This window comes from Lagenorhynchus albirostris, chromosome 2 (genome assembly GCF_949774975.1).
Source record: "Lagenorhynchus albirostris chromosome 2, mLagAlb1.1, whole genome shotgun sequence".
In the NCBI taxonomy this organism is placed as follows: Eukaryota; Metazoa; Chordata; class Mammalia; order Artiodactyla; family Delphinidae; genus Lagenorhynchus; species Lagenorhynchus albirostris.
Window position 1 is genome coordinate 105,970,344 of NC_083096.1, and position 60,948 is coordinate 106,031,291.

At 39.2% G+C, this 60,948-nt stretch overlaps 1 protein-coding gene across 3 annotated transcripts; it reads right to left on the bottom strand.

Annotated features, from left to right (window-relative positions):
- Positions 1-14,480: 14,480 nt before the first annotated feature.
- On the bottom strand, positions 14,481-40,261 carry CDC7 (cell division cycle 7). Of its 3 annotated transcripts, XM_060139589.1 has the most exons (12): positions 40,143-40,261; positions 39,267-39,452; positions 31,452-31,535; positions 29,656-29,791; positions 26,289-26,382; positions 26,062-26,204; positions 24,898-25,150; positions 24,185-24,280; positions 23,248-23,426; positions 22,341-22,423; positions 19,681-19,830; positions 14,481-16,262 (listed from the first exon to the last, which is right to left on the bottom strand). In XM_060139589.1, the coding sequence occupies exons 2-12, from the start codon at positions 39,370-39,372 to the stop codon at positions 15,868-15,870; spliced, it is 1,719 nt and encodes a 572-aa protein (XP_059995572.1). In that variant the 5' UTR covers positions 39,373-39,452; positions 40,143-40,261; the 3' UTR covers positions 14,481-15,867. The 3 variants fall into 3 exon arrangements, with proteins under 3 accessions (XP_059995572.1, XP_059995573.1, XP_059995574.1); XM_060139590.1 differs by lacking the exon at positions 24,185-24,280; XM_060139591.1 differs by lacking the exons at positions 31,452-31,535; positions 39,267-39,452; positions 40,143-40,261 and having other exon boundaries at positions 26,289-26,405; positions 29,656-29,728.
- Positions 40,262-60,948: the final 20,687 nt, after the last annotated feature.

A 60,948-nucleotide genomic window follows, 5' to 3' on the forward strand; every position in this document is an offset into this window, starting at 1 on the left:
CTGGTCGGGGAACTAAAATCCCACAAGCCACACTGGTGTGGCCAAAAAAAAAAAAAAAAATTAATCTGGCTTTCATTACAGGGGTCTCAGCCAGAACTCAGAAGGGGAGAAGGAAAATTATTTTTCCCTCCCCTACACCCCAAGCTGTGCATAATCCTAATGTCCATCCACTGATATATAATAGATAAACAAAATCTAGTACATCCATACAATGGAATACTACTTAGCAATAAAAAGGAATGAACTACTGAAAAACATGCAATGACATGGATGAGCTTCAAAAACATGCAAAGTAGAAAAAGTCAGACACAGTAGACATTTTGTGTGATTTCATTTATGTGAAGTTTGTAGAAAAGGCAAAAGTATAGAGACAGAAAGCAAGTCAGAGGAGTGAAAGCGGGAATGGGATTGATTGTGTAAGAATAAGAGGGAAATTTTTGGTGCAATGGAAGAATTCTAAAACTGGATTTTATGATAATTGTGATGATTGCATGACTGTTTAAAGTTACTTTAATTATCTAACTGTACACTTATGATGGTGAATTTTATAGTATGTAAATTATACTTTAATAAAGCTATTTAAAATAAAGTACAGGGAGACTCCTAGAGAGATCTCTGGGGAGAGGGTGTGGTGTATGTGTGTGCGTGTGTGTGTGCGTGTGCGTGTGTGTGTGTGTGTGTGTGTGTGTGTGGTTGTCACAGGAAGAGAGAAAACATCTATGGGAGATAGTTATGAATTTAATTGCAGTGGAAAAACACAGGGGTTCTGGAGTCAGGTTACTGGGTCTGAATCTTGGTTCTTCCCCTTACTACCTGTATGAACTTGAGACAAATGACTTAACCTCTTTGAGCCTCTGTGAAATGGGGCTCCTGATAAATACCAAGGTAATTGTGAGCACTGAAAGTGATATGTAAATTGCTTAGTTCAGAGCCTGACACCATAGTAGGTATTTGCTGAGGGAAAATTCTGGACCAATTACTTCTGCAGATGATTCAGGGCTTGGTAGTAACTGTAGAATTACGGGCCCTCTGGTGCGTTGCAGCAGGATTATAAGTCTCTCACTGACCTGATTTAGCAGCTTTTTTAATGAGGAAGCCTAGGAGCCTGGGCCAGAAGCCTTGGGGTTCAGTACCGGCTCTACCACAATCGTACTGTATAACAGTGCTCCCTGACCTCTCTGGGTTCCTAATATATACCCCACCTCCCAAATAGGGTTGTTGGGATGCTTCTGAAGTCAGAGCTCACTGCCAACATTAAGTGTCCTGTGTAAGGTAATAATGGCGCCAGCACACATCGGGGGCTAGAGTCCAGTGTGAAAGAAATAGAATCTGACCAAGGTCCCTGTGCCTATGGGCTGGGATATGTGACTATTAGCTCAGCAGGAGGCCATGGAAATTTTCATAAACTAAACTGGCATTTGGAGCTGAACAGGAAAGATGTGAACACAGGATGTTACTGAAAATGGTGACGGGCAGGGCTGCTACCTGAGGTTTTGGCAGGCTTCACCCCCTGCCGGTTGATTGAAGAAGGATGTTGGATCATCAGGAAACAGGGATTTAAAATGATCCCACAGGAAGGTGTGAATAACAACAGAAGTAACAAACGAAGCCAGCCAGGCCAGGTCTGGCTGGGGGTAGGTTGGGGGGTGTTGGTTGAGACAAGTGAGTTCTCACTTTCTTCACCACTTTAGGAATTTCTGAGGAAGAGCCCAGCTGGTATTCAAACATGGCTTTGTGATAGATTCCTTCACCTCCCTTCCCCTCCTCCGTTAATCTCTCCTGGAGGAGCAGAGGGACAAGTAGTGGCTTGAGGGGCTAGCTCATTTCTGGTTCAGGACACTGGTAGCCCTCCCTGTAACAGTGTGTAGTGGATGCTTGCTATACTTCTGGAGGCCCAGCACAAGCTCCTCCCCTTTTCTAGTAAGATCACTTGGATTCTTTTTTTGCGAATTTTCTCTCCTCATTATGTACAGTCTAGGTGGGGCTGTCAATACAGGTAAACTGCCCTCCTCTGGCCAATTAAACTCTCCCTCCTGGACTCTGAGTTGAGATGAGTGATGACAAGGATGGGGAAAAAAACCCCAAAACACTGTTGGAGAGGAAATGATGCCAGGCCCTCACTCAACTTTTACTTACACCTACAACATGAAACCCAGCCCTGCCCCAGTTTCTCAACTCTCCATCTATTTTGTGAGCCCCTGATATCATTCCGAAAAGTTCTGTTTTGCTTACGTTAGCTGTGGTCCATTTCTGTTTCAAAGAACAGACATGGGGCACGGCTCTGGCACTCTTGCTCGGGGCAGTTTTCATAGAGGACATGAAAGGGGGGCAGAGAGAGCCCAGCTTCAGTCCCCTACTTCAGTTATCGACTCCTCAAGTTTCTAACCATGTGACCACAGGCAAGTCATTAAATCCCTCTAAGCCTCAGTTCTGTAAAATGGAAATACTATTGCTTTGCAGAACTAATTTAATTCATTAGGATTAAAAGCATTTATTTATTCCTGCATTTACTGTATACCCAGCAGACACCATTTTCTTGGCACTCTGAGGAACCAGAATAGAAAAGTGAATAAGACAGACATAGCACAGTCCCTGTCTTCGTGGAGCACATACTCTAATGGGAAGAGAGTCATTGAACTTAATGTTTACAAATCTGGTGTTGTAATAGTTCAAGGCCCTGTGAGTGTGGTTCGTAAGGGGATCCAGGGAATCCAGTAGAGGGCCACATATGGAAGGCCCTTAATAAATGTGACTTTCTCCTGGCTGTTGTCTTCGTCATGGTTCCTTTGCCACTGAATAGCCCACTTGTATCCATGTTCTTAGAGCAGAATTAGGACGCTCCAGAGAAGTCCTGATTTGATTCAGTGACTGAAAATTTGCCTATTGTGTTTAAAGCAGAAGTTGGAAACCACTCAACCCAACAGATGGGCCAACTTGGTGGGGGGTCCTTACCCCAGGATAAAGGGAGGCAAAAACTAAAAGGTTGATGAAGGGAATAGGAAGGCACTAACACCTTTGGGATTGACTACGTCTCAGACTAATAAGGTTTGCTAAGAGTCAAGAAGGAAGAGGCGTGCCTAAAGTTGATATTGACAAAACAGAGCATGCAACTTCTCTAATCCACTAGGTACCTTTCTAGCATAAAAAGTTTCAGGGCTTCCCCGGTGGCCCAGTGGTTGAGAGTCCGCCTGCCGAGGCAGGGGACACAGGTTTGTGCCCCGATCTGCGAAGATCCCACATGCCGCGGAGCGGCTGGGCCCGTGAGCCATGGCCGCTGAGCCTGCGCGTCCGGAGCCTGTGCCCCGCAACGGGAGAGGCCATAACAGTGAGAGGCCCGCGTACCGCAAAAAAAAAAAAAAAAAAGTCTCAAAAATGATTCACAAAATATTAGCACCAGAAAAGACTTTAGAGAACAGTTAGGAATCTCTTTCATTTACAGATGGGAAGTCAAAGTTCACTGGAATTAAGCCTCTTATCTGTGTCCTGGGTGGGTAATCTGTGACACATTTAGACCCCTGCTAAGTAGTGAGAGAGCCCAGACTGGTTCCTTTTTCACGTGGACAAATCTTGGCGGATATGCCCCCTGAGAAACAGTCTAGGTTAACCTCTCAAAGAGCGGGCACCAAGGGAGTGAAGCTCTGTGCTAGGTCCTGGGGAGGGACAAAGATAGTAAGACACGAGTCTTTAGGGTCCTTCTGATATAGCTGGAGAGCTGAGATGCACACGATGCCTTCTAATCACACAAAGCAGTGATAAACGGGAACTGTTCATTGGTCATGGCCACAGAGATGGTACCATTTCCCTCTCAATATCTCTGAAACCTGTCTGATAATTTCTGTCCACATTTCTCCCCAGTCTCCATGGTTACAGAGATGCTACCATTTCCCTCTCAATATCTCTGAAACCTGTCTGATAATTTCTGTCCACATTTCTCTCCAGTCTCCTACTGGAGGTGCCTTCTCCTCAGAGACCTGTATCTATTAATAGTAGTAATATCTTCTAATCACAAAGGCTAGAAATATTTTTCCTCTCTTTTCCTCATCCTCTCATGCAGTTAGTGACTAGGTCCTGTTGATCTGATCCTTAAATTCTACCTCATTCTGTCCAAAGACACAAAGTAGTATTCTTAGTACGCAGCTCTTGTGTCATTCCCCCGCTCAAAATCCTTCAGGGTGTCGCAGAAGAATTTGTAGAATGAAACCCAAACTCCTTAGCTTAACATCTGTTTTTCCTCGTGATCTACTCCCAACTCCCATTCTCCCACTTCCTCTCTCAAGTTCTACTTTCCTGTATATCAACCATGTCTTTTTCTTTGGTTCTTTGACATCTGGGGCTTTGCTGACCCCAGAGGGACTGCTCCTCCCAGGGCTAACCAATTCCTAGAGGTGGTAAATGACTAGCCCCTGAGTGCACCTTTCAAAGGCAGAACAACCAATCCAGAGCCCACACTCCCAACCACCCCCTCTATGGGGCTTTCCCACCTAGGGCTACTATTCCTCTGCCCAAAACACCCCAGGGCCAAATACCAAACAACTAGGAATGATCTCTGTGCCCCTGAGCCCACTGAAATTATTCACATTTGCCAATCCCAAGCCTGCTCACTCTGTCTTGCCCATTTCTTCCCATGGAAACCACAATAAAAACTCTTGCTCGTGTTTTCCTCTGCTCCTTCTGCTTCTTGACCAATCCTGAGTCTTCCCTGTGTGGCCCCCTGTGGTATGGCATGCCACCTTCTCCTGGGACCTGTGAGTATGACTATCTTTTCAATGGCAGTCCTCTCCTAATTGGTTGTTCTTGCCAGATCTAAATAATAATAAAACCTACACTTGTTCTCGAGGAGCTCTCTCTGCTTCCCAAATAAGCCCCTGCTCTCCTGCACCCATGTCTTTGCCCATGCTATTCTTCATTCTCCCTCTGCAATTTCTGCATCTTACAATTCTATCCGTCCTTCAACGTACTCTTAACAGCACTGGCTTGAATCACTGGTGATTTAAAGATGTGTGTGGGCTTCCCTGGTTGCGCAGTGGTTGAGAGTCCGCCTGCCGATGCAGGGGACACAGGTTCGTGCCCTGGTCCAGGAAGATCCCACATGCCCCAGAGCGGCTGGGCCCGTGAGCCATGGCTGCTGAGCCTGAGTGTCCGGAGCCTGTGCTTTGCAACGGGAGAGGCCACAACAGTGAGAGGCCCGCATACCGCAAAAAAAAAGAAAGAAAGAAAGAAAGAAAGATGAGTGTGCGACGTTCACAGTGGTTCATGACTGGTACCATGGGTTGGCCAAAAAGTTCGTTCGGGTTTTCTGTAACATGAAAAACCCGAATGAACTTTTTGGCCAGCCCATATGTCACACAGTAACTGGAAGACAGGGTCAGGCCTCAAAGCCTAGTAGGCTTTCTTTGTGTCCTTTTCAATCATTGTATTGGCTCAGGTCCTTTGAGTATGTGCAACAGAAACTGACTAGCCAACTTGAGCACAAAAAGGATTTCCTGGAAGGATGTTTGGGCAGCTCAGGTAATTGGAGGAGCTGAAGGACTAGACCTTGGATGAAGTGGGAACAAAGGCAGTCCCAGTGATATGAGTCCTTGAATCTTCCCTTAAGATCCCAGTCTTTAATAGGACTCAGGTCAAGTCTACTCCCTTAAAGTTTCAAATATCTGAAGGTGAAAATTTGAGGGACCCCCACCTGGTCAGGTGTAAGTCCTGGATCATTTGGCTATGGTAGGGTGTTTGGGAGGGGGCAAGGTAACCAAACACTAATATGATTATCACTCCCATGTATTAGAGACGTTTCCCAAAGGAAAAGGGAACTGTTGAGGCCCAGGCACACACCCTAACTTGAGTCACCTACGGCCATCTTTCTAATATTTTAAATGCTATGTTCTCCAAATAAAATTGGACAATGGAAGGATTGGATGAAAACAGCTCCAAAGCAAAGCATCTTTAACAGTTCCACAAATAGTCATTGAATGCTTACGCTGTGTAAAGTACTATGCTAGACACTGGGTGGGGAAAGAAATAAGGTTGGGATGTGAAAATCAGTAAGATCTGGCTCAAGGATAAGATAAGCATATAAATCACGACAATACAAGTCAGGATAAAGGAAGCCACGCTCCAAGATGTACAAAGTGCTGTGAGGTTTTACAATATGGAGAGATTCCTAAAATTTATATGCAGAGGAAAACCAAAAAACTAAAGTCCGTATTTTCCTTCATTTTGCAACTTCATCATATGCTGGAGAATCTATACATGCATGACTCCATGCGGAAAGGAACACAATGTTCTTATTTTCACCTACTGCAGCCCAGCTGCCAATTCAAACATGTCACCCTTTAAATGTGCACTTAGGGAAGCATCAGTTAGGGGGCTCACGTGCCACTGCCAAGCCCTGCTTAGATGGACTGTATAAACACGGTACCTGGGAAGGAAAAAGGGACTTGCTAGAGGAGAATCCTGCCTATACTCCTGCAAAGATTGCAGATGATCAGGGAGACACTTCTGAAAGTCTGTGGGCACAGACAAGAAGAAAGCTGTGTGCAATTCTTACTGATAGGGTTAAGGACAGGACAGAGTCCTTTGCTGATAACATCGCCATACAAGGAGTTTGCTGCAATGTTTCATAACTCATGAGCTGCAGGCCCAAGGCCATGCTGTTGCAACATATTTGGATCCATCTCACATTATGGTGGTGAGAGTGAGAAGAAGAATTTAAACATCTGGTCCCATTGGGATTATCCAAACAACTTCTTTATTGAGAGCACCAGGTGCACCTCATGACCTCTCAGGGTCAGGAAAGATCAGCTTAGGATCTGATACGGGGGCGGGGAATCTGATATGGGGTCTTCCTCAATTACCACCAATCATTTGGCTTATCTTTAGTCAGTGGTTATGGGAGGAGGCAGGGACGAAGGGGATGCAGAGGAAGGGAAGGCTAAAGAAGCAGGGAGATTAAGGAGGGAGGAGGGTGCATATGCTTGGGAACTGGTGGGAAAGGAAAGGAAGAACAGGAGTTGTTAGCACGGTTTTCACTACTGAAGTAGGGGAGAGTAAGTGAACAATCAGTCTCACCTTTAGCAGTAGAGAGCCAGGAGGTGATCCACTGAGGGAGAAAATGAGCCAGTCAATATTTCTGTAGGCCCACTTTGGGTCAGGCACAGCTGCATCTTCTTTGACTTGGGAACTTACTTAGGGACAGAGAAACCTCCAGCATTTGCACTTGGAGACATACAAAGATGCAGCAGACACCTCCTCACCCTTAATGAATACATGGGCTTCGTCTTTAGAACGTAGCTTTCTTTTAGCCAGATGTTTGGCCTCCAGCCCTGGGTCAGAGAGCTGAGACCGCTTTTGTTTGGAAGTTGAGAGTTCATGCTCACACACAAATGAGACGCCCTCAATCTTAAGGCTCTGGTCAATACTGGGGGAGTCAGAATGGGCAGTGTGGATTTAGCTCACTGCTCATAGTCATGAGAAGGAAGAGCAGAGCCTCTCATTCAGATTTCTGACATTTATCTCCAGGTGAGGTTGTATTAAGTGGAACTATATGAAACAGTTGTTTTTCTAGGTCAAAAAAGTGGTTGAATATCAGTAATATCATGTGGCTTAACTTAATACATAACATACATTGTAAATTATATATGTTGATGATAATTTGTTAGATGAAATATTTAAAAATTATCATTTTTGTAAACCTGCTTTGTCATCTCATTCTTTTATTTTTATGTTTTAAAGTTATTTATTTATTTTTGGCTGCATTGGGTGTTCGTTGCTGTGAGCGGGTTTTCTCTAGTTGCGGCGGGTGGGGGCTACTCTTTGTTCCGGTGTGTGGGCTTCTCATTGCAGTGGCTTCTCTTGTTGTGGAGCATGGGCTTCAGTAGTTGTGGCACTTGGGCTCAGTAGTTGTGGTGCACGGGCTTAGTTGCTCTGCGGCATGTGGGATCTTCCCGGACCAGGATTCAAACCTGTGTCCCCTGCATTGGCAGGCGGATTCTTAACCACTGCACCACCAGGGAAGTCCCTTGTCATTCTTTTAAAAATAATATATTGGGATCTTTAAGGAAATGGAAGTGACCCTTCTTGACTCTGGCTAAAACTGGTTCTACCTTTATCTTGGGACCCTCTGACACACATTTACATGAGCATCACGTGCTGGTCAAGACCCAGAGCACATCCTTAGAAGTGCTTCTCATGTTCAAGTCTGAGTCTTTTGCTGAATGTTATACCTCAGCCTCATTTCTATAACTGTCTAAATCTAACTTTTCCTGTTATGTATTTTTATATCACCATATCTGTTTGGTCACCAGATGGCTGCTCACAAACATCTTTTCTACCTCTTCAAATTTTCTGCAGCCTCCCAAACTCTTGCTCTGCAAACCACGTTTAACTTCCTACAAAGTTTGACATTAATTCTAAATCCACTAGAGAATTCAGGCCAACATAAAACCTATTCATTTAGTGCAGCAGCTGTCAAAAGCCCACCTGGCTGACTCTGAATGTACAGATGTTGTAGGGGGGAAAAAAAGGCCTAGTATAGGTCCCTCCTACCATTTCTCTTCCTCTGCTTCACTGAGCTCTTCAAAACACAAAACAAAATCGTTTGCTTCACTTTGTTCATACTGTGTGCCTATGTGTATATTATTGTTATATGTGCTCATTTTTCAACAAAGATTTACTGAGACCCAATTTCGTGTCAGGCATTGAAGATTCGATGGTGCATAAAATTGACATGATTCTTGTTGTCATGATGTTTACAATCTAGTAGGTGATACAGATAAGACTGATGATATAGGCTGTAAGCACCACATAGGAATGACTGGAGGCTACAGGGTGCTATGGGAGTACAGTCATTCCTTACCATAGGGGGTCTGAGTGTCTACTTGTCCCAAGCACTGTTCTAGAGCCTAGAGGAAGAGATGATAAATAAGTAAACTGGGAGGCCTATATGAGCAGGCAACATTTGAGCAGGGTACTGGATAGTGACAGGATCCAGGAATCAGGGAAGAAGAGTACGGTACACTGAACCCAGAATGAGAAGTCAAGGAAGCCTTCCTAAGGGTGGTGATGTCTGAACTGAGCCCTGAAGGATGAACTGGAGTTATCCAGGTGATGGTGGCTGGGGTTTGGTGGAGAAGAGTTCCAGGCAAAGGAAGCAGGATATGCAGAAGCCCAGGAGAGAAAGAGCAGAACATGTAAGTTTGTGACTGAAAAAGATGAGTGTATGGTAGATGATCACTAGCTCCTCCTTTGCCTGGTAAAATTGTTTTGATTGTGTAAGGGCCAGTATTTTTGGGTACCTTCTTGTCTGTTTTAGTAGCCTTACTGATACACCAGTCCGAATGTGTCTAGACAGCTGACAGGACGTGCCAGAGGAACTCCTGCCATCTGGTGGACAGATAGAACATCACAATGCATAGAAGATTAGCATTACTATAACGTCGGGCTCACAGCATCCCCGATTACCGCAGTTTTCCATTCAAAGGTATAAAAGCCCTGATGCGCTAATTTTTTTTTAAAGGTTAAGGGAGAAATATATACAAATGTTCTCAGGCCCTACTCCCCTGTATGGGGGAGATGAAGGGAAAATTGGGGGCAGAAAGGAGAACAACTGTGTACTGTGTCAACATTATACTTAGGAAGCAGGCTCTCATTCCTCCAAACAACAGATAGGCGTATCAACCCTGTTTTGCAGTTGAGGAAACCAAGACTCTCAGTAAAGGGAAAAGCCAGCCTTGGCTGACTCCTTTACGTTATACTGCCTCTAGGTAGGGTTTTTTTGGATTGTTAGCCGTGCTGCTTGGCTTGTGGGATCTTAGTTCCCCGACCAGGGATCGAACCCTGGGCCCTTGGCAGTGAGAGCGTTGAGTCCTAACCGCTGGACCGCCAGGGAATTCCCTAGGGTTTATTTTTAACCGACAAAGGGTGAGTAAGAGGGCATTAGTTCTCCGGTTGTGACCTCTATACTTTTAAGTGTGAGGACCTCAATGAAAATACTTAAGGCCCCATTCGGTGCTCAAAAGGCATTAGAAGACTCTCCATTATACTCAATAATATATATACATCAGCTGGTTCCCAAAGAAGAGAACTTCAAATGCCACATATGTTATAGAGGACACATTTTCAAAGCTAAAAAGAGTAGAATGCATTTCTAACAATTTCACACTAATTCTAGTTAGAAAGACATTCCAACGCGATTTGGATGCAGAAAATATTGGAATTCTCAGAACACATCAATGAGGACTGATATTTTTGTAACAGAAGCTGCCTCAGAAAAATCCAAGATGAATAGGGTCCTGCACGTATGAAGATGAATCGCATTAGCAAAGCATAATCAAGTGTGTATATAATGATTTCCCATAGGAATTTACACATGCTTATAAGTCATTAAAACAAACTGATTTTGTTGTTGTTATGGTGCTTGGCACACAATAGGCGCTAAAACCATGACTATAATAATTATAAAATTTTTGCTCACTTGCCTCTTATACAAGGATGTTAAGGGTTATTAAAAACAGAATGTCCACCAGCTGTTCTCTGTCTCTGAGGTCAAAGCGATGGGAATTGGAGTGGAGAAAAATTAGAAATGATATGGATGGGAAGGGGGTGAGAAGCTGGGAAATTTTAGGACAGACTACCACGGGAAAATGTTATAATCCTGTAGATGTTTAAGAATGAAAGTGGCTGCCTTTAGGCTGAGATTATTTTGTTGGGGTTTGGAAATAACCCCTGGTGTCAGGTCCTTCGTCAACCCGTTTTGACTGAGTACTTAAGTCTCTAATGTGTTGATAAGAAATGTGTGTGGGGGGGTGGGTGGGACATAAAACAGTCTCTACCCTCCTACAATCTGGGTACAGGGAACCGAAAAAACGATCCTTTGGATTGGAGTGATCAGGGAAGGTTTTGTAGAGGAAGGAGTGGGACTACTGGTAGCCTAGTAACAATGAATGCATCTGGGCTAAGGGAGGGAAAGGCAACTAAAAGTCCAAAGACCCCTTTAGGGCTATCCTGAACCTAAAGCCTGGCATCAAAATCGTGCCTTCTTTACACTACATATTAGTCGGGGCGGGGAGTGGGAAGGGACGGTCGACTGGAGATTATGTAAGGAGGGATGAGGCATTTCATTTTTCTTACCATTTGGTGTCACTCCCTATCAAATAAGTTGTACCAAACAGGAAAATAGGCACCCTTCTTAAGAGAGGCTTTTGGCTTATATCTTGCCAAAAGAAGCAAATTAATTAGGTGTAACTTAAATGCATGCACTCAACAAATATCCATTGAACACCCACTCAATAAATGCCTAGTCACAGTGTACAGGGGCAAACAAAAAAGATGTTTCTTCATAATACGCAACATAGAGATGTAAAGATGCTGGTGTTTAACACATAAAAGTGATTGAAATTTTAAAGAGGAGTATACATTTGATATGGCCATTTATGGAGGTTTTTTTTTTGTGTGTGGTACGCGGGCCTCTCACTGTTGTGGCCTCTCCCGTTGCGGAGCACAGGCTCCGGACGCACAGGTTCAGCGGCCATGGCTCACGGGCCCAGCCGCTCCGTGACATGTGGGATCTTCCCGGACCGGGGCACGAAGCTGTGTCCCCTGCATCGGCAGGCGGACTCTCAACCACTGCGCCACCAGGGAAGCCCCCATTTACGGAGTTTTAAAATAAAAAGTGAAAATGACAAAAAGAACACTCACAGAACACCAGACATTCATTTCACTAACCTTGGGGAAAAGCGTAAAGGAGCATTGATAATATTTGTCTAAAGATTACTCATATACATACACATACAGTGGGGCTGGTTTTGATTTCAGTCAGAACATTTGTGTGTAGGAAGACCAGCAACATGCCAGAAGAAACAGAGAAACTTCTATCGGGTAAAAAAGCAGTAAGATGAGTGTCTAGAGAAATTCGAAGGTGGCTGGATTCCCGGGCCCCCTGCTCCTTTTGCTTATGGACAGAGCTGAAACAACAATGTGAGGCTACGGAGCCATACATCTGTTTCTGATTTACTGTCTTAGTCTTGTCCTAGTTGGAGTCATTTCTAGATCATATGCTACAGTCTTCAGAGAAATTACAGAAGGAATTTACACAAAGGGTGAATACATAATTAAATATACACATATAAAGACACACCATGAATAGAATGTAGACAAGAAACGTATGCAAAAATTAGAAAGAATTATCAGATGGCTCTTTCATTTTCTGATTTGTGCCACTCACCCCTGCAGCTGACAGTGTTGTTATTACTGTTCTGATTTCAGGATGTCAGAAGCCTGTCCCTTGGTTCATCTTCTTGGTTCCCTACTAGAGTGGGTGACCTTGGCCTTCTCTAAATCTAGAACTAGAGATCAATCTAGATGCTCTTTGGTCTTCATTTCCCTTCATAAGATAGGATTAAATTTTCTAGTGTTAAATCCATTACTTTCCTCAAAGAATTGCTTCAGTAGGGTCCAAGATGGAATCTGCTTAAGGGCTGGGACAGTGTCGTGTTAAATTTAAATGGGCATTTTGCATACAGTGCATCAAAATTCTAAACCATTTACATCTTGGGAGTTCCCTGGCAGTCCAGTGGTTACCACTCAGTGCTTTCATGGCTGGGGGGCCTGGGTTAGATCCCTGATCAGGGAACTAAGCCCAGCAAGGCCAAAAAGATACAACATTTACATGTTTTGTAGTCATCTTTCTTGCCTTATAAAGGGTTTGTACATACTCTCCAAATAAGTTTTTCGCTCCTCTAGAATTCTTTTACATACATTGCTAATTTTTTAAAGTACTCAAAACAGAGGTTAGGGATAGGGAAATTCTATTCCCTTAGTTCATTTTCTTCTATTGAGGAAAAAAAAAATAGCAGCTCAGATTAAGCACAAACTATTTTGGAATCTCTTTCTTCTGAACTTCATTTTTATAATTTTCTCAGCCAACTTCCAACTGCTTTGCGAAGATCATGCCTTTTTACTTCAGGTATCTAAAATGTCGTTATTTACTATATACTTGCCTTAGCACTGAACTTTGTGGTGACTTTGTTGAAAATCCTGCTGTAGTTTGACACAGCATTAACTACTTCTGATTACTTACCTAGTACATGGGTGATCATACCCAGCTTTCAAGAAAGGAAGATAGTTGAAACACCTAATTTGACAAAATTAGGAAATGGCAACGTCAGTTCTAAGAACATAGGAAAAAATCTGAACAGAGAATTGACATTTCTGCCTGGTGTTAGTGTTCTTTAAAGACCACAGACAGCACACACAGTTGTAGGCGGAAACAATACATCTGCAGACACTGGCAGACAGCATTACCCGCCAAATTTGGCCACAGTTTCTTAAGATAAATAACTTTTCGGTGACGCGTAGGGCTGAAATTACATAAACAGCAGAAATTACTAAGACCTAAGCCTACGAGTTTTGTGGGTTTCAAGATTTCATGCAATCAATACTCTGACATCTGTAACACCATTTTGTTACTGATGCCAGGAACGTAAGAGATTAATAACATCACTTGATGACTTATGTTCAGATTTTGAATAAACTAAGTTTAATTCTTTGGAATAACCATTCTTGAGCCACATTTTTATTTAGGTCATTAAGACAACCATAAGCATCTCCTTATAAGGAAAAGTTTCATTAAAAATGCTAGAGAGCTGCAGCCTGTTTTGAAAACCAATACTTGTAGCTTGTTATATTAATAGTTATAAATGTCTAAGGCTTATTAAATGAAAACACCCATAAGTTTTATCTCAAGAGTCTGAGCAATAAGAATTTTAAAAATGAAATGAAAAATGAAATGACAATGAAAAATAGCTGAATATTCTGACAATGAAAAATAGCTGAATATTCTGGGAGATTCCATAGTAATAGGAAATGGCATTAACTAGTTACCTTCTCAATCTTCCCCTAGAAATGACTATTCTGCCTATTAATATCATCTTTTAGGGAGTTATCTGTCGTTATAGTGTTCAGAAGGCTGAAAAACCTGAAGAATATGAATAGGGAAGCTCCTTCCTAATTTTTAACTACAAAACACCAAAAATTGAGGCAACATTCTCTAGTGGGATTGAAATTCCCTGAGAACTAACTTGTAACCTGGATATCTTTTAAAACACTAGCTCCTTTTACCTTCCCTTACATATCAACCAAATTCTATTCTTAAAGTCGAGTATTTCAACTTTTCTATTCAAAAGACATTAATGGAAAGTTGAAAACACAGCCCTGAATATTAAACTTTCTTAGAGAATGCCTCCTTACTTGCACTTTTGGTAAATTTTTCTTCCTGTTAATTTTCTGAGAATATGTTAACTTGATTGTGAGCCACATTTCTAGAAAGAAATACATCTATCTTTCATATATTACTTGAGTCAGGTCAATGTTTGTTAATTTACTACCAACTATTTGCCGAACAGAGAGAATTCATCAGTCTCAGAAGGAAAATAATCCTAGTGGTCAATACTTTTTTAAAAAAGGGCATTTTTCAAATGAGTAGTCTGACATTGACATAAAAAATATAAAAGGATGACTTTATTAAACATACAAATTCAAGAACATTCAAGTTTTTTTAAAAAAAGATTACAGCATGAGAAGATAGCAGATCAATGGTAATGGTAAATATATATATATATATAATACTTGCCAAACGGAGTATAGATAAGACATACTAACTTCAGTGCTCAAAACAACAAAAAGAATGTTGTATCTTCCTTAGCTGTATTATACCTCTATGACTACTAAGTGGGAAACTTCTCAGCAGGCCCACACTCGCAGACTTATTTCCCATAGTAAATTTGATATGCTGTCATTGATATATATATCATTTTGAAATGTTGTAATATATAAACCTCTATCTTAGTTCCTTTTCTACATTGCCTACTTCATTAGAACTCTTCCCAACCTACCCCAAGACACTAGTAAGCATCCTTCTCTGAGCAGGACCAACTTGGTCAAAACAGGATATAGAATGGCTCTAGGCAGAGGAAAAATCTCCAATAATATTCTCAATTCTGTGTTCACTTTTCCTTTTAGCAGCTACCTAATCATATCTAAGATGGTATGAAAAAACCATACATGTTCAGAGAAAAAGAAAAGCATTTTGGACTATCAATATCTACCTTAGTCCTGCAGCTTCCCTTTATCAACCAGTGAACACATTATTTTAATTTCTCAACTGTGAACACAGGCAATATTTAACAAAGCACCCAGAAACTTTGTGGAAAGTATCATAAAATTTCCAAGGAGAATGTGTTAGGTGGGGCTAGAGAAGGCAGAAAAATCAAGAGAAACCATTAAGAAAACATGGCAATTCACACAAAAAATGCTTTCACAAAATACTTTAAAAAAATGAATAAATTAAATTAAATTTCAAGTAATACCCCCCCAATATTTTCTCATTGTTTTAGTGTTCATAAAAGGTATAATATATGCCTCTAGAAAAGGAAATTATCTTCTTTACCTACAGAATGGTTAGAGTACCAGCACCAGGTGGAGTTTTCCAAAAGTACAGAGAGTTTGAAGAAACCAGTAAACTAAGTCTTTTGACTCATTTAATCCCTGTCACAACCTTTAATTTTAAGACTCGTACCTTGAACCCCTATGTACTAGGCTAAAACTGCTCTTATTTCTGCATATGGCAGTGACAAGTAATTAGGGAAATGAAAGATCTGATCCTACTCGGGTAGATCAAACTCAAAGATCATTTTGTTAGTCTAAGAACTATCCTAGTCATTTTAAGTAATCTTAATCCATATTTTAGAATCTGCCAGGAGATTTTTAAACAAATTATTCATCCTGCCCGGGTCTCCAATCAAGAATTTATGGCTATTACAAATAACTCTTTTTCACCTCACCTCACAATACACAACAGCAAACTTTAAAGAACAATAATCATAAGCTCATATCTTTGAAAAATGGATGCAACAAAGCTTCTTCTGCTGTTATTCTTGAAGCCGGATTTAGATCTAGGAGTTTATCAAGCAGGTCGTAAGCTGCATCAGGTACCTCATCCCAGCCTTCTAGATTGGTAGGAGACTCATCAAGATTACCCCCACAGCCATTACTGTCCCCTTTACACAATGAATTCCCTGAGTGTTGTGCTTTAGGTGTTTGTATGAGGTGAGCACCTTTATGGTCCATCTTCTCTGAAAAAGCTGGGTCTTGAGAAGTGAGCTCTTGTATATCACTTGTTAATTTAGGAGTGTTAGAATTTACACCTCTGAGCTTCTCACAGAGTTTTCTCAAGTCTTGTGCTGGAACTTCTTTGCTACACAATATTGATTTGCCTAAAAGAGAAAAAATATACATATTTTATATTATTTGAATATATGAGAAGTCTCTCCCACGAGAAACATGCAAGTCCAACTGCATGCTTTTTGGATATATTTACACTGAATATGAGATAGAACATCACGTGCTATATTTAAGTTGTGTTTTACCTTACATAGCTGAAGGTCAAATCATAAAGTGAAAGGTAGTAAGTAGAAAGCAGTGACTTAATAAGTAAAGGACTCACTTGACTCTGTCAAAGTCTCCAGCTTCATTATATTCTTCTGTAATCGTTAATCAGCAGCAGCTCCCATTCCCTCTCCCCCTTCCAAGCTTCTACATGCCTCTAACTACATGGTTCCTGTCTTTGATTAGGATGCCCTGCACCTCCCCCCCAACTCCGTGCCCAGAATACTCCCACTTAGGGCACCACTCAGTTCAAGCATTACCTCTAAGATGCCTGACACTCACAGAGTTGATCATCCTAAGCTTCTGTTATATCCTGTGAAGGTTTCTATTATTACTTTTGCTATTCTGTATTGTAACTGATAAAATATATGTCTGTCTCACCTGCTAGACTATGAGCTCTCTGAAGATAGGGACTATCTTATTTATCTTTGAACCCCCAAAACCTAGACATCCATACTAGGTACATACTAGGTTCTCAATTAATGCCTGTTGGACTAGACAAAAAGGTATTATTCTGCTTCTCACGTCTTTGTTCAAATATCACATCCTTATTACAGATGCAGTCCTTAACCAACCTATTCAAAATAGCTAAGCCTTCTTCACTCCCTTTACCCTTTTATTTTTCGCAATACCACCCGTCTGTCTGACAGTATGTATTTGTTTATTTTTTCTCCCCCATTAGAATTTAAGCTCTATGAGAAGAGACTCAATAATAGTCTATCTAACCTAGTACACATACGGTCTCAATGAGTGTTTTTAAATCAGTTAATAAACCAATGAGATCTTCGTTTTAAAAAATATAAATGTCTGAAACAATTCCCCAACAAAATTATTAGACACGGGCAAAAATAAGCTAGGCACACAAATAGGCAATAGTCTGTTACTTTTGCCGTATTTCCTTATTAAATAGAAATGGCTCTAAACAATGAGTTTGCACAGCACTTAGATTCCTTTCTGGGGCATGTGGATTGTTAACAAAACAATCTATCTCTGGATGATAAAAAGTTACTTTTACATACACTCATCTCTGCTGGATAGGTGGACTAAGGTGGTGGGAAAAAAGGTGGTGGGGGGAAGCAGTGAGGGGACAAAGGAAATAAACTACCCAAAATTAAGTTTGTGGGGGTATAGCATGTTAATCCTGTTTTACTTTTAAATCTATTTCATTATTCCTCTTCTCTCTAAAAAATTATAGCCAGAGGAGAATAGCTCAAGGTTTTTCTTCTGAATTTATTTAATTCGACGAGTACTTAATGACAGTCTACAATGGGGCCAGGTCTAGGGGTTGAGGACAGAGGGGAAGGTTACACACAACACAAGAGAAGTAGAGAAGTGCTCCTGCTGTTCTGGTAAGTCTCTTTGGGTCATAAAGGGGGACAAGGTCATCGCTGTTGAAGTTCTGAATCCTTTTGTATTCAGCCCAAAGTTATAGTAAGATTTGACTGCAATACAGCTGACCCTTGAACATCGAGGGAGTCAGGAGGGCTGACCCCACGCAGTCAAAAATCTACATATAAATTTATAGTTTGTCCTCCGTATCTGCAGTTCTGATCTGTGAATTCAACCAACTGTGGATCGTGCAGTACTGTAGTACTTACTGAAAAATAGCTGCAAATAAGTGGATCCAAGCAGTTCAAACCCATGTTTTTCAAGGGTCAGCTGTAACTAAAGAAGTCATACTAATGAAACTAAGACAAGTGCTCTATAGCATTTTTTAAAATATGAGAGCAAGCATTACAATGATAAATCTCTAAAAGCCCTTGCCTGCTATGCTATCATGATGCTTGCCCTACGATGTTTTTTTGTTAGATGTTGCACTTGCATTTTTGGTCATCATTTACTATTACAAATGGGGGAGACTTGAGTTCTTCAACAAAATGTTTAGGGTTTGATAAATTTCATGTTCATAAACTTCTTATGAAGTTATTCAATAGCAGATGATAGTTTTCCCCATCAGTTGAAAATAAACATTCTCATGTAAGAATACAATTTCCAAGGCTTTGCTTCATGGTTCCATTTCCCATGTGTATATGTAATATCTCACCCTATCACCCTCAGATAAAATTTTCTTATTATAGTTTCAAGAAAGGTGCAAGTCGTAGACTGTGCTGCAGAACCACAACCGCCACTAAGCCTTCCTGGTGGATCACACCACGGTACCGGTGCCCAAGTGAGGGACAATCATTTTTGCAGTAGTTCTTACTCAGAAATAGTTCTTGGTCAAAATCACTTGTTTTTTCAAACTAACAAGTCTCAACGCTTTCTAGGTATCATACTTTTCTGAATCATATTTTCCAGGAATAGGTGGGGTGAGACAGGCATATGTATTTCTTGAAGTTCCTCAATTCTGATATGCACCCCTGATTAAGACCCACAGATTCTGGGGCTGGGCAACAGGCAGCCCAGCTACTTTTGAGGTGGGCTGACTGAAATTTTGTCCCAAAGGAGTGTTCCGTATTTTGGGGCAGCATGCTGACTCAATTACACCCACCCACTTTGGAAAGTATTAACTATAATTGTGCATGGAGAATAAATACAAGGTGGCCATCTGAGTTCAAGTTGTTGGCAAGAGCAAGGCTGAGATAATTCTCAGGTGCCCTATGAGGTACACTGCATATCCCAGACTTGAAGTACAGGAACTTGTGTAGCTAAGATGACTTCCCACATCCAATAAATGCTTATAATATTACTCCATCAGTAAAGGTATTCTGTTCATTTCGCTTCTCTACTACTCTAACCCTAAGGAACCTGACAACAACATACATCCTATTATGTCCCCTACTGCAGTCCTTACTACACTGTATTATAATTAACTATTTACTTGTTAATACAGACTAAGAGTATTTAAGGCAGGCCCAAGAGCACCTGATGCTTAATAAATATACAATAAACGAATTAAAACATATTATGAAAAATATTTATGCAATAAAGTCAAACCATAACTACAGGGAGTTAAGATTTTATTCCTTATTCTTTTGTTTAAGATTATAAAGTTGAACTTTAAATATTGGAAAAGTGTAGTACTCTGCGCTTGATAAGATAAACTGATTACATGTAGAGAAGAGAAGTGATAAATTATTTTCTTACACAATGCAATTAATTTTCAAGCAATTGAGAAACTTTGTATCTAACACCAGAGAACATTATATGTTTATTTGTAAAGAGAATTTCATAATAATTTATTAAGTGATTTGTAGGAGATAAATCAAAGGTATTTGTTTTGTTCTATAATATAAAACTGCTTACCAAAAGTTTTAGCAGCCTGGATAGTTTCCTTGGATCCACGAATTGTCATAATTTGAGCCAAAGCGGTTAAATCATCACTTGCTTTATAAAATGGATATCGTCCACTAAGCAAAGAAAGGAATATGACACCTGCAGACCACATGTCAATTGCTGTAACAGAAAACAAACTTTAATTTTACTCCTACATCAGTAGTTCTCAACCTTTACTGTATATTCAAATCCTCTTAAGAGCCTTAAAAAAATTTTGATGCCCCGGCCAATCCCCTCAGAGGTTCTGATTTAATTGGTCTGGAGTAGGGCTCAGGCATCAGTTTTTTTTTAAAGTTCCTCAGGTGCTTTTAATGATTTCAGGGTTAAGAATCCCTGGTTTAACATCCTTAATGCAAAATACAATATTTTCTTTCTTGAGCAACATGAAAGTTGCTAAGTTTAAAAGGATATCTCATCACTAAGTAAATTTATAACATCAAAATAAATCCAAAGTAGCTACGTAGGAAAAAATCTGGATGTACCCCAAGAGTTACACACCATAGTAATGAAAGTGTTTCACTTTAGTGAAAAGCATTAAACGTTAGAAGCTCATCTTCAGCAAGATGTTAACCCTAACTTTTGCTGTAGAAACTATCAATCTCTAGAATTCTGGCAGTTATGATTAAGACCAGCTCAGCCTCATGAGAATAAACTCATTTTTTAAAAAAATGTTTAGGGGGACTTCCCTGGCTGTCCAGTGGTTAAGACTCTGCACATCTACTGCAGGGGACATGGGATTGATCCCTGGTAGGGGAACTAAGATCCCACGTGCCTAAGATCCCACATGCCGTGTGGCCAAAATAAAAATGTTTAGGGACATCTTCTCTCCTAATGGCTGAACTCCCAGTATCATCAAGTTATTGGCTCTACTCCCTTGGCCACTGCATCATCTGCCTTTCTTGGTTCCCTTTGTACCTCTGCCTGCTCCTTCAATGTTTCCTCTAAGCCTTAAGGGCTGAGGTTACCCAGAGTTCCAACTTCTACCCTATATACTCTCCCTTATTGGCCCATACACTTCACAGCTTCAGCTACCTTTTATATAGTAATCATGACAGTCAACTGTATTTCCAGTCCAGACTTCCCTGTGCTTCACTTACTTTTATTCTGTTGGACATCTCTATCTGGATGTTCCACATATATCTCAAACCAATTATGCCCCCAATCATCTTTATCTTTCCCTGTACACCAGTTACCTCTTTATTCTCCCCTTGGTTACTGGTACCCATTCAAATCTCCCAATCTAGGAGTCTGATAAACATCTTGGATGCCTTTTCCCCACCACTTCATACCCAAAGCCCGCATCCAATTATCCATGAAGCTCTGCCTTTCCAATTCTTTGCTCTTCTTTTCAAAGATTTTTTTGATGTGGACCATTTTTAAAGTTTTTATTGAATTTGCTACACTATTGCTTCTGTTCTATGTTCTGTTTTTTTGGCCATGAGGCATGCGGGATCCTAGCTCCCCGACCAGGGATTGAACCTGCACACCCTGCACTGGAAGGTGAAGTCTTAACCACTGGACCACCAGGGAAGTCCCCAATTCTTCACTTTTCTGTTCATTTGTATTATTACTGCCCTCGTTCAGGTTTTCATCATCTCTCACCTGGACCTGGTCCTCTCTGCATACCTGCCAGAATGACCCATCTAGAATACAATTATTACCATCCCTTTCCCTTGAATAACTTTCCAAAACCTACAGGGTACAGTCCAAGCCATATAACAACTGTGATCAGAGACCGTCTACCTTTTTCCAGGTTTATTTCTCACCACTCCTTGACTTTCATCATACATTCCAGCAACACTAAACTCTTATTGATTCCTGTATGACCATGCTATTTCTTGAGTTCCTCTGCTCATGCAAACCCCTCACTCCAATTTACATTCTCTTTTCAGACGTTCTATCTTCCATGAACTTCCTTCCATAATCCCTTCAGATAAGGTTAGATACCCCTAAAATACTCTGTATAACGTTTTATAACCATACTTAACAGGTTATTTTATATTTGCGAGTATGTCCTGACCAGAGTGTAAGCAGAGTTTCATTCATTTTTTATATCATTAGCAAGCACAGAATAAACACAGAACAAATGAATACATTTCTGTAAGGTCCATAATCCAAGTGAACAGCAGGGTTCATCTATTCAATAAGATGTTCCATGACAACTCTTTCAGGCTATAGACTTTTCTTTTTCAAAAATCTCTTTAATGCTATTATATTGTTTTCACAATAATAAAAAATTTTAATCAAACACACAATCATATGTGTATCACAGAAGAATTTTCAGGTATTAGACAAACATAAAATGTTGCTAAGTTAGCAAATACTACTAAACACAATTTTTTCCCCCACAAAGGTGATGTTAAAATTATTCCTGGTGAAATCACCTTGTAAACAGATAAGCAAAATGCAATCTATCGGGTTAAAAAAAAAAAAAAAGGAAACACTAGGATTAGGAGCTTTCATAAATAGCACTGTCTCAAAAATGGGAATGCCACACTGCTAGAACCACTTACATAACTTAGTTAAAAGCAGCAGAGCTCAAATTTAATCATAAGTAGACAAAAATCATAAAATAAAATACACCCACGGCAACCAATTTAACTGGGTTCTGTATTTCTAGTGCAACATACCTGTAGTTTGGTTGGGGCACTTTGTTAAGACCTCTGGTGCTCTGAATCCTGGTGTACCTGCCCTAGGTGCAACCTGTTGCCGCCTTATGATGATGAAATAAGATTTTTCTAGTTATGTAAAGTTTAATTATTTAAGACCAAAAAATAACATTTATCAATTTAGTTCACAGTAAATTCTACCTTGATATCTATATAAATAAAAGCTATTACAAAGCAAATGATAATCCAGTGTGATGAAAATCCTGGATTTTGTTTCTATAGGTCTCTCCCCTGACACCAGTTCCCAGGCCTTATTCCAGAAGGGTTTTAAGGTAACTTCCAGGCATAGAAAGAGGTAGTATATGGTAAGAACATAACAGAAAAATAGAATACAATGGGAACTCTGAGGTATAAAAATTTATTTCTGTTTGGAGTGATTAATTTCTGAGATACTTGTTCACTTATATACTTGAGTTAATCAGGAAAGGCTCATGAAAGCTTATAAAAGTCTTGAAGGGAAGAAAAAATTTATGTGGCGAAGAGTTGGAGGTGGGAGTGAGAGAAGAGTTCTAGTATTTGGTTCAGGTTATTCTACACAGGCAAGAAAAAAGAAAGAAAACAAGATTAAATCAGCAAGTAAAACATACAATTCTGAAGTTTCATAAGAGCTATCCCTACCCCTACCAAAATCATTTGCATGTAAAAGTAAATGTGTTTTCCAAAGAGCATTTGCATGTGAAGGGAACAAATATGACAATATTTGTCATTTGCTCTTCAAGGTACCAATCTGCATTAGTGCCTATGCAGTTCACAGAACTGCATTGTTCCCTTTCACTCACTCAAATCAACTGTCCACCAAAATCAATGCAATTTCTCATCTTGTCTGGCAGCATGCTGGTGATTTTATAGCACCATCAAAACACATTACCTTGAAAGGCAAATACTGCAAACTTTATCTGTTGCATAACAGTCACAGGTCAGGCTAGCTGGGCAAGAACTGGCAGTTTTCCTCATCACACTACTATTCGTAACTTTTGTAGAAATAGCCTTCTTTTTTGTTGCTAATTTTCTAGATAGTAAATCCACAGTCTTTGACTGCTTCATAAGCTGTAAAAGAAAAGTCATATTCTCTATTTTCATGGCATTTAACATGATGCCTTTGAGATGCTAGTAGAGCAAAAAGCAATAGGGGAAGCATAACTTTCAAAACTGCTGAATGTGCTGTTGGATTGTAAATAAACACTTGTCTATCAAAATATTTAAGGTCTTTTTACGTTACTATGTTGAATAAACATATTAAAAATTTACTAACCATTCCTAGTTTGGTGAATATTTGAATTACACTTTATTAGAACTTTTCCGGAAATGTTACAAAACAATTACATTCTAGTGTCTAACTCCATTTCAGAACTGTAAACTGCACAATTACATTGGCTAAAATCAGTTCTAATTTGTTCCTCATGCTATCTAGCTCCTACAGGATATTATAAGTCAATTAAAAACCACTTAACATTGGTGATAATTTTGTAAATTTTACAAACATCTTTACGCTATCAACTGTGTGTCAGAAATGTGTTAGTTGTTGGGAGCTCACGTTCCAGCCAATGAGAGAAAAGGCCTTAACGTTCTAAATGTTCCTTTAGAGAAAGAGCAACAATAGTCAGCTAATCAAAAATGACAAAAAATTCCAAAAGAAAAGTTCAGAACTGGAGAAAATGAAAGCATTGACTAGATGCTCAAAGCAGTAATACCTTCTGCTAAAGCAAAACTCTTAAAAACTTACTAATAATAAAAGCTAGCCATTCCCCAAATTCTCTCCAGTGTACGACTGACTGATGATTGCACTATTAAGCTACATTACTTACTTTCACTGCAGGGCTCTCATGTGAAATGGAGCTGTGTATATTGAAATTTCTTTCTCCAAAAACAGAGCGCTGGACAGAAAGGCCTACAGATCCCTCCTACAATACCAACAAAAACAAGGAAAATAAGGATTATATCTGTAACACTTTCTGCCAGCTGTACTCTGCCATAGTTTTGAAAGAGTTAAGTGACATAAAACAAAAACAGCTGCATCCAAGTCATTCTCAGGCATCAAAACACTTCTGTGAAAGGAGAAAACAGTCTAGACAGAACTCTTAACCCCCATACAATGTTATCATAGTCCACAAATATATATAACTAAAAAATTCTAAAACCACCTGCATGGATGTTACATTTTGCTGTGCAGCTAAAATGGAGATAGACACTTCAGAATTTTTCCCCTATAACTAATGCTTTCTTTTAAAAAGGGTAATTAATATGAACTTTATAACATGCAGGGAAAATTACTTTCCGTTTTTGTTATATAATGCAATTATAATGATAAAGACATTATAAATCTACCAAGCAAAATTTTCAGTTTTGAAATCATAAAACAATCCATTGTAAATCTTAGTGAAATCTAATCAATTTAATATATAACACGTGTAAACAACATTGTTCTTTTGTTGCGTTATCCTAGAATTATAAGTCCCCATGTTGAATGGAGTACATTTCTAAAACCGTATTAGTACTTAAGAAATAAAAGAGGTAGAACCTTTCCATCTTTTCCTTGTTTAATCTGAATCTGTGCACTTGTGTAGGGCCTTTTAACAGCAGTTTTTGTGGTAGGCTGCTGATCCAGCTCCTTAGGTGCTGCTGGGCCGCTCAATGAAATTTTGTTTCCGGTGATTACATAGGATTTATTTTGTGAACAGCTTTCCTGCTGAGCTTCAGACTGGACAAATTTGAGAAGCTCTATTTTTGTATCGTGGGTTCCTTGGGCCAAACCAAAGTCTACCAAGGCATACCTATGAAACAAAAATAAGCACTTTTACTTCTCTGTAACAAAGCTTAGTTAATATCATAATATGCTCAAACCATATTCACCCAGAAACTGTATTCTTTGGGGGATAAATTAAGGATTTATAACATTCTTGAAAAAAGAAAAGTAAGTTTTACAGACAAGGTAAGGATTTAATAGCTAACTACTGAAAATTAAGGAAAGATGTATCCCACACAAGAAAACATCTTTTCTCCCCTTCTTCCCATGGCTTGTGCAGACAAGACAACAAGGAATGCAGGATGTAAACACAATCCTTTGTCCTCTGATGGTGGCAGAGATGGCACCATAGCAGATAATTTTTAATTAAACAAGTTTAAAAGAAAAATAAATTAAAATCATGGTTTAAAAATCTGATTAAAGAAAAAATTAAAAGTCAGGAATACAAAAGCCCAAGAAAAGAAGTTATGGTTCTATTATCCTTATTATACTCAATATGAGCCATTATATAAACAGCAGTTTTTAAGTTTTCAGCTTACAATGCCTCTATGTATATAATCAGCATAAAAAATAGTCAAAAGACAAAACTTTAGTGTTGAGACATGAAATTGGCTATCATGTGGTCCAATCCCCTCATTTACTAGAAAAGAAAAATGAAGCCCAGAGATAAATGTATAAGGTTAAACAAACAAAAAACTAGACCCTTTCTAAGTCTTTTAGCTCTTTCCACTGAGCCATGGTACACCTCATGACGTACACTGTTTTACTAATACAATTTTTTTTTCTCCTTGAGTGTATTTCCCTTCCTCAACCACAGTGAAAATCTGAAACAGAAAAAGATGTGTGTGGCTGTTACAGGATGCTCTGCATCTAAGAGGTGGACCCACAGCACAGATTCAGTCAAGTATTAAGTATTTGCTGGTAACTTTCCATACTTACTTTCTCAAGCGCCTATTATATAAAAAATTGCTGGGCTTAACATCACGGTGAACAATACCAAACTGATGAATGCGTTTCAAAGCTTTGAACAGATTAAACATATATTCCCGTACTTCTTGAAAAGAAAGAGAATTCAAAATGTCCTAAAATAAAGTTATGAATAAGGTTATAAGATTGTTTTAATGAAATATTTAGCTAATAAAAATTCAAGAAATATTAAAACCTACCAAAAAGGACTCATGTTCCAGATATGGCATAGCAATAACCACATGATCATTTTTCCTAAAGCAGTATTTAACTCCCATGACATTGTCTTGCCCCCTAGTGGAAAAATGCACAATGAACTTGAGAAGAAAGGTCAAATGAACTGAAACTTTATGCAGTTTTTTAAAAAATGCAGTTTTAGCAATGCATAAATAATGCCAGAAAACTAACTTAAAACCATCACCATACAGGAGAGATTACTCATTTAACTGACTTATGCAAGATGAAGGGTTTTTTTTTAAACAAACAGTACCAGTTATGAGGTTATAATTCAAAATGAGATAATTTTAATTGAGGAGGTGACAGAACGGGAAGGAAAAGATGAATAATAAAAATGAAATAACAAGACTTAGTAGCAGATAAGATGGTAACAGTAATAAATAAATCAAGTAAAAATTAATAATAGCTAATATTTATTGAACATTCACTACATGCCAAGCTCTTCACACCTATCAACAAATTCACTTAATTTTCACAACAACCCTATAAGGATGGTGCCATTATTTCCTACCCCCCCTTTTTTTTTTAACATATAAGGAAACTGAGGGACAGACAGGTTAAGGAACTTCCCCAAGGTAACTCAACTAGTAGGTCATGGAGCCAGAATCTGAATCCAGGCAGTGTGCTCCAGACCTAGACTCTTAACCACTATACTATACTACCTCAGAGAAAGGTGAGGAAAATAGGGTAAACTGGATTTTCAGAGTTTTGAGACTGAGTAACTAAAACAACATGAATACCAACAAAATATGTAGAGAAAACAGGAAAAGAAGCATCAAAAACCAAAACCTCATCATTCTGATAGAGATATCTAGATACAAGACTATATCTTAAGTGAGAAGTCAAGTGTAAGTCAGTGACAATATTATAGATAAATGATACCTAAAGCTGTGAAACTATTAGAGAAGAGAAAACTGAGCCTTGGAAAAGTCTCACGTTGGAGGGCAAAATAAGGAAGGAGCAGAAAGCCCAGATAGGGACATCCGCAAGTGAGGAGTTTTCAAGGAAGGGGTGATCAACAAGGAGGTCAATTAGAATAAGGACTGAGGGAAGGCTTTCAGTCTGGCAAAGAGGAATTAACTGGCAAAAAGAAATTAACTAATTTTCAGAAAGCAGTTTAAGTGGAAAGGAAGAGGCCAAACAGGATTTAAGGAGGGAAAATAGTATACAATGGAAACAGAACATAAAGACAATTTTCCTGAAATATCTGTCAAAGAATAAAAACCAGTGTGGGAGCTAGAAAGGAAGCAAGATCAGGTAGACTTTTTTTAGCATGCACATTTTTGAACAACAAGGAAAGAAAAAGTGGTAGAGGGAGTTATTTAAAGTGTGGAAAAAGGAATAATCTTATTCAGGGGACTAGAAGGTATTATGTAATCATGCCTTACAGAAGCCATCTTATCCTCTTGTCTTCTGAGGGGTAAAACAAATTAATAGGCGTGTTTATTCATTCAATAGATATTTAGTGGGCACTGTTACTTGACAGACACTATGTTAGACATTAAGGATGAGAAGGTGAATTAAAATTAACATGATTTCTGCCCTCATGGACTTTCCTAAATAGTGGGCAATATGGATAATAAACCAGGTAACAAATAATGACAAATTATGGTAAGGGTTTTGAAAGATATCAAAAGGTGCTGTGACAATAAAAAATAGAATCTAATTCAGAGAAGACCTCTTTGAAGTGGTACCATTCTTGCTCAGAGCAGAAAGATGAGGAGTTAGCATGCAAGGACTGGGAGGGGTCTTCCTGGATAGGGAAGAAGTATGGGTAGTGGCCCTGAAGTGAGAAAGCTCTTGACACAAATTTGAGAAGCTAAAGAAAATAGAGCACAGTGAAGGAGGTGGAAAGACTGGCATGGGATAAAGTTGGATTTTTTTTTCAAAGAACATTGGGAAACCACTGAAGAATTGTTAAGTAGTGGAAGTAATAGTATCCAATTTATATTACATACATACATATTTTTATATTTTAAGGATCACTCTGGCTGTTTTGTGACTATGGGATTAGGAGGGGAAGAGAAGAAGCAGGCTACTATAGTAATCTAGACTTGGACTGAGACAGCAGTTGAGAAGACAAAGATATGGATGAGATTTTAGATATATTTTGGAGGCAGAATTGCCAGGACATGGTGATGGAGTGGACTAGGAGAGAAATGGAGAAATTGAGTGTGATTACTAGGTTTCTGCCTTGAGTAACTAGGTAGACTGTGGTACCATTTGCTGAGATGGATAGATGAAGGCAGATTGTTGCCACAGGTAATTTTTGGGGCAGATGAAGGTGAATTAAAATTTCGTTTTTCGCATATTAGGTTTGAGATGTTTATTAGGTACCCAAATGGAAATATCAAATCGTCAGGTGGATACACACAAATCTGCAGTTAAGAGGTCTGAGGTTAGATATACACTTACGGGAATCATTACTATATATTTAAAGCCACGTGGAATACATGACACCATCTAAAGAAGTCTAGAGAAAGAAAGTCCAGGATCAAGCACTGAGGAACTCCAACACTTAGGGGTCAGGTGGAAGAGGAAGAGCTGGCAAAGGATACTGAAAATGAAAGGCCAAATAAAGCAGGAAGAAATCAAGGAGTATATGGTAGTACAGAAGTCAAAAGACAATGGTTCAAATCAATTATGTTAAACACTGCCAGGAGTTCATGTGAACAGAAAAAGGAACCGGCAAAACAAAGTCATGGTTGCCCCTGAAGTAGTTTCCACTTAGCATAGAGGAGAGCAGCCTCACTGTGTGTGTGTGGCAAAAGGCGGGTGTGGAAGTGAAAACAGTCTGTGCAGGTAATTTTTGAGAAGTCTGGCCATGAAGGGAAGCAAAGAAATAATGGAGTAGCTGGAAGGGGGACGGCGGTACAGGGAGGATAAGAGATACTACATCATGTCTCTATGTTGACAGGAATGACCTAGCAGAGAGAAACCAAACAGAAAGACATGCCAGAGGATTCTGTTGTTCAAAATAAAATATGAGATGAGGCTGTCAATATCTGGGGAGATGTGAAATATGAGTTCCCCACATTTTTAAAAATATCTACACCATGGAAGCCAAGGTTTATGATTTGGCAGGAAGATTAGAAAAAGAAGTGGTAAGAGAACAGGAAGTCAAGCTGAGCCTCAGGAGAAATCCACTTTAAAAATTAATATAAACTTAACTAGCCATTCCAAGATTAGTGGAAAAGTGCTAGCAAACTGCAAACACCTGACTGAAGAATATGTTTAATCCACAATCTCACCATCCCTATTAGATATCTACTTAAAAATCTTAAAAATTATATACAGCAGTTCAATTAAAAATATCTTTAAATTGCCTACCCAGCCACTGTTAGGCACTGAAGCTCAGCTGCAATTCTTACAGGATGACTTGTTGGAATTAGGTGTTTCAGAGCAATTTTCTCTTCAGGTCCCACTTTTAACTGTGTTGTGGCCAAATACACAGAGCTGAAAGTGCCTGTAAAACAATTTATTAGATTTTTCAATATTTGGTTTTTAAAAATGTTTATGAGACAATGCTAAAATAATTCTTAAAAACTGTTTGGAATCCATAAAATTATCACAATCTGTCATCAATATTTTAATGACACTGAATACAAAAAGCAAACACATTTGTAAATACAACTTATTTTCAATTTTTAATACATTCTTAACTGTCCTCACATCTTTAGGGGGTATATTAATTCAGCAAAGCTATATAGTAAATCTGTTTAACTGAGTTAGCATAAAATATTTCCATGGTATGACCCAATCTACCAAGTATCTTTCTACAATTTATCATTGTAAATTACTTTCTTAAGACTTGGATTCAGTTCTGTTAGAAGTAAAAATGGTAACAGTCTTAGGGGGCAAAAAAAACTACATTTTTTATTTTAAAAAGTTTTTTTAAACTTTTAAATTCACCATGAAACTGAAGAGAAAAAAATATAAGATTTGGTGGTCAGTTAAATCTGAGAAATACTGAGTTAAAGCAGATTGATAGATTATTTCTAGAACTTTAATGTACTGAAGTACATCATAAATAACGAAAAGGGAGCTATACATGCTATAGTTTTCAAACTTATTAGCCTTAGAACACACTCCACTCCTCCCCCTCTCCAGGAATAGTTCGCTATTTGTTATGAGGACATCAGTTTTCCAGAACAAAGTTTTTGAACACTAAGTCAGTGTTCAAAACAAGGTAAAAAAAAATATAAAGATTTGCTTCTTACATCCCAAATCATCTCATCTTCTAATCTCTCTGCCCTCGCTGACTCAGCCTTTTCTCATCTCATACTTTCCTTTGTGAAAAGCAAGCAATGAATAAACGGAAGTTTTGTTGTTGTTTTTTTTTACTGTTAAGTTTTTATTTACTATTTCTCAGTATAGTCACTAAAAAGTTCTATTATCTGTTATCTTCTCAATCCCTTCACATTTGTCTGCCAAATTCACCCTTCATTCAATCAATATGATTGCTAGTCTCTCAATGGTATTTACGTAAATACTGACTATCCTATAAATATTGTACCACTTTATTTTCATCATTTTGCCATGAAAAATTGCCATTGTTCAACATACAATTCTACCTAAACGCAATGGAGAAAGAGAAAAAAGATTCAGCTTTCCATGATCAAATCCCTCCACTTAAATCTTAAACTTTTTATTTTTAATAATTATCTTTAATAATATATTATTAATATAGCAATACTTTTTTTAAAGCAAGCATCTGCCTTTTTATTTTTAATTAATTAATTAATTAATTTTTGGCTGTGTTGGGTCTTCGTTTCTGTGTGAGGGCTTTCTCTAGTTGTGGCGAGCGGGGGCCACTCTTCATCACAGTGCGCGGGCCTCTCACTGTCGCGGCCTCTCCTGTTGCGGAGCACAGGCTCCAGATGCGCAGGCTCAGTAGTTGTGGCTCACGTGCCTAGTTGCTCCGCGGCATGTGGGATCTTCCCAGACCAGGGCTCAAACCCGTGTCCCTTGCATTGGCAGGCAGATTCTCAACCACTGCACCACCAGGGAAGCCCCCAGCAATACTTTTCATGGTATAAAATTATAAAAATGAAAATCAAGATTATATAAAGGAAAACAGGAGGAAAAAAAGCTTATAAAGATAATGAAGTATATCCCCAGATTACCTTCTCCAATTTTGTCCTTAATCTTAAACACATTACCAAGCTGTGGTACAGCTTCATAAAGCTTCTGAATATCTTTCTTAACACCTATCAGGGAAAAAAGAATTTAGGTACAATTAATTACTTAGGTTGAAAAATCGCAATAAAATAATTTCTAAAACATAAGTAATTACATTACAAATAAAAGTATCTATAATAAACCTTAAACTCATGATAAGACTAAAACCCCATCAAGTTGCTCTAACTCACACACCTCCTGAACAGACAAAACTGCAAAGTAACTGAATCACTCACACCCAATTGCTGCTACTCTGAAATTACATACTAACATATAGATACATTGTCACTGCATAGAGTACAACACAATGAAGAGGCTAAATTTAAAAAATAACTAAACAATTTGTGCTGCGATCACTAGATGGCATGACAAGGACACAATGCAATCTTCTTGAAAACTGTTTCTTTCCCCCAAAGATACAAAATCTTACAGGCTTGGAAAAGTTTTACATATTGAATATTCACAGTATACTCTAGAAAGAAGGTCTACTAAAGGTCTCAAGAATGTTAAAAAATATATTCTTTAAAAATTGTCCCAATTACCAATAGTATCCTATATCTTGACAGCAGAAAAATCATTACTTTTAAATAAATATAAGCTCTTTACAAAAACCTACATGGTTAAAATTCAGAGAGGCAATAATACAAAATGTGGTAAACTACTGGATACAAAAAAGAACTACATACTTAAGAGTCCTCAAATTTTATTACAATATCTAGGCCAAGCATCAGCTACTTTTAAAGTTATAATAACATTCTGCATCATGCAACAGTTTTAAGGCATTTTCAAAGCACCTTCACACATATTATCTTTTCAGATCTACATAACAGCACTGTGATATTGGGAGAACAGAAATAATTATCCTGATCTTTCAGAGAAGGAATCCATATTCAGGGAAATTAAATCACTTATCCAATTTCACAGAGGTACTGCTGGTAAGTTTATAGACTCACTCATTTAACAAACACTGTGTTTTTAAAAGTGCCCAGCAATTGGCATATTAAAAATACAAATGAACAAAGGTGGTGGAAGCCCCTGTTCTCTAGGAGCTTAGCCTAGTAGAAGAGACAGATGTTAAAAGCTCACTTTTAATACAAGATTTTAACTGTAATATTAGAGGAATGCACATATTACTAGGTGGAAGTGGGGAGGGGAATGAACACTCCTGAAGGTGCCAGGTGGCTTCAGGTGACTGTTAACCTGTGTTTTGAAGCATTCACCAAGTAGAGAAAGTGCAAGAAGGCATTTTAGGAAGGAACTACTATGTATGCAAAGACATGGAAAAGGAAAAAGGCATGGGTTATTGTGGAGGGAGGGGAGAGTAGGAGAGATAATAAAATTCAATGTGGCTGAGGAAGGAAAGGCAGAGGATGCAAAGGAAGGTCATTTAAAGTTTTTAAGCAGGAAGATGACAAGTGGAGGATAAATCTGAGGTGAAGAATACTAAGAATACTAAGAGGTGGAGATTAAATAAGAGGCCAAGAAGACCTAATCCAGTAGCCTTTCCACTACATCACTCCATCTAAGGTAATGGGAAGAACTTACTTAAATTACCCTCACCTTCCCATCTACCTTGCAGATGAACTGGAGAAGCTTCATGGATTTCAATATAACAGGCAATGTAACAGTAATCCTGTGAACCAGTTTTGGAGATGACAGGCCTAAATCAAAACGCTGGCTCCACTATTACCCAGCAGGTATGACCTTTCTAGAGCATATGGCTTATCCTCTGTGAGCCTTAATTTCCCCATCTATAGAAAAGGGGGCATAACAGTACCCATGCCGCTGAAATACTGTGAGGATTAAATGAAATAATATACACAACACAAGAGCAGCTTCTAACACAATGCCCGACACATTGTAAATATTAAATTATACTGGTGATTCTTATTGCTGTGGTTACTATTATTAACATTATTTCTTTAGGGCTTTTGCTCTTACTATTCCCTCTGCTTGAAATCCTCTTCCCTTCGTATGGCTGGCTCAATTGTCACAGTTTCCTCTGACATCGCTAGTTAAATTAGCGCTCCTCCCATTATCCACATTACCCTGTTTATTGTCTTTGGAGTTCTTATTCACTATAAAATTATCCTGTTTATTTACTTGTTTGCTCTCTGCCTCCTCCCACTAGAATATAAGCTCCACCAGTACAGGCTCCCTGTCTGTATAATTCACCACAATGCACTCGGCTCTTAGAAAACTGCCTGGCATGTTTGTTGAATGAATGAATTCTTACTATCATCATGGTTGTTCAGAGACAGCTGTAGGAAAAAAAAAAAAGCAAAAGTTTACAAGTTACAAGAGAGTGAAGCCAAAGACAAAAGCAATCACTTCACCATCAGCTACCACACTACTTCTCTCTCAAAAACAAAACCAAGGCCTGGGGGAAAAGCTGGCTTTCTAGCAGTAATAGTTGCCACAGTCAATTACAATCATTCCTAATGAGTGTCAAGTCCAACCAGCTTCAAATTCCAGTGTCATAGGAAAGGCATCATGAAAAGGCACTACAATGATATATTCAATTTGTTATTACATTTCTTTGATTCTAAGACACAATTTTAACGACTCTGAAATTGGGATGCAACTTACAACTGTTGCTGGTCAGCATCAAAACTTATACAACAGGTGTCAATGACCTGAAGAAAATTCAAGAAATCACAGAGGAGCATTCACATTTAATCCTTAAGAGCCAAAATGGCTGTAGGGAGGAATAGTAGAGGTGGTGAAGTAGAAATCAAATGTAGGCCAGCTCCACATAACTGGGTTGTTCTTAAGAACTCATTAACAATGGCTTTTTTAAAAAATGAATTCTTCAAAGAAATTCTGCATCACTAATGTTTGAGAACAGGGACTTCCCTGGTGGTGCAGTGGTTAAGAATCTGCCTGCCAATGCAGGGGACATGGGTTCGAGCCCTGGTCCGGGAAGATCCCACATGCCGCGGAGCAGCTAAGCCCGTGGTCCACAACTACTAAGCCTCGCTCTAGAGCCCGTGATCCACAACTACTGAGCCCGCATGCTGCAACTACTGAAGCCCACGCGTCTACAGCCTGTGCCCCGCAACAAGAGAAGCCACCACCGTGAGAAGCCTGCGCACTGCAATGAAGACCCAATGCAGCCAAAAAAACAAAAACTAATGTATGAGAACAATATTGTGAGGGGAAAAAAATAGGATATTAACAAGTCTGAGTATAAAAAGTGATTCAGAAGGGACAGATCTGAAATGTTTATTTTCCATTTCATGTATGTCCCAGAGATATACAATTATTTGTCTAATTACATCTAAAAGAACTCTTCCAATAACTATAAAAAAAAATTCTAGGTGTTAAGGAAAGCACTGTCACAGTATAACTGGCAGTATTTCTGAGCAGTACATAAAATAATGGTGTATCTTACAATTAATGGTGTTTAGGTATGACAAAATGTTTTAAGAACCATTTGTGGTCTTTTTATTACTAAATGTATTGAAGTGTTTGTGTGCATGCTTTGTTGTATATACATGATTAATTACACCAAAAGCTTTGTAGTAGGATGATATAGTTTCATGTGGTTATTTAAATTAAAATTAAATAAAATTAAAAATCAACTTCCTCAGTCACATTAGCCATATGTGACAACATACAAACATTTCTGTTAGTGCATAAAGTTCTAATGGACAGTGCTGATACAGAAAAAAGCCTGGAATCTAAAGAGTCTGGATTCATTCAACTCCTGTAATTAAACCACATTACTGTTCAGGTTTTTAACCCTTAAAACAAAGGAACTGGATTAGATGAACTTTACCTTCCAACTATAATATTCTATGCTTTTCCTACGAGTTCCACATTTTGGAACTTCCCTTTGCATAAACATGAGCTGGCAGTTAGTAGTAGAGATGCTGGTTAACTGTTAGAAATAAGCAGGAAGAAAATATAAGTAGTAAGAAAATACTGTAATGCAAGGCCATGTGAATGACTATGCAAGCTCAATGTGCTTCCACACCACCACTCACTTACTATGCACTTACATATCTCTACAAAACTCAAACTATGTTTATATTAAGGTTTCCTGTCACTGCAGAACAACTTTGATGTTTCTGAACAACAGAAAAATTTCCTGACAACCAAAGTGAATGAAAAATCCCCAGATTATGAATTGGGAGATGAGAGTAGACAGTGAAAGAGAGTACTCGTATCAAAAGCTAGAAAATACTACTAAAGGCAGAGACCAATGAATATATACTTTGAGGACTGGGGAAAGACCCTGAAAAAAGTCCACAAACTAAAATATTATTTAGGTCTTCATTAAATATTATGAAGGTCTACGCTTCTGTTTTGAAATTTTAAGCGAATTTTTTTTCTGCTACATAATATATCCAAGTTGGCTACAGCAACAGCATCCTTAACTATATTCCCTGCTTTCACCCTCATCTTGTTCCACATAAAAGCCAAAGAACTACCTCCTTTCCTCACCCCTCTCTTCGACTTCACTCCCATCACTCTCCCACTTCCACTCACATGACCTCCTAGCTATTTCTAAATGCTAGGCACACTCCCAGCTTAGGGCCTTCGTACTTGTTGATTCCTCTGTCTGGAATGCTCTTCCCCAGATACACGCACAGCTCACTCCTTCACTACCTTCAAGTCCTAGTTCAAATGTTACCACACTGAAGCCTTCTCCAACCAATTACACTTACTAAAATCACAATCTCCTCTCCCAATACCTCCTATCTCCCCTTCCCCTCTACATTTTCTTCACAGCACTAATCACTTTTGAACATACTATTTATTCATTTTCTATCTCTATCCACTAGATTGAGGGCACTGATTTTTGTCTGTTTTACAAACGGATTTATTCCTAGCACCTAGCACCTAGAAAGGTGCCTGCACATAACAGACATAGACATTTAAGAAACATTCATCATACAAATGAAATGTTTTCAATTACTTACCATGGAGTAAAACTGACCTCCAGGAATATATGTCATGCTTATTCTGGGGCTTCATGTATTGCCTAAAATAATGCTTCCTATAACTCAATTACTTACCATGGAGTAAAACTGACCTCCAGGAATATATGTCATGCTTATTCTGGGGCTTCATGTATTGCCTAAAATAATGCTTCCTATAACTAGGGAGATCATATAATTTAGCCCAAACTGGGAGAGTCTTCAGAGTGAAAGGGGGCACTAATAATTACACTGTGACAACAGGAATAAACTGGATCTGTCTCAGGCAAACCAGGACGTTACCTATAACCCACTTTAGAATCGTAGGCTAAGAGCATCCATATAACACAATGAAAGCAAGCCTTCCAGTACAGTTCAACAGTATGGAGGAGAAATTCAGTATATATACAGTTTACACTTCATTCTTTCACTGAAAAGATCTTTATCACTTACTAAACTTGGCATATGGTAGATACTTAAAAAAAAAAAAGCCTGCTGAAAGAATGAAGGAATAAACATTTGAGCTAATACTTTGCCAGGTACTTTGTTCACCAGCATTTTTCTTAATAGGAAAAAATGGAAAACAATCTAAAGGTTCAATAAGAAAAGGCAATTAAATAAATTATACGATACCATGCAGTGGAACATTAGGCAGTCCAAGCGCAGAGTATTTAGTTACATTAAGAAATGTTCAAGATATATATTGCTAAGTTAAAAATGGAGATCAGAAATAAGTTGGCTGTGATCCTAATTCAGTTTTTTAAAAAATGTATCTCTGTATGCACAGGAAGACCAAAGAAATACAACAAAATGTCAACAGTAGCAATATCTGTACAGTGGGATATTTTCTTACTTTGACTTTCTGTATTTTCTTCAATAAGCATGTATAATTTTTATCAGAAAAATAGTTATAAAAAGCTGACAAATATTCCCCAAACAAAGGGTCATACTATGCAGGCATTGTACTAAAAATTTTACTTTATATCCTTTGGATGAATGATATCTAATCATTCAACCTAATATTTTCAGGCACCTACTATGTGCTGAAGACTGTTAGGCCCTGGGAATACAAAGATATATAAAAATCCCACCATTCAAAAGTTATTACATCAAAGGAGAGTAAATCATATTAGATCATGAGACAGTTATGTGCCTGGACTTCATCAGCTTTACTCCTTATTCAAGTTATGTTTTTGATATAATCTTAGCTTTTATTAAGGGTCAAATAAAAAAGAACCATATGAATAAAATTTCAGCATGTTTTATAAATTATCAAAGGTAACTGTTTATAATGCTCAATGTTCTGTTACATATAAAAGCCACCAAACTTTGGAAATTTGGAATAAAATTCACACCACTCTTCATTTCCTAGCAGGTTTTCAGAAGAGTATTAGAATAGTAGTTTTTACCTGAACGTGTGCTAGATCCAAGTCAGATTCATTCATTCATATACTCTGCCTAATGCACAATGTACATCAGGAGCTATACAAGATACTGCCTTCAAGGACCTTATAGTATAACTGAAGAGACAGAATACACAGAGTGCTAAACAATACAATAATAATAATAATATAATGACTGTTATTGTATTATGTGTCTGATGACATAGGGAAAGGTGAACCATGAAAAACAGGTAATTGCAAGAAATATGGAAGGCAAGAAGGAAAGCACCCATGAAACTGGATGAAAGTGGCATTTTAAGATTATTCTAGTGGCAGTGTACAAAATGAACTGGAGGATGAAAAAAGAAGTGAAAGCAGGCAGTTTAAGTAAGAAACTTCGTTGTAATTCAGGAGCAAAGTGTAAGGGAATGAATTAATGTGGTGAAAGTGGGAATGGGAAGAGGCAACACTATACATACTAAAAAGAAGTAAGATAAAATTGGGTGACTGGATGAGGGGAGCAAATACAAAGCACAAGTCAAAGATAACTCTAAAGTTTTAAGCATAGAAACTTTAACTGGAATAATAGTGGCTTTCATCAAATAGGGACATCAGGAATGGTACTCATTTTAACATAAAGATGAGTTTACCCTTAGTCAGAAAGCAAAAGTATGGGATGTCATATTTTTCTAGGGTCGAGTTAAAGTCTATTTTGTAGTGTATAAGTATATATCATGGACGAAAGGTCAAAATTAATATTTTTGAAAAAGCACTAAATATATTTAAGACAAAGAGAAAATAACATTTAGCTACATTTTAAGAAAAGAAAAGAGAAAAGAAAACAGTCAATTGGAACTCCTATTTAACCAATATTTATTAAATGCCTGCTATGTCCCAGGCACACTGCAGGAATGAAGGTGCATGTTACAGTGTACAAGATTAGGCATTGTTTGACCCTCTCCTTCTCATTTCAAGGTCTGGGTAAGGGTGAAGCAACACTTCATGATGTACACTGAGATACAGTCCTTCATTACTGCTACAAACATTTCATTTACTTTTGTCAACTAATTCTGCCTTTGAATATGTAAGTTAAAGTCCCTCCAATGCCGATTTCTAAATTCAAGCTTAATGCAATATGGTGATTAGAAATAAGAACACAGGTCTAGAAGAGAAATTCTAGTTTGGGTATCAACAAACTTTGTGTTCTTAGACAACGACTAATATTAGACTGTAGCAACTTCATCTGTAAAATGACATGGTTGGACTACAATCCTCCTTCTAAAATGCAATCCAATCCTAAATCTAGATCTTATGAAGCTTCACTGATTCATAAAATGCTCCTATATAAACATACAACTCACTTTAAGATTCAGGACGTGTTTTTTGTTGTTTGTTTTTAAATAATCGAAATTCCAGAATTGTTGCCTGTACATCTTTGGCAATGAACACATACCTGGTAGTTTAAAATTCTGCTCATGTTTTAATGAGCCATCCGCCAGAAACCGGCCACGAGAAAAAGCCGTTGGCTCCTGCATCTGAATCCCTAAAGAAGCCTCCATCGCAAAGCGACTGCGGCGCAAAACGCCAGCTAAGGGGTCATGTCCACAGGGGGAGCAAAGCAGCTGTGAAACTCGGCATACTGGAGAAGATGAGAAGTTTAAATCACTCAGTGAACTAAGCACTAAAAAATGCTACTGTCCCCAAAGGGGCAAACAATTAAAAACGCACCGTATGTCCAAATCCCCAAAGGAAGGAAAGCCGTGAGCCATTTCTAAGGATTCCATGGGCTCCACTTTCACCTCCCAGAAACACCGGCAGGGGGCCGAAGGGAAATGTGCCTAACAGAGGAGTCTCCCCGGCAGCCGCCGTCAGGGGCAAGGGAGGCGGTGGGAACTGCAGAGGCAGCGAATGCGGGGGGAGAGACCTTAGTGGGGAGAGCGGTTCGACCTGAGGAAGAGGGTCGGAGGAGGAGATCGTTTGATTGCTGAAAGGGAGCGCCAGGAGGCTTGTCCAAGGCCCCACGCAAGTTGGTGGAGAACTGATACGACACGGCTCACGAGCGCCGGGCGGAGGAAGAGAATGAATGGGATCCCTCGGCGAGCGCGGATTGCGAGCTCCGCGGGGAAGGACCTTCTTCCCTCAGACTCCAGACCGAACGGGATGCTTAGTGCGCAGGCGCACGACTTTCCCGCCGCAGGTCAGGGGGATCCGAAGTGGGGGTGGGGTGTGTGGGGGGTAACTGCACTGCTAAAAGACCGAAGTCACGATCCAGAATTCGTTTCTAATCCCTCACAATCCCGCGCCATGGAGCAAACCGTCGGAAACTCACGGTTTAAAGGAATACGACTTCTCTGGTTCCCCAAAGGCCTAGCTCGCCGCCTCCGAGAGCGCCCACCTAGCGAGTCTGCCAAACGCGCCTGCGCAACACTTCTCGCGTTGCCGCTTCTAATTGCTCATGCGCACTGTAAATCCCTGTGCGCCGCGTTATCTGCTACTGGGCGCTTGCGCAAGCGGGTTGGGTTTCTTCCGCAAGGCTGTGGCTGGCTGAAATAACGGTTACAGATATAAAGTCCGGGCATAATCCTTTACTAAAAAATAGAGTGAAACGTAAGGTTAAGGATCTAACAGTATTTTCAGGAAAGAGGATAATTCAGAGACATAGAAGTCTCAGGTACTGGAGTCGTAACACATCCCGACTTACAGAGACGTTGGGCACGCTGAATAAAAGACATTCCTTTTCTTGACTCCCAGCTTCACTTGTTTTTGTTGAGTGCCCTACTCTCCGTTAAAAGCAAGCAAACAGAGAAAGGCAAATACTAATTGTTTATGGCTGTATTCGAAGAAATGAGCCCAGTGACATTCACTCAGTCAGTCGGTCAGTCAGTATATATTTGAGCCCTCGGCTCTGAGGCTGGTTTCTAGAGGCTGGAGTTACAGCGGGGAACACATGATAGAAAAAACCGCCATCCCTTTATGAAGCTAAATTCCAGTGACGCAGTGGCAATAAACAAACAAATGAGCAACATTCTTTTTAGATATTGATTAGGGCTCCAAAGAAGGAAAAATAGTGGAAGGATGTGATGGTGACTAAGAAGGACTCACCATGATGGGAGCCAAATGGGAAAGAGACTAATTGGCAAAGGACAGAGTAAGTGCAGAGATAGAAATGAGCTTTGTAAGTTAGAGGGGGGAAATTTCACAGAACATCAACACCAGACAAGGCTACTCGGTGACCATGATTGATGACAAAAGAAAAAAAGTCTTTTTTTGAAGACAAAAAAAAAAAAAGATCACTGTAATCATGCCTGGATATAGACTAAACATAAACATTGTCCAAGCCACAAAAATGAGCAAACATTTCCTTATCCTGGATAAAATGACTGAACTGCTGCTCCTGTACTGATTATTTAGCCTCTGTCCAGTAGATAATATTCAGTCATTCTAGATAGTACTAATTAAAATACACAATTATAGAATTACTCCTGCCTTCCTACAGCTTCCAATCCAGAGCAAAATCCCTCTTCCTTGAACCCTTCCCTAAATCACATAACACAAACCCAAGTTGCTAACACCCTCTTACTGAGATGTCACATGGTTCTCCATGGTTTGCATTCTCACAGAAGCAAGTAATAAACCTACCTCGTTCAATTACAGTTGTGTTCCTAGCGGTCTTTTGCTGGAGGGCATTGACAATAATCAAGTCCAAGATGCCTGTTAGATATCTAAGTGATAATGTCAAGTAAACAGATGAATATACTGGTCTGGAATGGATTCTGGGCTGGAGACATAAACTTGGTTGTTATGAGTTTATACATGAAACGTAAAACTTTGGGACTAGATGACATTATCTAATCAAAAACTGTAGATAGAGAACTGGGCTAGGGGAATCTCCAACATTTCAAAGTTGGGCAAAGGAGGAAGATGAACCAGCAAGAGAATGAGAAGGAATAACCTGTGAGGTAAGAAGGTGATGTCATAGTAATCAAGAGGAGAATGTTTTACAATTGAACAGGAGTGGTCAACGATAGTAAATGCTTCATGGAAGTCAAGTATCAAGGACAGAAGTGACAACGGATTTGGCAACATGGTAATCATTAGTCTCTGGCAAGAGTAGTTTCAGAGGTATAGTAAGACAGAAAGACTGAAGTGTATGAAGAACAAAAGGTGTACAAGTAGGACAAGTCTTAAGGTTTTGTTTCCTTTGTTTCTGGGTTTGTTTGTTTTTTGTTTTCTTTTTGTTGTTTTTGTTTTTTTGGAGGGGGAAGATCAGAGAAATAGGATGGTGGCTATAGTTGGTCAAATAGAGCAAGGGAAGTTTTTTGTTGTTGATGTTGTGTTGGCAGATAAATGCTTATATTTTTGTGGGAATGATGTAATGCAGAAAGAACTATTTGATGCTGCAGAAAAAGGGAATACCTACAGGAATGAAATTATAGAGGAGGATGAAGGAATTGATCCAAAGCATAAGTAGGGGGGACGGACCTTTGAAAAGAACCCAGATTCCCAACATTTTAACAGAAGGGAAAGACAGAAGATTTAATTCAGATACAATGGTTTGTGTTTGGGTGGGAGAATAAGATAGCTCCTACCTGATCACATCAATTTTCTTAATAAAATATGAGATGAGGTCGTCAGCAAGAAGGGTATATTAAAGGTTGGAGGAGTGAGAAGGTCAGAGGTATCTTCTGAGAGTGAGGAGGTGAAGTGTAGAAAGATTGTGACATTGCCAGCGGGGTTGAATGCCCATTTTCTATTTGTGTCATAAATTTAAAGTGAGTCCAGACAGCATAGTGTTATGTTTATTTCTCAAGTAAACTTCAGTCAAGAGTCCTGAAGTAAACTTCAGTCAAGAGAATGCAGATGTGGAAAGGAATAGCTGGATTTAACTAAGGATGGACTTCACACAGAGAGGGGCAAGTAAGGATATTTACAAGGAAGTGCTTGTAATGATGCACCACGGAATCTCTGGGAGGTGAAGGGGAAAGATTTTAGGAAGGTGATAGATAATGATATATATAGACTGATGGACTGTTGAATCAATAGATAGGTAGATAAGAAGTGCTGGGAACAATGAATTGGAACTCTCTCTGTAATGTAAGGGTTGGTTATAATGGAGATATAAGGTTGAGTTAGAAGAATAGAAGTAGTAGATGGTTCACGGAGTGGCGAAAACTGGGATTTCAGAGATAAGAGCATTCCACAGGGTAGTTAAATTTGCTGGAGGAAAAGTTGTGTTTTGGTGTGAAAAGACCAAATTATCCTGATTGAAAATATCCTGATTCCCATGCTCAGGCTCAGTTATTTTGCCTATTCCAATTTCTCCCCAGGCAGTAAGTAGTATCCCCTCCTCTGGGCTCCATTAGTACTTTCTGCTTGCAGCCATTTCAGCACATAGGCACAGGAAAGAAATGCAGAACCTCATCCCCACCCCATACCTCCTGGATCAGAATCTACAGTCCAGTGTTCTAGAACACTGGTTCTCAACCTTGCCTACACATTAGAATCACCTAAGAAGCTGTTAAAAATGCCGAAGCCCAGACCAGTTACATAAGAATTTCTGGGGGTGGGATCCAAACATCAGATTCTCTTAAAACTCCCCATTCGACTCCCATGTGCAACAGGGGTGAACAATCTTATTAGTGGGGTTCAAAGTACTTGGGCACCAGGCGATCTGTGTTTAAATTCTAAGTGATTATAGACAGCTAGTATGGGGAAAACCAGGTGCCCACCAAGTAGAGACTTAATTTGAGTTGAGTACAGTCTCTCACTCTGGGAAGAGTGTGGAGTTCCTGGCTACTTGTACAGTCAACGCAGAATAAGTTCCCAGCACAGCTTTCAAATAATTCTGTTCATCTCTTCTCTCTTCGTGGAGGTACCTACTAATGGAAAAAAGAAAAAGAAAGAACTGCCTAGTGTATAAAAAGGAAAAGTTATGAGAAGGCTTATCCTCTCCCCACTTATTTTTTTTATCTTCACTATGAAGCTGAGAAGCTGAGGCACTCTCTTAGAAAGTCCTCAAAGATAGACAACTTAGCAATTACAAGTGAGCCTCGAACAACACAGGTTTGAACTGTGTGGGTTCACTTATATGATGATTATTTCAATAAATATGTACTGCAGTACTATAGGGTCTGAAGTTGGCTGAATCCACTGATGTAGAATCATGATTATGTAGGAACCATGGGTATAGAGGGCTGACTGTAAAAAACTTTGGACTGCATAGAGGGTTAGCACCCCTAATCCCGTGTTTTTTATAAAGGTCGTTCAAGGTACATAGCTTTTGAATATGAACAAAAATTGTCTCTTAGGGCAATTGCTGTAGACTGAATGTTTATGCCTCCCCTTGCTCCCCCCGCCCCAGCCACTTCACACATTGATACTGAACCCTAATCCACAAAGTGTTGGTATTAGGATGTGGGGCCTTTGGGAGGTGATTAGATGATGAGGGTGGAGCTTCATGAATGGGATTAGGGCTCTTATATAGGAGACCTCAGAGAGCTACCTCACCTCTTCTGCCAGGTGGGGACATAGCAATAGTAATAGACATAAATAGTTCCTGTCTATGAACCAGGAAGCGTGTTCTCACCAGATATTCATTCTGTCTAAATCTTGATCTTGGACTTTCCAAGCCTCCAGAGCTGTGAGAAATAAACGTTTGTCGTTTAAGCCACCTAATCTATGATTTTTGTTACAGCAGACTGAATGGACTAAGAAATAGTCAGGTAAATGAAATAAACCCACATGTTATAAAATAAAATCCTAGATTTTCATTGTAAAATATACATAGGACAAAACACTTAGAGTTTCATGGGGAAAATGTGTATTTCAAAAATAAAATTATAGGGAATTCCCTGGTTAGGATTTCGTGCTTTCACTGCGGAGGGTGCAGTTTCAATCCCTGGTTGGGGAACTAAGATCCTGCAAGCCACGTGGCATGGCCAAAAAATAAATAAATAAAAATAAAATAAAATTATAAATTATTGAAAAGTCAAAAAGCAGTCCATGAGTCAATTCTGAAACTGCAGAACAGCAAGGAATTTTGAAATACACAAAGGTCCACTAATGAACTGAAGTTTAGTTTCTCAATTAGTAATTCAGAAGAGAAAAATAACTGCTTTGCAGAATTGTTATATACAGATTAAGTAAAATATTTAAAGCTCCTGGTAGGAAGCAACCTAAGTGTCCATCGACAGATGAATGGATAAAGATGTGGCACATATATACAATGGAATATTACTCGGCCATAAAAAGAAACGAGAGTTATTTGTAGTGAGGTGGATGGACCTAGAGTCCGTCATACAGAGTGAAGTAAGTCAGAGAGAGAAAAACAAATACCGTATGCTAACACATATATATGGAATCTAAAAAAACAAAAAAAGGTTCTGTAGAACCTAGGCATGGGACAGGAATAAGGACGCAGACGTAGAGAATGGACTTGAGGACACGGGGAGGGGGAAGGGTAAGCTGGGACGAAGTGAGAGAGTGGCAATGGACACATATACACTACCAAATGTAAAACTGATAGCTACTGGGAAGCAGTGGCATAGCACAGGGAGATCAGCTCGGTGCTTTGTGACCCCCTAGAGGGGTGGATAGGGAGGGTGGGAGGGAGACGCAAGAGGGAGGAGCTATGGGGATATACGTATATGTATAGCTGATTCACTTTGTTATAAAGCAGAAACTAACACACCATTGTAAAGCAATTATACTCCAATAAAGATGTTAAAAAAAATAAAAATAAAGCTCCTGGTGGAGCTCATAGAAGATACTTAACATTTTAATTTATGTATTTATTCAGCAAATAATACCTCCTCACATTTCGTGTGCCTAGCAGTAGAATAGGTCCTGTCATACGGAGATAACTAAGAAGAGGACTGTTCCCTCAAGTAGTTTGAAGTCTATCTAGGGGTTGAAGTGAACAGTTTCCATACTCATCCTTCACCAACTCAGCTTTAAGCACATCTTTCTCAGGGAAGCCTCACCAACTGAATAGGTTAGTCCTTCAAATGCACGCTTCCACGGCATCTTGTATTCATTCTTTTACCACATTGTGCTATAATTGCTTGTTAATGTCAATCTTCCTCATTAGCCTTGTTATCTCTGTTACGATATGGATGAGGCTTGTCTTGAACATGCACTCTGAAGCTGGACTGCCAGGGGGAGCAAGGGCAAGTTACTTAACTTCTCTGGGATTCAGTTTCTTCATTTACACAATGGTGATAGTAAGAGTATCTACTTCAAAGAGTTGTTACTCAGGTCAATGAATTAGTACATGTATATCATTTGGAACAGTGCCTGGCACAGTGTGAACTCTATGTGAGTGTTAGCCAGGATGACAATAATGGTGATGAAATTCTCTAGCACAGTACTTGACATGTGTTACGTAGGTCAGTAAATATTTGTCGAATGTTATTGAATTTGTCAAATAAATGAATGAGTAGAATGGAATAAGTGCATAGAAGAAGGAGTTATTAATTCTGAATCAGAAAACTTTTTCCAGGGGCGTTGAAGTCCAAGGTGGGTTTTGAAAATTTGATAGAAATTCCCCAGTGATGGGGGAAGGAAGAGGCATTCTCTTAGGCTTTCTAAGAGGACTGTTCAGGGAACTATACGTTGCTTGGTAGTATTTCAGCACAAATAGAGAAAGACTGGTAGCAGAAAAGCTAGAGAGTAAACAAACAGGAACCTCATCGTGAAGCTTCTCGTGTGCTGTTCTCAAAATGAGGGCGGTAGAGAGCTAGTAAAGGATATTAACTGCAGGAGAGAGAGAGAAAAATACAAGTTTTATTAAGATCACTTAGGAGAGAGTGTAGGAGGAAGCAGCTATAAGCAAGGTGCCCTTTTCAATAAGTGTTTAGAGAGAGAGCGAACAAGAGTGAAAACTTGAAACAGATGATCTGTAATGGTCTCTTTATGGGAAAGTTTCAAAAGGAGTTTATTCCTACACGATGCTTTATGCTGCATACAAGTTCCTTCTATTTTGTTTGTGCTTATTTCTCCTTGAGAGACGTTGAAAGGAGAGACACATCTAGTTTGTTTATAAACTAAAAAGTTTACAAGAAAGCAAAAGTAACAACCCTGTTCTCATCATTGCTGATGTGACCACAAGAATGTTATTTCTAGTGTTGCCAAATGTGGTCTCCTTTGCAGGAGAAAACAGCTGAAGCAATAATAACTAGGTCAGTGATTCTAATGAGTGGATCTAGGAACAAATTAGCCAATGAAGAAGACATCCCTTCTTCTGATGTAGCCATTTTTGAGGGAGGTGGATTAGTGAGCAGTGGGGCCCTGTGTGGAGTAGGGGCTAGAGAGGGGACAGCCTGAACCCTGGGCACAGGAGGAACTTCCTATGTGTAGCCTGCTTGTCTGGGTGATGATTGAGACTGGGTTCTACCTTTTCTTGCTTCCCCCTGAAGATGAGAGTCAGTTGCAATTGAATTCACAGTCCAGGAAAGGTCACTAACATGACACTTGCCTCCGGACACATCTCTCCTGTGAGAAAACACCTAAAACAAGAGACTACAGTGCTCTGGGGTCCATGGTGGGAGAATATGAACAAACAGAACAGATATTCCCTGTATACAGGTGCTGGCTCACAAAAAGAGGCTGACAGCTGTTGGCACTACTTTCTTTTTGGCTTGCTGCCTCTCGAATAAACAGCCCTATTTGTTTTTAAAAACCTGGTGGATAGTTGAGAGAGAATTGGGATAAATGGGTCCCACCCCACCCCTGTTCTCAGGGCCGAGCTCCAGCTGAGGTAGGTGGATAATGTTTAAGCTTAGTCTTAAATTGGAATAGTGAGAGAAATGGACATTTATAGGTAAAAGAACACAGTAGTGGCATTGAGGGACATAAATTCTAGCAACCGAACTAGGGGACTTCCCTCTCATCCAGGCATCCTGAATGGAAATTAGGAAAGTTCAATAGCAGTGCAATAAGGGAAAACTTCCAAGAATTCCCTTTCAATCCCGTTTGATGTATGTTTGAATTATTGGTATAATGAGAAGAAGAGAAAAGGATATATTGAATGGGTACTGTCACAGGCACACAGTCGGGCCCTATAGTAAGATCTTTATATGTGCTATCTCATTAATTCTTTAATTATTGAAATTATTTTATGGCCTAGGAAAATGAGCTTTAGAAAAGACTAAGTAAATTGCTGACGACTACCAGCCAGTAAGTGGCAGAACTGGAATCTGAATCCAGGACTCTTTGATTACAAAGGTCTTGGTTTATATTAGACCTCGACTATATTTAAAAAAAAATTTTTTTAAAACAAAAATACACATAACCTTACCCATCTTAACCATTTTTAAGCATGCAGTTCAGTGGTATTAAGTCCACTCATATTGTTGTGCGACGTCAGCACCAGCCATCTCCAGAACTCTTTTTTACCTTGCAAAGCAGAAACTCTATACCCGTGAAACAATAACTCCCCATTCCCTGCTTCCCTCAGCCCCTGGCAGCCACCATTCTACTTTCTATCTCTATGAATTTGACTACTCTATGTACCACCTAAAAGAGGAATCATACAGTATTTGTCTTTTTGTGCCTGAGTTATTTCACTAAGCAGAATGTCTTTAAGGTTCATCCGTGTTGTAGCATATGTCAGAATTTCCTTCCTTTTATGGATTAATAATATTCCCCTGTGTACATATACCACATTTTGATTATCCATTAATCGATCAGTGGACACAAGTTTCTTCCACATTTTAGCTATTATGAATAATGCTGCTATAAACTTGGGTGTACAAATATCTTTTCAAAACCTTGTTTTCATTTCTTTGGGGTATATACCCAGAAGAGGAATTGCTGGCTCATATGGTAATTCCATTTTTAATTTTTTGAGTTTTCCGTACAGTTTTCCACAGCAGCTGTACCATTTTACAGTCCCATCAACAGTACATAAAGGGATCTAATTTCTCCACATCCTTGCCAGCACTTCTTATTTTCTGGTTTTTGGTTTTGTTTTAGATAGGAGCCATACTAATGGGTGTGAGGTTGTATCTCATTGTAGTTCTGATTTACATTTCCCCAGTGATTAGTGATGTTGAGCATCTTTTCAAGTGCTCCTTGGTCATTTGTATATCCTATTTGAAGAAATGACTATTCAAGTTCTTCACCCTTTTTGAATTGCATTTTGTTTTTGTTGAATTTTAGGGGTTCTCTACATATTCTGGATATTAATCCCTTATCAGATATATGATTTGCCAATATTTTCTCCTGTTCTGTGGGTTGTCTTTTTACTCCATTGATAATGTCTTTTGGTGCATAAAAGTTTTTCATTTTTATGAAATTCAATTTGTCTATTTTTTGTCTTTTGTCGCCTGTGCTTTTGGTGTCATATTCAAGAAACTGCCAAATTTGACTTTTGCCCTTTGTTTCCTTCTAAGAGACATTTAGTTTTTGCTCTTATGTTTAGGTTTTTGATCCATTTTGAGTTAGTGTTTGTATATGGTGTTAGGTAAAAGTTCAACTTCACTTGTTTCCATGTGGATATCCAGTTTTTCCAGTATACCTCAGTTATATTTTCAAAAATGTTTTGTTTAACATAGATAGCAAATAAGTGCCTCAGGCTAAGTTAAATTTGTAATTCAGTATGAAAGTACAGTATAAGTAATTGCATCCTCCATCATTGGAAAGGAGATACTGTTTTGTAGCATAAAGAGACAAATCTCTCAGGATTAGGAAAAAATAAAAAAAGGAAGAAGAAGCCAGCCTATTTAGTATAATATTTATCTATCTTTTTGTTTCGTATACTTGTTCATCTATCCATCTATGTGGTGCATGTGGGTAGTTGTAACTCAGTTCCAAAATTAAAAACATGAAGAATGGAAAGATCTGTAAGAAATAACTGGCAATCTACCAAGGGAGAAAAAGTATTCATAAGATGAAATAAACATGCTGTACTTGAAGGTGATTGAAGCATACAAAGAAAACAACCTATTTTTCCCCCCTAAAACATACAGATTTCAAACACTTTGGAATAAATCCTGTTATTATCACTAAAATTCAGAGAGACTCATAGGACCAAATTCATATTTTTAAAGTTCAAATGCAAACTTATGAAAGTTGAGATTTTCTTTACATTCACTGGGCTCCAATATAATGTAAAATACTGTCAGGACAGGGAGGTCAAGGAGCAAGTACTGTGATGTGTTGAGCCTCATCTCCTGCGACTAAATCTTGCTAGCATCTTATACCACTCCAAAATGAGCTGACAATTTTCACTTCAGCCATTAATGGGAAGAATACTCACTACAGTGAAGTCATCATTGTTTGACTTCCATTTTCCTGTTATCTTTAAAGAAGATGATTTAAGGTTTTGAAAAATCACTAGAATTTCCAAGTTCAGGGCCTTTGTCTTGGCACCCTTTTGCTAGAAAAGAAATATGCTTGAGGAAAATTTTTAAATGATATATCAGTTTTGTATGAAACTTTTAATACTCCTGTTTTTTTTTTTTAAATGGTACTGCCATTCGCTTTTTTTTTTTTTTTTTTTTTTGGGCTGCTTTGGGTCTTCGTTGCTGTGCACGGGCGTTCTCTAGTTGTGGTGAACCGGGCCTACTCTTTGTTGCAGTGCGTGGGCTTCTCTTTGCAGTGGCTTCTCTTGTTGTGGAGCATGGGCTTTAGGCACACAGGCTTCAGTAGTTGCAGCACGTGGGTTCAGTAGTTGTGGCGTGCGGGTTCTAGAGCACAGGCTCAGTAGCTGTGGTGCCCGGGCTTAGTTGCTCCGCGGCATACGGTATCTTCCCAGACCAGGGCTTGAACCCGTGTCCCCTGCATTGGCAGGTTGATTCTTAATCACTGTGCCACCAGGGAAGTCCCTCCTGTATGTTTTTAAATTACAGAAGAAAATTATAATTAGTCAGCTTTTATTTAAAATACTTAAAGAGGTGAATGTTCATTATTTTTAAGACAGTTAATCAAGATATAGTTTAATACAGCAACGTTAGTTGGGGTTCAGTCCTAGTGATTTTTCAGATTTAGAACAACTGTCTTCTCTATTTTAGGTTTTAAATACCAAATTTTATCCCAAAGAAGAATTTTACAGTAAGGTTGTAAATCCTTACCCCTCCCCCAAAATACTGAAATAGAATTTAAAATGGAGACACAGGCATGGTTTACTCTGAAGCTTTAAGCACAATGATAAACTGTAACTCTCATAAGTTTGATATTGGAGCATCAGTGATCTGTGGGCCAAATCTAGTTTGCTGCCTGTTTTCGTACACACGGCAAGCTAAAATGAATTTACATTTTTAAATTATTGAAAACACTTTTTTTTGAAAGAATACTATTTTGTGACACATGAAAATTACATGAAAACCAAATTTCAATGCCATAAATAAAGCTGTATTGGGACACAGCCATGCTCATTTGTTTATGTAATGTCTATGGCTGTTTTTGTCCTACAATGCAGAGTTGAATAGGTGCCACAGAGACATGTGGCCCACAAAGTCTAAAATATTTTATGGAAAAAGTTTGTCAGCTTTTAGAGCCTCACAGAAGCAGCTTGCATTTTAGCATGAACATACGAATTAAACAAATGCCATTAAGGAGTGCAGAAGAAATTTTTACCATACAGTAAATCAGCTATTTAATACAGAGGAAGAGAGGATACAAATGCACTAGGATTTGTTGATTACAACAGTTAAGAATTGAGACTAGTACTTTCTAACGGTAGTTTCTTTTTCTTGATAGGAGAGCCCCAATTCACCCTCTCTGTGTGAAAAAAGTACAGAAGGCAGAGTGGAGGAAATATGGCACATATCCATATCCTGAAGTCTTTAACAGTGTGACTCTGGATGGACAATGACTTTGGTCTTTAATTTTTTTTTAATATTCTTTTTAAGACTCTTGATAACCAAGTGACATTATTTTTTTAAAAAAATAATTAGTTAATTAATTTTTGGCTGAGCTGGGTCTTCATTGCTGCTCGTGGGCTTTCTCTAGTTGCAGCGGGTGGGGGCTACTCTTCGTTTGCTGTGCACGGGCTTCTCACTGAGTGGCTTCTCTTGTTGTGGAGCATGCGCTCTAGGCACGTGAGCTTCAGTAGTTGTGGCTTGCGGGCTCTAGAGCACAGGCTCAGTAGTTGTGGCGCATGGGCTTAGCTGCTCCGCGGCATGTGGGATCTTCCAGACCCAGGGCTCGAACCACCCGTGTCCCCTGCACTGGCAGGCGGATTCTTAACCACTGCGCCACCAGGGAAGTCCCTGGTATTTAATTTTGATATGAAGAGGGAGAAGGCAGCAAATACTCAGTGCCTCTTTGAAGCGAAGGCAAAGATCCACTGAGCCTTTCCTTCTTGCATTTGTATAGCTGGTAATGGGTTATGGTAAAGCCAGTAAAATTACTTCAGTGTTCTCATGAGCAATGATTCTAATCCTTCTTAACAGTTTAAGTCACACTTATGTTGTTACTCATACATTCTAATACAGGCTTTCTCCCTATCCACATGAAAAGGATTGAGTAGCACATGTGTCTTAAAATTTGGAGCAAATTATAAGCTACATCATAAACTTTCTTGGAGAATTTTTATGGCGCCTGTATAGAAACCTGCAAGTTCCTCAGAAAGGGTAACTCTGATCTCAGAATATGTTAGAGGGACCTAAAGAGGGTCCCTTGCCTACTAGCCATCCTTGAAGGTAGTGAGTTATTGGCTTTAAGAAGGTATAGCCACTGTCTCTTGAAGCCATCACATAGCTAAGAAAGTGGCAGAGGGTGGCAACCAAAATATAAAAGAGAAGGGAAAATAGAGGCCCAGAAATGAAAATGATTGGTGCCTTCTTTCATGTGACACACACATGAAGCATAACAACAGTGTTACCAAAAATGATTAAAATAAAAATATATATATTCTAGTTTTAGATCCTATAAGACAAACAATTGATTATATAAATACTCATCTTCTATATTGCAAGAAATCACATCTCCTTGATCTATGCTCAGCTCCAGTATGTCAATAATTCTGGTCAGATGAATCACATCTGGAACTTGTCAAAGCAAGTTAACTTTACAAGATAGTTCCTTGTAGCAAGACCCCTTCCAAGAAGCAAGGCCAGTGCATTCTTTCCACACATTTCCACTGCAGCTTACCCATGGATAGTCATCATGAATATTAAAAATGAAGGATAAGTTCCCTAAACTTTACACTTTGCTTGAACAAAGTGAACACTTTATTGTAAAATTGGTTTAACAGCCAGCATCCCAAATTTTCCTGTCTTTTTTCTTATTTTTTTTTTTTAGTTAATCTTGAGTAGGCAGTTACAGAAACTAATGTATTCATGGAATGAATATGCCCACTTCTCTCTTCCATGCTCTTTTGTGGTTATCAGTTTACATTTTCTCTTTTCAATATGAAATTAGGGAGTCCTATGAAAGAAATTAAGAGAGGAACTAACCACTCTTCTTAAGGCACCTGAAAAGCATTGGATTCTGTTAGAACCCAGGATTTTTGCACTAAACAGCTTAGTCCCAACACTGATAATAATAACTCTTCAAATATTCCAGACATTAATTTACAGGAAAATAACAATTGCTAAAACCAAGACATGTAAGATGGTGTCTTTGTGTGGGTTCCTCTTAAGGCCCGTAACATTTATTAAACTGTGTTATTCCAGGGAGCAGGTGTAACAGGCAGGAAGGTGGAGAAGGCAAGACAAGGATGTGTTAAGGGTCTGGCCACCCCTGTGGGTGACTGGTGCACAATCTTGCAGAATCCTCTGAGGGGGCTTTTGAAATGTGTTATAGAGCATTTCACCCAGGTTTAAAAGAGGAAGCAAGTATTTATTCACTGCTTTCTCTTCCCCGTTGGTCAACTCCCTCCTCCCTTCCAGGTTGCACATGCCAGAGTGGCCACAAGCAGACCTGCTCAAACTTTTCCCTGGTGAAAGACATGATCTTTATTTTATTGGTCAGCAAATAAATCTGCCCTCTACTCCAGAGACAAATACTATCTCAGTCGTCCCAAGCTGTTTGCTATATAGACATCCTTAAAAAGACAGCCTAGAACAATAGCTATCAGTGATTCTATTAACAGGATGTGCAGAAAAGTGAGAGATCAATAGAAAATTATCTCCCAACATTTACGAGTGATATTCAATAGAAATGGAGTTTAACAGGTTTAAGTAACAGAAATGTTAAGAGTCTTTTGAGACTGGTCACCCTGCTTAAATGAGATAATCTCTTCAGAGTCTCTTGCTCCTGGGTTGGGAAAATTCACACAATGATCTGAGCTAAACTATGAAAAAACTTAGAAGTTCTATGGGTCTGCCTTGACCCTTACCCATTCCCACACATTATTGTCATGACTAATAACTACATGTACTTATGTCATATTGACAACTTGTTCCATGCATACATGTAAAACAGAGCTTATGTAAATTTATGTTTCACACCAAGGTGGGAAATCTTCATTGTTTGAATAGCAGTAAAGAGCAGAAGGTATGAAAATTTTAGCAACATTACATTATCGATGGTTAAAGTGTTTGAACAATCTATTTTATACAACTTATAAGCTGTAATTAATTTTCCTTTTGGAGTAACTTGGATGGGAATAATATCTTATTTATTTTTATATCACTATCACCTAGCACATTACCTGGCACATATGAATTATTAAATGAATAAATAAAAAACTAAGGTCACCTAAAGGAAAAGTTAAAAGATTAAAAAGAAACATAAATACCAATATTGAAGTGTAGCACTCCTTGACATAGGGTATTGCCATCTTATCTCTACTTAAACATTCCTGTCCATTCAATTAGCAAGCAGGTGGAAAATATTTATGAACACTTATATGGTGACACTACTTTGTATGTTTATGGGTTAAAAAAAAAACTTGATTTTTTTTCAATGTCACATTCTCTTTAAATAGCATAATGTATTTGACAGGTAACATGATACAATGGATAGTGTATGAGCTTTATGATCAAAGTTATTAGATTTAATCTCAGCTCATCATTCATTAACTCTGTGACTGTGGATGAATTACTTCATCTAAAAATAGGCACTGATTGTAATACTACCTGAACAGGTTCTTTTGAGGGCTAAATGACACAGCATGTTTGAAGCTCCTGTAAGACTGCTAGCATGCAGTAGATGTGATTTCTTTTTTTTTTATTTTTTTGCTGTATGTGGGCCTCTCACTGTTGTGGCCTCTCCCGTTGTGGAGCACAGGCTCCGGACTCGCAGGCTCAGCGGCCATGGCTCACGTGCCTAGCCGATCTGCGGCATGTGGGATGTTCCTGGACCGGGGCACGAACCCGTGTCCCCTGCATCGGCAGGCGGACTCTCAACCACTGCGCCACCAGGGAAGCCCCAGATGTGATTTCTTATATCAGTACCTGTGGCTGCTATAATAAACTACCACACACTAGATGGCTTACAACAGAAATTTATTCTCTCACAGTTATGGAGACCAGACGTCTGAAATCAAGGTGTCAGCAGGGCCACCCACCCTCTGAAAGCTCTAGAGGGGTCCTTTCTTGCCTGGTGCAACTTCTGGGGGCTCCAGGTATACCCTGGTTGGCGGCAGCACAATTCCAATCTCTGCCTCCATCTTCACGTGATCTTCTTGTTTTCTCTCCCTGTTACTCCTTACGTGTCTCCTATAAGGACACTTGTCATTGGATTTGAGCCCTACCCAGATTAACCAGAATGATTTCATCTTGAGTTTCTTGGCTTAATTACACCTGCAAAGACCTTTTTTTTTCAAATAAGATCACATTTATGGGTTCCAGAGACTTGGAGCTGGGCCTGTGTTTGCGGGGCACTATTCAATCCACTATAGTTACTGTCCCATTTTCCCTTCCTTCCTTAAATGTACACAGCATTTATCTTAAATTAAATCAGAGTATGTTCAAAAGGATATTAGCAAATTATACCTGATTGAGTGGCAGCTGAAGTCTCAACAAAAAGAAAAAAAAATGAACAAAGCAGTCAAGTGATTAAAAACAACTTCTTATGACTGATGAAAAGAGGTTTTATGTAGACAGTGACGTTGAGTGGGGAAACAGATAGCATGAAAAAGAAGAAAACTAACTTTGCCTATTATGAACCAGACACTGTGCTTTTTTTCACATTAAATATTTTAGTGTAATATTTCAATAATCCTGTTAAGCAGGTAGTAAAAGCAGGTTTTTCTTTTTTTAAAACACAGTGTGATGGTTAAACTTATGTGTCAACTTGACTGGGCTATGGAATGGCCAGATAGCTGGTAGAACATTTTTTTCTGGGTGTGTCTGTGAGGGTGTTTCCAGATTAGCATTTGAATCAGTAGACTGAGTAAAGAGCACCCTACCAGTTCCGATAGGCATGATCCAATCCATTGAACCAAAAGAGAGTAGAGCAAAAAGGTAGAGGAAGGGTGAATTTGCCCTCTCTACTTGAATTGAGACATCCACCTTCTCCTGTCCTTGAACGTGGGTGTTCCTGATCTCAGCTTTCTGACTCAGACCAGGACATCCACCATCACCCCCCCCCACCCCCATCTTCTAGTGATTTGCAGACACACTCAGACAAGTCTGGTCTGCAGAGTGACTCACTGCTTAGACTGTGCTCCCTACTGCGCCAACAAAACAACAGTATCATTTTATAACAGATACCAAACCTTGGAAAGTAAAGGCACGAATCTCTTTGTTTTACGATGGAAAGGAAGTCACTATCTTTTCTCAGTTCCTCTTCTATTCCCTAATATGGCCATTCCGTGGTGCCTACCATGTGTTTACATTTTTTAATGACAAATTGAGGAGACTGCTATTTTACATTTTTATCCAGTTAGGACTATTCTGCTTATGAATTTGGGGTGAGGGAAGAAACCGAGAGCAAGAGATCCTCTGAACTTTCTTTTGACTTAAGCCTTTGGAGCTGGCAAGACACTCCCTTAAAAAGCCATTCCCCATTTATGCTGCCAGATGCCCAGCTGTCCTACCTTACAGAGAACTTCGGTTGTTGTAGGACAACCTCAAACATACTTAGCAAACAACGTGGGGACAGGGATAAGACAGGAGGCTCTTTCTTAGCAGGGCACGGAAGTCCCTCATTAACCACCAGCCAGCGGTATTTTAAGAAAGGAAAATACAAAAACTTAAAAGGTAGCTTTGGACTTCCCTGGTGGTGCAGTGGTTAAGAATCCACCTGACAATGCAGGGGACATGGGTTTGAGCCCTGGTCTGGGAAGATCCTGCATGCCGCGGAGCAACTAAACCGGTGCGCCATAACTACTGAAGCCCACGTGCCTAGAGCCTGTGCTCCACAACAAAGGGAAGCCACTGAAATGAGAAGCCCGCGCACCGCGTTGAAGAGTATTCCCCGGTTGCCGGGGACTAGAGAAAGCCCATGTGCAGCAATGAAGATCCAACGCAGCCAAAAATAAATAAATACATAAATTTATAAAAGAATAAAAATAAAAGGTAGCTTTGAGGAAAGCAACTGAGCAAGAAGTACTGTGCTGGATATTCTCTTTGTTCAATATCCCCTCTTCACCCTTCTGCACTCTGTGCCCTGGGAAGCTGATCTCTACTGACTGGACCACATCACCCAGGATCCTTTAACCTCTAGACTCTGGGCAAGATTGGTTAACCGGCAGGAGAGAGGTGAAAAGGAAAGAGAGGTTGGGGCTTTGTTTCCCCATCTCCCTTCCTGCTGGGCCCCAAATTGACTGGCCATGTTCTCTACATAAGGCTGCAGCAACACATATCTCCTCTCCCAGTTTTCTCTCTCACCAGGTTTCAAGAACAGCTCCTCCATTCACCTTCAGGTCTAGAAAATGGAGAAGGTTCCCTGCCCCATCTCCCCATCTCTCCCACTGTTGTTAGTCCCCCCAGCAATTTCATTAGCCCTTAATTTTCCTCATATCTTTATAAATAGTCCTTCACTAAACTCTCCTCAATTACCCTTTTAACTCTGCCTTTCTTTTTTTTCCCCCAGGACATTAAGCCTTAGAAATTTTGGTAACTTTTTTTTTTTCAGAGTAGTTCTACTTATAATATTCTCACAAGGAAATAATCAGAGTTACAAAGATATATGACCCCTTCTCCAGTGGTGAGCCTAGTTCCCTGTATTTTGTTCCTCTGACAATAGTGATTGTTTGGAAAATAGCCACATGACCTAAGCATACTCAGTTGGGGTGAATTTCAGGTCTCAGGCATCTTGCTTGGAAACCCCCTGTCAATCAGGGGATGCTTTCTGTCTTCCAGACCAGGAGGCACAGTGGAGTATGGGAAAGAAATTGGATCTCTGATGACAGTCACTGGCTTCTTTGAAGCCCATCCTCACTCTCCCTCCTTTTAAAAAATAATGATTTAAACTGCATATATTTAAATTGTATAATTTAATGAGTTTTGATGTATGTATACCCTGTAAAACCATCACCACAAACAAGACAGTGAACCTATCCATCCCTTCCACAAGTTTCCTCCTGCCCCTTTGTAATCAGTCACTCCCACCCCTCCCATTCCCCAGGCAACATCTGATATGCTTCCTTTCACTATAGACTAGCTGCGTTTTCTGGGTTTCATATAAACAGAATGTACTTTTTATATAAATAGGTGTACTTTTTTCCATCTTGCTTCTTTCATTCAGCATAATTATTTAAAAAATTTATTCATGTTGTATGTATCAAAAGTTCATTCCTTTTTATTGTTGAGTAGTGTGCCATTGTATGGATGTACCACAATTGTTTACCCACATACCTGCTGATGCACATTTGGGTTGTTTCTAGTTTTTGGCTATTACAGATAGAACTGCTATGATCAGGGCTTCCCTGGTGGCGCAGTGGTTGAGAGTCCGCCTGCCGATGCGGGGGACACGGGTTCGTGCCCCGGTCCGGGAAAATCCCACATGCCATGGAGTGGCTGGGCCCGTGAGCCATGGGCGCTGAGCCTGCGCGTCCGGAGCCTGTGTTCCGCGGCGGGAGAGGCCACAGCAGTGAGAGGCCCACGTATCGCAAAACAAAACAAAACAAGACTGATATGATCATTTGTATACAAGTCTTTGTATGACATATATTTCCTTTTCTTTTAGGTAAATACCTAGGAGTAGAATGGCTGTATAACACAGTAGGTATGTGTTTAACTTTTTAAGAAACTGCCAAGCTGTTTTCCAAAGTGGTTACACACCCCACTAGCAGTTTATGAGACTTCCAGTTCCTCTATATCCTTGCCAGCACTTGGTATGATTAGTCTTTTTCATTCTAGTCATTCTAATGAGTGTATGGTAGTATCTCATTGTGCATTTTCCTAATGACTCATGATGCTAAGCATATTTTCATTTGTTTGTATGCCAAATGTATATATATTTTTTGTAATGTGTTACAACCTTTTGTTCATTAAAAAGAAAAACATTTCTGAGTTTTGAGAGTTCTTTGTGTATGTTAGACACACAAGACCTTTATCAGGTATTTGATTTGCCAATATTTTCTTCCAGTCTGTGGCTTGTCTTTCCATTTTCTTGACATAAGAGTTACAGGAGCCAGTAAATCTCCTTTATTATTTAAGGCAGCTGGAGGCCTAAATTTATAGGTTTATTTGTAATACTGAAAATCTGGAAACAACCTATATGTTCAAGAGAAGGGCATAGTTAAATAAAGAATGAAACATCAAGTTAAATAAAGAATGAAACATCAAATGGATGATTATATAAACTATATAATTATATATATAATTAAATATATTAATTATATATATAATTAATTATTAAAATATATAATTATATATATATATAACATTATATATAAACTATATAAAAAATGAGAAAGAAGCAGCCCCTGATATACAAGAGCTAGCCTGGTACTGTTGGCTAAGGCCTTACTGTTCCCCCGTTCAACATAAACAATTTCACAAAACAGCAACATCCGACAAGGCCAGTCTGTGAAGGGGATGGATCAAGGCAAAAGCAAGTCCACTCTATACTAATGTCAGAACAGAACATGAACCTTGTCCAAATCACATAAACAAACGTTTCCTGGTCCTGGTCAGAGTGAATGACTCCTTGAACTCCATTCCCTTCCCTCCCCTGCTCTCCCTTCAACTCACCTCATCTCACCATCACATCTCCTTCTCTGACTCTGAGTCTTCTGCCTCCCTGTTATAAGGACCCTTGTGATTACATTTCACCCACCAGGATAATCCAGGCTTATCTCACCATCTCAAGATCCTTAACTTAACTACATCTGCAAAGTTTCTTTTGCCATCTAAGGTAACCCATTCACAGGTTTCAGGAATTAGGGCATGGAGATCTTTGAGGGGACCATTATTCTATCTACCACACTACATAATTATGAAGATTAAATAAGAGAATACATGCAAAATGTTTAGTTTGATAAAATATTATTATTAAGTCTGTGAATTTGAAAGTCATAAGCCAAGAATTTTTATGTGGGCTGCTAGGTCATCTTTTCTTTGAGGTAATACATGCCTCATATTCTACCTGCCACCTGTGTAAAGAGAAGGGTTGTGAGGTATGAGGAAATGTGGAGTAAAAACTGTCTGTTAAATTGCAAAGATTCATTCCTGCCACACCTGCAGACATTTTCATTGTGGCCCAAATGCAAAGATGTTTACTCACCAGTGAACTAGCTGGCTTCAACGTTCACTCCTACTCTAATGGATCTTCAAATTTAGATCCTCTTTTCTGAGTGAGTGTGAGCTCATCTGGGACCCGCTCCTGGCTTTTCTTTGCACTCTTTTCCTCTCTTCCTTTCCCTTCTCCCTAAATTCCTGAGGAGAAGGCCCAGAAGTGTCAGGAGGGTGGGAGCATGAAGTCAGGGTGGGAGCACAGCTGGGACTGGCATCCTAAAATTGGGCACTGCTCATCTGGGTTGGGCAGCGCCAACCCCACCCTGCCCTGAAGTGGGAAGCAAATATTTTATGGTACCCCATGAGCATTAGAGAACATGAGCATTTCCAGGTGCTAGCGGAGAGGGGCTGGAGAGTGAAACTGAAGGTTGAGGGAGTCTTGCTTATTTCCTCTGAGCAGAGCCAGCTGCTTCTCTCACAGTCCTCCATAGCTGTGTGTAGGCAAGGCTGTAACTCATCAACTCTTAAAATGACAAGCAGCAGGCAGCATCCAGTTTCTTAAAGCCAGGAAGGAAATTCTTTTAAAATGCTGGGAAAAATGTAAGAATGTATTCTGCA

Coding starts and splice junctions, on each gene's coding strand:
- CDC7 (XM_060139589.1), bottom strand. CDS start 39,372: ATGGAGGCTTCTTTAGGGATTCAGATGCAGGAGCCAACGGCTTTTTCT. Junction 26,205..26,288: donor TGGAACATGAGTCCTTTTTG/GTAGGTTTTAAT, acceptor ACTTTATTTTAG/GACATTTTGAATTCTCTTTC. Junction 23,427..24,184: donor ATGAGAGCCCTGCAGTGAAA/GTAAGTAATGTA, acceptor TTTCTTTTACAG/CTTATGAAGCAGTCAAAGAC.